The 69266-nt window shown below is 37.9% G+C and overlaps 2 protein-coding genes across 4 annotated transcripts; one reads left to right on the top strand and one right to left on the bottom strand.

Annotated features, from left to right (window-relative positions):
• Positions 1 to 29654: 29654 nt before the first annotated feature.
• LOC131153078 (protein NSP-INTERACTING KINASE 1) lies at positions 29655 to 34023 on the top strand. The gene is made up of 11 exons (XM_058105119.1): positions 29655 to 30725; positions 30830 to 30962; positions 31081 to 31152; positions 31237 to 31380; positions 31526 to 31597; positions 31694 to 31753; positions 31874 to 31971; positions 32199 to 32348; positions 32476 to 32817; positions 32930 to 33309; positions 33409 to 34023. Exons 1-11 carry the CDS (start codon positions 30617 to 30619, stop codon positions 33727 to 33729), a joined length of 1881 nt encoding a protein of 626 aa, XP_057961102.1. The 5' UTR covers positions 29655 to 30616; the 3' UTR covers positions 33730 to 34023.
• A 1354-nt stretch (positions 34024 to 35377) lies between these two features.
• Positions 35378 to 38104, bottom strand: LOC131153080 (F-box/FBD/LRR-repeat protein At1g13570). Of its 3 annotated transcripts, none has more exons than XM_058105121.1 (5): positions 37812 to 38104; positions 37283 to 37515; positions 36207 to 37089; positions 35921 to 36079; positions 35378 to 35792 (listed from the first exon to the last, which is right to left on the bottom strand). In XM_058105121.1, exons 3-5 carry the CDS (start codon positions 37017 to 37019, stop codon positions 35499 to 35501), a joined length of 1266 nt encoding a protein of 421 aa, XP_057961104.1. In that variant the 5' UTR covers positions 37020 to 37089; positions 37283 to 37515; positions 37812 to 38104; the 3' UTR covers positions 35378 to 35498. The 3 variants fall into 3 exon arrangements, with proteins under 3 accessions (XP_057961104.1, XP_057961103.1, XP_057961105.1); XM_058105120.1 differs by having other exon boundaries at positions 37271 to 37515; positions 37812 to 38005; XM_058105122.1 differs by lacking the exon at positions 37283 to 37515.
• Positions 38105 to 69266: the final 31162 nt, after the last annotated feature.

Here is a 69266-nt window from a genome sequence, read left to right on the forward strand (position 1 = left end):
GGTAGTGCACATGCGAGTGGTAATGAGGGTGCAGGGCCCTCGGATACAGGCGGTACTACTTCAGATGAATAATATATGCAGTGTAGCTCAACAAGTCATGACTAAGATCACACGGAGCTCCAGGGAGCAGGGAGGCCCGTCTGTAGGCCATGGGTGTAGGATAGAGAAATTCACCAAGATGAACCCTCTTGCATTTTCAGAAGGAGTTGATCCTACAGTCGTCGAAAACTGGATGCAGGAAATTGAGAAAGTTTTGGTCGTGTTGCAATGCACGAGGAGTAGAGGGTTTTATTTGCCACTTATAAATTGACACGAGAGGCTGAAAGGTGGTGGACTACGGTAAAACTATTGGAGGAACAAAGGTCGGTGCCTATAGCTATAACTTGGTGCCAATTTAGAGAATTGTTCTTTGACATATATTTTCTAGCCACTACTAGAGAAGCCAAAGTAGAGGAATTCTTGAATTTGAAGTAGGGACAACAAACAGCCTAGCAGTACGTGGCAAGGTTCATATATTTGTCTCGCTTCACCCTGTATATATCATTCTTGATGAAGCAAAGAAGGCGAGACAGTTTGAAAGAGGTTTGAGGCAAGAAATTTATAAGTAGGTAGCAGTGTTGAAAGTGCAGGACTTTGCTGAGTTAGTAGACGGAGCAGCTGTGGCTGAGGTCAGTGAGCGGATAGGTGCAGAGGAGCAGGGACAGAAGAAGAGGTCCACACCTTCAGGCTTTTAGCAGGGATCTAGTCGAGGCCAGTGGAGGAGAGGAAATTATGGTAGAGGACAGAGGTAGAAGATGGGGGGTCGTGAGGTTCAGGGAGTGCAAATCGACCCTATATGTCAGATATATGGGAAAAGACACTTGGGAGAGTGTCGAGTGGGGAGAGGCATTTGTTATCACTGCGATAGACCAGGACATTTGGTACGAGATTGCCTTACACCATCTTGTACCGCTCCTGCTCTTAGACCTTACTGAGGAGGTTATCAGGTGCCCTGTGGAAGTCAGTAGAGGAATGTAGCTCCGGCGAGGGTATATACTTTGACGCCGGGAGACGCTAAGATTGCAGGTGATGTCATGATAGGTACATTTGTTGCTTTATCATATCAAGCAATTGTTTTATTTGATTCGGGTGCCACCCACTCCTTTGTGTTTGCGAAATATGTTAAATCGTTTGGTGTTGAGACACAGTTATTAGATGTTGAATTGTCGGTAGCAACACCGACAGGGTCAGTGGTGCAGTGTCATAGGGTGCTTAGGGGTTATCTAATAGAAATTCAGGGAAGAATATTACCAGCTGACCTAATTGTGCTAGATATGCATGGATTCGATGTAATATTGGGCATGGACTGGTTGGCTATTAACCATGCTAGTATTGATTGTCATTTGAAAGAAGTGATATTCAGACCACTGGGAAAGCAAGAATTCAGATTTGTGGGGTCATAGGTGCATTCCCCGCCTCAGTTAGTATCAGCCATACAGGCGAGGAGATTACTCCTGAATGGATGTCAAGGGTTTATAGCCTATGTAAAGGAGGCAACATAAAATGAATTAAAACTTGTCAGTACACCAATGGTAAAGAAGTTTCCAGATATTTTTCCAGAGGAACTACCTGGGTTGCCTCCCGACCGCGAGGTAGATTTTTCTATCGACTTACTTCTAAGGATGGCGCCAATTTTCAAAGCTCTTTACCGATGGCTCTAGCAAAATTGGGAGAATTAAAGGATTAGTTGCAGGATTTATTGAATAAAGGGTTTATTAGACCTAGTGTATTGCCCTGGGGATCTCTAGTTTTATTTGTGAAAAAGAAGGACAGGTCTATAAGGATGTACATAGATTATAGGGAAATAAATAAAGTAACAATTAAGAACATGTACCCTCTACCCCGTATAGATGATTTATTTTATCAGCTCCAGGGGACCCAGGTCTATTCCAAGATCGACCTCAAGTCAGGCTATCATCAAGTGAGAGTTGAAACTAAAGACATCTCAAAGACAGCTTTCAGGACCAGGTATGAGCATTATGAATTTCTAGTTATGCCATTTGGTCTGACGAATGCTCATACTGTATTTATGGATTTGATGAATAGAATCTTTCACCAGTATTTAGACCAATTTGTTGTGGTTTTTATTGATGATATATTGCTCTACTCAAGGAGTTTTGAGGAGCATGAGATACACCTAAGGTTGGTACTTCATATGCTCGGGGAAAAGAAATTGTATGCCAAGTTTAGTAAATGTGAATTATGGTTAGAGAAAGTTGCGTTTCTGGGGCATGTTATATCAAGGGATGGAATTTCAGTAGATCCCAGTAAGATAGAGGCAGTGGTGAATTGGGTTAAGCCGAGGAACGTTCAGAAAATCAGGAGTTTCTTGGGATTGGTGAGATATTACCGTCAGTTTGTAGAAAGATTCTCAGCATTATCAAGGCCTCTGACACGACTAACCAGAAAGAATGTCAGGTTTGAATGAGACCACAATTGTAAGCAGAGCTTCCAGGAATTGAAGCAGAGGCTCGTTACTACACTTGTATTGACCATTCCATCAAGAGATGATGGTTATGTGATCTACAGTGACTCGTCTTTCAAAAGACTTGGATGTGTGTTGATGTAGCAGGGTAGAGTTGTAGCATATGCTTCTAGACAATTGAAAGAATATGAAAAGAATTATCCCACCCATGATCTAGAATTGCTGTAGTGGTTCATGCACTAAAAATTTGGAGGCATTATCTGTACGGAGAGAGATGTGAAATATTTTCAGACCATAAAAGTTTAAAGTACTTCTTTATATAGAAGGAGTTGAATATGCGACAAAGAAGATGGTTAGAGCTCATCAAGGATTATGATTGTATTATCAACTACCATCCAGGTAAAGCAAATGTAGTGGCTGATGCGCTGAGTCGGAAGTCCATGACAGCAGCACTGTCAGCAGCAGAAATTCAGCGTCTGATCCAGATGTACTTGGAGAGGCTTGGCATTGAGTTAGTAGAGAGTGATCATCGGGCATATACTACCAACCTGGTGGTGCAGCCTACCCTACAGGAAAGGATTAAAGCTACTCAAAGAGATGACGTAGAATTAGTAGAGCTGATAACTAAAGTGCAGAACGGATAGGGAAATGAGTTTAGTATTTCTGATGACGGAACTTTGAGGTTCCGTACCAGGCTGTGTGTGCCTGTAGATGTGGATATTAGAAGGACGATCCTAGAGGAGGCTCATAGGTCCCTATATACGGTTCATCCGGGAAGCACTAAAATGTATAGGGATCTGTGAGAGTATTTTTGGTGGAGCGGCATGAAGAGGGAGATTACCGATTTTGTGCAGCAGTGTTTAACGTGCCAACAGGTTAAATCTGAGCACTAGAGGCCAGAGGGCCAGTTACATCCACTTTACATCCTGAAGTGAAAATGGGATCACATTTTTATGGACTTTGTAATAGGTTTACTGCCGGTGCGGCAGGGGTAGAATGCTATTTGAGTGGTCGTAGATCGACTAACAAATACTGCTCACTTTATCCCTATCAAAGTCAACTACTTCATGGATAGACTGGAAGAAATATATATTCATGAGATAGTACGATCACATGGTGTGCCAATGTCTATAGTATCATACCGAGACCCACATTTTATGTCATGATTTTGGAGGAGCTTGTTGGAGGCTCTGGGGTCTCAATTATAATTCAGAACGAAATTTCATCCTCAGATAGACGGGCAGTTAAAGAGGACGATTCAGATATTAGAGGATATGCTACGGTCATGTGTGTTGGATTTTGAGGGTAGTTGGACCTGGTATATACCACTGGTAGAGTTTGCATATAGTAACATCTATTAAGCCTGCATCGGCATGATACCTTTCGAGGTGTTATATGGTAGGAGATGTCATTCCACTATACTGGGATGAAATGGGTGAGAGGTAAGTTTTGGGACCAGAATTAGTACAACAAGCGTACGATAAAGTCCAACTTATTAAAGAAAGAATCAGTGCAGTTTAGAGTCGATAGAAAAGATACACAGATACTCGCTGCCGGAAGTTGGAATTTGAAGTGGGAGACCATATATTTCTAAAAATAGCGCCACTAAAAGGAACGATGAGGCTTGGAAGTAAGGGAAAGTTGAGCCCTAGGTTTATTGGCCCTTTCGAGATACTGAAGAGGGTGGGGTCAGTTGCCTACCGGCTAGCATTACCACCTATTTTATCCAAGATACATAACATATTTCATGTTTCCATACTGAGAAAATACGTCCTAGATCCCTCCCACGTGGTTAGTTATGTAGAGATAGAACTCAGAGATTCACTGGTTTATGAGGAGATACCAGTGCAGATCTTAAACAGAAAGGAACAAAAATTGCGTAGTAAGAAAATTTCATTAGTAAAAGTCCTATGGAGGAATCACGCAGTGGAAAAAGCTTCTTGGGAGCTTAAAGAAGATATATGACAGAAATACCCGCACCTATTTAGTAGGGACCAGTAGTAATCAAGAAAAGATGCAGGTAAGTATGTTAAGTTTCTTTTGTGCAAGTTAGTTAGTACATGTAATAATTTTCTGATAGTAGGCAGTATTTTGGTTCGGGAGAATTTTATTCTATATGTTTATGTAATCTCCCAAAACCCTGAATATAACCACGATATTCCTCTGCCACAAGTGAGGGTAGCTAATAGAATAAGTAAATTATTTTCCTAAAAGGATGGTGTTCAATACAGATAGTAAATTTTGAGGAGGAAATTTTATAGGAAGGGGAGAATGTACAGACCCGAAGAATTATAGTAATTAAATAATAAAAGGAAAGAAATGGGAATTTTAAAGAGGACTACGTTCATTGATGAATAGGCTTCTTAGGATCATCGACGTGGACATATGTCTCGTCGACGAGAACTTACCGAGAGAGCTGTTTTCAGAGCCTGAAATTCGTCGACAAGGGTGATGTGTTTGTCGACAAACCTCCTTCTTGGTCTCGTTGATGAGGTGACGTGGCTTGTCGACGCATCAACACTTTATAAATATGCTGAACTCGGGATTCAGTGAGAAATTTTGCATGGAAACTGTTAGACGTCCCAACCTGAGAGTATATAGTCCAGAGCGGGGGTGAATGGACTCTTTTGCGAAATTACAAACTTTCTCTACAAAATAAAAAACTTGGCAAGATGCAAGCAATTATATCACAATATATGAAATTTAAATCATACACAAGACAAATAATAAAGAGTATAGGGAGAGAAAATCAACACCTGTATTTTTACGTGGCTCGGCACCAAGCCCACATGCACGCCTTGGGACCAACTCAAGGATTCCACTATATGATCTCCTTCATCGGCGGAGAAGCCTTACAACTCGAGAACAAATCTTTACCCACTCACCAAGAGCCTTTTTGATTCACAAAGAACCTTCACCAAATGGTCCACAAAGAACCTTACAAGAAGATGATGAAAATATAATATGATACTCCTCAAATGAGCAAATATTTAATACAAAGCAAACCTCACACTATCTCTCAAGTAATGAATCCAACGCAATTAAAGAGTAAGAGAGAATGAGCACTTGTGAATGAAGAATAACAATGCATAGTGCTAGGTGCTTAGGTTTTGGTGTAAAAAGATATTTTTCACTAAAAATGATCAAAAGTCTTCAAAACCATGTTAATACAAGTCTAATACCTTGTATTTATAGCCTAAGAGCCAAAGGAGTCGTTAACTAGCCGTTGGGGGGAAGAAAAGATATTTTATTTGGTAAAATAGCCGTTTTTTGCCCGTTAGCGTCATTTTGCCCGTTGGACTCGTCGACTAGGCCCCTGCACTCATTGATTAATCATATACTACAACTTATTGACGAATCCCTTGTGTTCGTCGATGAGGTCCATGAATTAGAAAAAAGTCATCAACATGAAAGTTGTGACATTTTGTCTTAACTTTCTAGGGACACCAAGATTGTCCCATTTAGACTTTTCTAGAAAAAGTCATGCCCACAATATAGAAAGGTATTCAGGACTCAAGGCTGCACTACGGTAGTGACGATTACTTTGTTTTTCCTTATCAAAAAGCGTTTTAATTACTCTAAATATTCTTGGATAAAAGTATATGAAATATATTAAGTCTAATGAAGATTTAAACTTGTCCAAATGAGTTTCCTTTTGAATATAAGATATCTTAATTAATAAAACACGTTTGAAAATCCATTTTGATATCTTATATGCTTGGTATGTCCTTTTATAAATATACTTGACTTTCTTTGAACCTTTAGGACATAAAACTTGTTTTAACACAATCACGACGAGTTTTTTCCCATTTTATTATTAACGATAAATAAAATATTAAATAATACTCTGAATGGAAAAAAAATTCCCAAACTAATGCTTACGTAATCTCGCAGCTTAAAGCTGCGAGATTTAAATTGATGACCACTAAAAAGATGACACGTGGCAAGGAGAGAACCAAATCTCGCAGCTCCAAGCTGCGAGATTTAAAGAAAGTAGCCACTGGAAAGCTGACACGTGGCAAGTAGCAAATCTCGCAGCTCGGAGCTACGAGATTTAGGGTGACGCGTGGAAAAAATCTCACCCTCCGTCGTTGCATCCTCCGATGCCACCCTCGGCCGCCACCTCGTCGAAATCGGCGTCAACGACGTCTTCTCCGTCCCCGGCAACTTCAACCTCACCCTCTTCGACCACCTCATCACCGAGCTCGGCCTCAACCTCGTCGGCTGCTGCAATGAGAAGGTGACAGTAGCCGCCGCCGCCGCTGCCGCTCTCTGCTCCACTCGCCCAGCCTCCCTTCCGAATCGCACCAGAAAACCAACACAACCACCACGCATCACCACCTCGGGCAACCGCCCCATCCTTACCCTGCAACACCTCTTGAAGCAGAACTAGTCCTCGCCGCCACCGTCGCCAACACCCCTTGCCGCCGTCGTCGCTCACCATCCTTGCCGGCGCCGTTGCCCACGCTGCTCGTATCCTTTTCCGTCGCCGTCGCATTCCAGCCTTCTCCCACCTCCGGCAGCATCCAGTTAAGTTCCCTGCAACTCAATCAGCCGGAGGCTTCTCTGTTTAAATCTCGCAGCCCCAAGCTGCGAGATTTTCTCCCCTTATGCGCCACGTGTTAACTTCCTATTGGCTATTCTCTTTAAATCTTGCAGCTCCAAGTTGCGAGATTTGGTTCTCTTCTTGCCAGACGTCGTCTTTCCAGCGGCCCATCACTTTAAATCTCGCAGCATCAAGCTGCGAGATTACGTGAGCATTACTTTGGGAAATTTTTTCCCAATCAAAGTATTATTTAATATTTTATATATTTTTAATAATATAATGGGAAAAAACTCCAATCACGACTAAGTATAAAAATGTTCTTAAAACTAGATTGTTAAAAACTTGTCCCTTTGAAAACATATTTGAGTTTTAGGATTCATTTGACAAACTCTTGTTTTAACTTAGAAAATTATGAATTGTGAGTTTGTTACTTTTGTGCAAATCCTATATGCTCATGTGTCCTAGTATGCTTATGCAATGGCTCAACTCTTACTCAGAAATCATGCAAGACACACACCGCAAGAGTTACAATACGCACTCACTCACACAACCCTTATTACAATTAATTTATACACAATAAAAACTTTAGGATGTGCTTTGGTGCTTCCAAGTCAGCGTCCTTCCGATATTTCCTATTGGATATCTACTCAGTCCGATCTTTGCTTTTGATTTCGTACTTTCGTGTATCTAACACTTTGTACCTTTACTAGTTAAGATCTACAAGGATGAAAAATACTAGGAACAACAAATAGGTTAATATCATCAAAACATATAAACCAAGATAGTATAGCTATTAGGGCTAATAGAAACTCTCTCTCTCTCTCTCTAGAAATTCATCCCCTCTACCTTCTCTCTTCGATTTCGGCTTCGTTCTTTGCCTGTTTGATGATTGGAAGCCACCACGTTATACCTAAGAAGATTCTCTTTAAGTCTGTCAAAGTAGATTGTTGGTTAGGCCAACTTGGGAACCATCCCAAAATTTGGGTAAGTTGGTTATTTTAGGCTTTATAAGTTTTTTGGTATTTCTAGATTGAGAAAAATGTAGTTAATGGGATAATACTAATTTTTTGTTAGGAAAATGTGAATTTCAGGGTGTTGAGTTGGGAACACCACAAGTGCAGGTTTGCTTAAATTTGTGAGCTCTCAGCAAGTCAGGTAAGGGGATAAATTAAGTTAGCATTTTCATGAAATTATTTATTATTATACAACATTTATTTTCAGAAATTACGTATGATGTAATACGGTGTTTGGGAATACTGCTGTTGAATAGGGAAATTAATTTTATACTTTTTAGTAGAAAACATAATTTCAATTCAGATTTTATATTCAGAATAATATTCACATTTGTGTGGCATAAGTATGATTTTCCCATGTAAATTATGTTATACTAAAATATTATGATTTCCCAAGATAAGCATGCTATAATAGTTTTCAAAAAAACTATAAAAACAGTACATGAACTATGGTTTTTAAATAATATGTTAATAGTACAGAAAATATCAAGATTTAGTATGATATGTTTTATGCCGGTTTAGATGCCATGATTTTTACGATATGATATGCCGGCGCAAATGTCATGAATTACATGTTATGATATGTCGGCGCAGATGTCGTGATTTATGTTGGCATAAGTGTTGTAATCTTGTATGTTATGTCAGAATTCATGAAAAAATGATCATGCCAAATATTTCTATGAAATATGAAATAGTTATGTATCAGTATCATGAAATGTATTATATGTTATCAGAAACCGGATGGCTTAGTTTAGTTTCATGAAGTACTGTACCGTAGCTATATGTTCAAGATTATGATTATATTAATGCTGCCACACATCTCAGATAGAGTGTGGGAGATGGCAATTGATGTGACTTCATGGTAGTATAGGTGTCCCACTGGTAGTCCGGACCAAGTGGGGCAAGCCCATCATACTTACAGACTTATGTTTGACTTAGCATGGTCAGCTAGCCATTGCTAGGTCCCACCTTCGGGGCCACACAACCCTGTCATGTGGAGGGTAAGACATGACATCAGCTAGCTATCCATCCTGGGTATTATTTCAAGTATTGTATAATTATATAAGATGATTTACATGATTTAGAAATACAGTATGATATGTTATGTTACAAATAATTATGTTCATTCATAAATCATATAGACAGTTTTTACCAGATATGATTTATGTACTGTTTATATTTATCACGAGAATACTCATGTTACCACACACTGATATTAGTTTATCTCCCTTACTGAGAGGTGTCTCACCTCAACATTACAAACATTTAAGGAAGTATAGGTAGGAGGGCGGGTAAAGCCCCACAACAATAGAGGTTGATCGTGCTACCCTATCAGAAGGGTAAGTAGTTGAGTTAGGGTCACATTGGTTTTTGGATTATGATCCTAGAATACTTTTTAGGTCCTTTTACGGAGGTTTGTATACATATGACAAATTTAGTAGAACTCTGGTCTGGATTCTGGTGTTGTATAAGACATGTTTGTAATTTATGTTTTTCACTGCTTAGGTATCAGAGATGTATGATAGGTTTAACCTCGGCACCCATGGGTCTGAGTTGATCATGACTATTGCAGTTTAGCAGGATATCAGAATTATTATGTATGTTATTATGTGAAAAAAATGGTAAAATAGGCAGGTCGTTGCAAATATAATATAATATAATATTATAATATAATATACATACATATATATATATAAAATCCTAAAGGATTGAGAACCTTTAGGATTCAATTTGAAATTGAATCCAGAGAGACAACCCCTGTAGTCTTGCTCTCTCTCACTCTCACTTTCTCTCTTTAGATTTTCTCAATATTTTAACCAGAGTGGATTCGTCGGTTGGACATTGTAGGCACCACTCTAGGGTTAAGGTAAGACGAATAGATTATGTCAGGTATTTTAGAAAATTTACCCGATTAAATTGAAGCACGTGAATTTAATTAGATTTGAGTTATTTAAAATATGTCTGATTTAAATTGAATATGTGAAATTAATTATATCTATGTTCAGATTTTATTTTTAAAATATGTTTGAGTTAAATTAAATTGTAGGGATTTGATTATATCAGATTTTTAGGGAATATTTTGGAATTAAATGAAACTACAGGGATTTGATTTTATCCGATTATCATTAATAATATATATGTTTTTTTGAATATTTAGGCTTACGGAAATGGAAATTTTGAAATATTATTTTTAGTATGTTTTTGGGAAACCAGACATTTTAAGTTAAGTAAACCCTAGAAGATGATTTAATGTTAGTCCTCAACAAAATATATTTTTCCTAAACAGTTATTATATTATAGATTATCACTCAAATTGTGTGGCATGAGTATGAATGTTTTTAATGTATATATATAAGTATGTCAGATTATTTTATGATTATCCAAAGCAAGTATGATGTTTTAATGATTTCAGAAAATGTTACAAATATTATAGAATTATGATATGAAAGTTTAGTGGCTTAATGTCATGACAGTTCAGCCGACTTTATGTCGCGACAGTTTAGCCGGCTTAATGTCGTGACAGTTCAACCAACTTTATACCGTGATCAGTGATGAAATGACAATTTATATATAAATTATGATATGATAGATTTTATGCAGAAATATGAAAAATGAGATTATGTTATAGCTATATTATATGAATTGTATTATATGATATCAAACCCTGATGGATCAATTATGTTCAGAGCACGGTACCGTTGCTGTTATGATATAGTCAGTGTCACCACACTTCTTAGATAGAGTGTAGGTGATTGGATAGTCGATTAGGCCATTGAAGAGTAGGATACCCTCCTGGGTCCGGACAAGGGTAGGGGTGGCCAATCGTACTTATAAACGCGTTACGTTTGGCTTAGTGTGGTAGGTCAGTCATTACTAAGTCCTGCCTACGGACTACACAACCCGATCATGTGGGGTTATTACATGATATTATATGATTGTCCATCTAGGGGAAAAATTTACTTATGTATATATGTAACGACCTGAAATTTCACAACATTTTTTTTTCTTATATAGGCTATAAATTACCTTACTCTGATACCCCTGTAATGATTACTAGAAAATACCTATGCAACGAAAAACACAAAACTGTACAACCATATACACAATTCAGTATCTCCCCAAAATATACCTACATAATTACACATCATCCCAACATCTTCTACCCAAAAGCTCCTGAATGTTACTCAAAAAATACAACCCCCTGATAACATTTATCTTATAGACAGAGTAGTGTAAACGACCTCTTTACCTGCGAGCCTGATTTGCTTGTCTAATTGGATCACCTGAAAAAAAAAAAAATTTAAATCACTGGGATGAGACAACTCTCAATAAGAAGAAATATGTTATTACCAGTGTGTGACAATTGAGTTTACATAAATAATTTACTGATAAATAACTAAAAATTGAGATAGCCTGTAAAATTATACAAAGTATAACTCCCACTTATGTGGCTTAAAATATGTCTATAATATCTGAATTTTCATTTAATCATATTGCTAGTATTATAATATATCTGCGATAAGTCGATTGATATTCTATCAATCCTTAGTTCAACCTTACTGCAATCCCTCCAAAGGCTCGATACTAGCATCTCCCTCGTCAAACGGGCCACCTCTACCCAAAACACTAGGAAGCCTATAATCCTTCCAAGGCACAGTTAACGAAAATCCACACACTATCTGAGATATGTGGTTGCACTCTGATATGAAATAGTTAAGGTACCGTACTCTGCTGACTGAATCTGACGGAAATAATTCATCAGGGTTTGATACTATATAATAGTAATATATAATTATTTTATTGTTTCATCATGATTCCAAAATAACCATAACATTATAAAATTGATCTAAAATACTGTAATGTCTGACTGAAATAACTGTAAATATCTGATCTGTAATATCTGAGTGAATAAACTATAATATCTGAGTGTTATGGTTTTGAAATTCTGGAAATCATGGTATTCTATAAATACTGTAAAATATCTGTCTGTATAATATCTATCAGCAAAATATTTGTCTGAAAAATATCTATCTGTATAATATTTGTTTGTATATACACTATAATTTATAATTCTGTAAAGTCTAGTAAAACGTATTTCTGTGCAAAAATACTGTAAATCATGGTATTTTGAAAAATTGTATAAATTCTGAACCTTTATGATATTAACTCATGTCATACAACTAAATAAATAAAAACTCCAGTACTAAAATCTGTATTTTCTGATAATGAAGATAATTTATACTCTGTAAAATTTACCCTAAAACACATATATATTACTGATAAAATTTCTAAAATTCCTAACAAAACATGTTTCCCTTACTTGGCAAACTAAGCTCGTCTCCCAACTTGCTAGCCTACACTCATGGCGTTCATAATTCTATAATCCTGAAATTACACACACACACATATTTCCCTGTCAATCAACTGAATTTTCTAAAATAGTTTCATACTCACATTTTTTGAATCATAAACTACTTATCATCTACCTGGGTCCCTGAGGAAACACACCCACTGAAAACCTAGTCTGCCTACTGTGTACCATCAATAATTAAATAATCAACCCAAAACACTCAAATAACACTCTTCCCTTAGTTTTGGGATGGTACCCCAAAACCCCCAAATTGAATTCTACTCCACTTACGTTATAGAGAATTTTCTTAGGAACCCTGTGGTGGTTCTTGATCATCGAAATGAGGCTTATTGGAGCAGAAATTATAGAGATAAGGGAGGGGGGGTCGTGGGTTCTGAAGAGAGAGAGAGAGAGAGTTTGAATTGTTTTAAAAAATATATATGAAGCTCTCAATTCTTTATGAGTTTTAGCACTGGCCAAAAATCATCACCGATTTTCTGTGCTTCTCAGAAAATCGTTGCCGGTTTTCTATTAACCGGCTAAAAGATTTACCATTTTACCTTTACTCGGCCACGATAACTTCCCAAAATCGTCTCTGGTTTTCTAGCTCCTTTAGAAAACCGTCGCTGGTTTTCTCCTGCCTTAGCCAAAATCCATTTTTCCATTTTCTTTTATTATTATAATTTTCGGATCACTACAATATGTATATCAGATGATTTACGTATTCAGAAAAACTTATTATGATAAAATATGCTTATGTTGAAAAGTATGTATTTACCAGACTTACATATGTATGAGTACAGATTTACATGATTTAACAATTAAAGTTAATTATTTATAGGATATATTTATGATACACTATAACTCATGTTGCCACACACTGATGATAATTTATTCCTTCTTATTGAGAGGTGTCTCACCCCATCATTATCAAATATTTTTTAGATGTCATGAGGAACATATCAGTAATTAGAGTAGCGCAGTGAGCGTGGGTGGGATAGAAAGTTTTATTTAGAATAGATATTTAATTAAATCATGTTTTTGATGTATTCAGACTATTCTTCTAGGGATATGTAAACTATGATCTTGGGAATGATAATGTTGTTGTATTGGGATAGTTTAGTACTTTGGTAATTAGAATTTGACGATTTCCGCTATCTTTATTGATGATTACTATAATATGAAATATTTAGGTTATTACAAGTGGTATCAGAGAAATTTAAGCGAAATTTTTTGGGTCGCTATTGTCCCTCTCTTCAAAATGCTTAAGAAAGCCCTTAATAGGCATCTCTCAAAATTGTTACCTCCAAAGAATTAGTAACCTTCCACACCAAATTGTATGATGTAGTAATCCCAAAATTCTCATGTAGTCGTGCACACACACTACAGTCTCCCTCTTGAAAAAATTCCTACTCACACCTTCCATGCATGCTTTAATAAATATTCCTAAATTGCTCTTTAGATGTTAGCCCACGAAAGTTTGCTCTTTATTGTGTTTTAATCTATCATTTTTCTACACTCATAGAGAGAGAGAGAGAGAGAGAGAGAGAGTGTGTGTGTGTGTGTGTGTGTTAAATATGAAGTGAAGTACGAAGTGACAATTGGGTAATATAAGAATAGGAGGGAAAGTGTAATAGTGAAAAAAGCCTTAGCATTAGAAATTAGCCTAAACCCTTTTAAAAGGTATTAGAACCCTAGGTACGGCACTCAAGGTCACAAAACTAGTTTGAACAAAATTGAAAGCTTACGCATATTAATTAACTTAAGATGGAGAATTAATTGAAAGAGGATTGATATTGGCTAGGTGCCTGGAGCAAGATCACCAAGAAAGATCACAAAAGATTTAGAAATAGGGAGATAAAAAATGTTGTACCTAAGGTTTGTTTGAATAATGTAAATGAATGAAACTAATTGAATATGTATGAATATTTGTGATAAACTTTTTCGAACTCACATAATTGTCTCAACTAGATGCTGGCGCTCCCTAAAGCAATGTAATCAGTTAGATTCCATCAAGTGACATGACACCTTCAAAAAAATCATTTGAGCCAAGTTAAAATCAAGTTAAACCATATGTAAGATCGAAAATAACAAACTGACAAGTGGTTAGTAAAGTTTAGCAAATGCATTAGTCAAATTAAGACAAGAACAATGAGGCTTATTGGAGAATTCCAGCTTGAATATGCATAACTAATAACATATAAATGTTATAAACAACCACATTCATGTGGGAAAACAAGAAACTCAAGTACCAAACATGTTTCATGATCAACGTCTGCTTTTAAAATAAATTCACTCTTTCGTTAACATAAATTCAAAAAGAAGTAGACAAATATTCTTTTACATCTGTTATTTACTAGTTTTAAAAAAATTGTGGCTAAAATTTTCTTCTTTTCACCAATATATTTTACAAGTTACTAATTCAAAATTTACATCACACTTCCAATTAAATTCTTCTAGCTTTGGGGCTAGAAATCTATGGCATCATGTTTATTCAAAAAAGAAAGGTTCCCAATGCCTCCCACAAAGGTAAAGGGAGTAGAGCCTAGGCTTTCCTCATAGCTTTGCGACCCAATGTAAGTTTTTTGCCACAGACCACGGCCCCGTGAGGGCCTAATTAAGCCTCTTTAAATTAAATGATTTAATGGCCTTATATTATATTAGGCATGTGGGGTCATGCAATCATAGCCGTCGGATCCCCACCGCTGGCCATCCATGATCATCACGATCGACCCAATTAAGGGAAAGAGAAGAATGATTGGTCCAAGGAAACGTTTGAACGTGAGGTCAACGGGGGAGGCAGCGTGGGGTCCTCATTACACGTGCATCTGTGGATGAAAAATCCTCCCTCATCTCTTCTATAACCAGGCTGTGATTACTTCACGGTCGTGTTGTGGGACCCTCTTGGCCTCCCGCTTCGGTGTAAATTCAGGCACGCTTGGGGTTGTGTCTTGCAGAAGACTTCCACCGTCTGATCTTCATCAGACAGCATTCAATGAAGGCAGGCTTCACCTAATAAATTAAACTATACCCCTCCTTCCAACTTTTAATTTGAATGTATACATTTATATAAATATAATTCAAAATGGTATTATACTTTATTAATGGTAAGTGAAAGCATGAGATTGAAAGGAAGTGTCTCTAAATTCAATTCTTCACAATAAAGTCCTTAAATTACTTAGCACTAGTTGTGTTGGGTGCGATCCATTCACCCCTATATTTAGTAGGGTATTCTCGTCAAGCCAAACATTGTTAGATTGTTCGGTGCTAGTTGTGATGACAAGGTTAGTTTACTACAAGTTTAGTAAGGAGATAATGTGGAGAGACTTAGTTTTCTAAACATTAGAAATGTATTTACTTCTTTCTAATAGTATTAAAATTTCACTTATGAGAGGATAGGTAGTGTAACGCCCCGAAAATTTTGTTATATTTTTTCCCACATAATAATAATAATAATAATAATAATAACTTTGATACCATTAAACATAAACTAAATCAACCCGGACCTCAAAGGAAAGCAGGGATATATCTATCAATACATACATGGCAACTATGCGGCAGAAACCATAATTTATTCAACCTTATATATAATACCAGAATTTTACAGTAACCAAAATATATATACATCCCAAAAAGGACTATAATATCCTCGGGTCATACCCCAAAAAAAATTCATCCTAACCACTACCCAACTACTTACCCTTAAGTCAGGGTAGCACTAACAGCCTCCTCTATCTCGGAGCTCACTTCGCTCGTCTATCTGGGTTTCCTGAAATGTTTGTATTCCTGGAGTGAGACACCTTTCAGTAAGGGAGATAGACAAATATCAGTATGTGACAACATAAGTATTATTGTGTTATAAATATATATTGTTCATGATAAACTGTATCTGATAAGTAAAGAAAATTTGTACATAGTTTAACTGCATTTAACAAGTCAGGTAAAACTGTTTTGTATAATTTTGAATAAATCGTAGATCAACATAACATACTGTATCATACTAAATTTCTGTATATATATATCATCTGCTATATCTATATATTACTGAAATTATATTTTAGATGGATAACTGTATATCATGAATTAATCCCGCATGATTGAGTTGTGCAGCTCGAGGGTTGGACTTAACTATGGCTGGCCTACCATGTTAAGTCAAATATGACATAACTACGCATGATTGCTCACCTAACTTGATCCGCCCATCCTGCTCTCCGCAACACTTCTCGGGTCTACACACAGTGGGTATCTTGCTCTCTACAACACTTTAGGGCTAATCGACCTCCGACCTAACACTTACTGAATAGTGTGGTTGCATTGTCGGTTAACACCAATCTAGCCTGCCCATCTTGCTCTCCACAACACTCTTCGGGTCAGCACACTAAGGTTACACTGTCTAATCTGGCTAGCTAGCTACGGTATTGTGCTCTGTAATCTGTTCTGGTCCACTAGGGATCTAATACTATATAATACTATGTCTGTATATTACTGTTTTTCCATGATTTTGTATATACTGAAATAACCATAATTCTGTATAAGCTGAAATATCACGATTCTATAATATCTGTAATAATATTGTTTTATAACTCCGCGTAAAATCTGTGATAATAATAATATATCTGAATATTTGTTATAAATATATCTGGTCACGACATCTACACTGGTTGAGAATCATGGCATTTGTGCCGACTAAATATCACGACATCTGCGCCGGACTAAATATTACGACACTTGCACAAACTAAAAATCATAATATACTGAAAATATAATTTTTGTACTGTTTATAGTTTTTCTAAAATTTGTCATCAAATCATGCTTATACTATGAACTCATAAAATATTCTGATGTACCATTATTTACAGTAAAATTTATACTCATGCCACACACAAGTGAGTACTATTCTGTAATAAATTATCTGGCATAGGAAAAATATATTTTGCTGACAAAATAATATTAAATCTGTTTTCAAAGTTTTCTCAGTTGAACATCAGCATTTCCAAAAACTATACTAATTCATTTATATATCTTTTTAAATCAAATACTATATATTCAATTATTAATTTTCTAAAAATAATTGACTTAATCTATCTCCTTACCTGTTTCTTGAGAAACCTGTTGAAAAACCCTAAATCACGCCCGCGGCGTTTAGAACTCCAAACCCTGAAATTGCATTATCCTCAATTCAATCAACTCAACCCCAATATATTTATCATATAACACATTTCCTTGGTCCTCATATTCCAAATAATCATTTAAACCCTAAAATAACTCACTTACCCTAATTTTGGAGTGGCACCCAAGAACTCCAAATCAACAATCCGCTCCGATCAACTTGTAAAGAATCACCCCTAGATCATTGTAGAGGTTCCTAATCGTTGAAACGGACTAAAATGGAGCCGAAAATGAAGAGAGAAGGAGGAAGGGCCAAACTTAGAGAGAGAAAGTGAGAGAGAGATGAAATCTTGCTAAAAAACTGATTTAAGCATATATATATATATATATAGACTGCTAGCCACATGTCCTCATCGACGAGACCCATGGACTCGTCGATGAGCCAAAGAAGAGCATTCGTCGACGAAGATAATAGGTTCGTCGATGAACCCTTAATGATTTGACTTTCTTTGTTCTTGGTATCTTCTCATCGATGAGACACGTGTACTCGTCGATGAGATCAAGAAGGACGTTCGTTGACGAAAACAATGTGTTTGTCGATGAGTCATTGCTGATGCCCCATTTAAAATTTCTTTTCCCTTTCTTTTTCTTTCTCTTTCCTTTCCTTTATGATTTTCATAAATTAAATTTTCTGGATCTCTACATCCTTCCCTCCTCATAAAAATTTCGTCCTCGAAATTTTCTATTTATCCCTTACACCCATCTTTGAGGAAAAATGCTGAAATTTTATTAATTACCTCACATATGGCAGAGCAATACCGTGGTTACATTTACGGTCTTGGGAGATTACAATAACTAAAAAAACTCTCCCAAAACCATCAAAACAGAAAATTATTACATACAACTTATTAACCTACACAAAAATCTACTTATTTACATGATTTCTTGCTTGAACCCTTACTTTTATCTGGCTAATGCTGGATCTCACTAAAACAGATGTGGGTACTTCTGGCGCATCTCCTCATTTAACTCCCATGAGACTTCCTCCACTGCATGGTTCCTCCAAAGTTCTTTCACCAGTGGAATTTTTTTTGGTACGTAATTCTTGTTCTTTATAATCTAAGACCTGAACTGGTATTTCTTCATAAGATAAGGTCTCACCAATCTCCAATGTTTCATAACTTATTATGTGAGATGGATTTAGAATGTATTTCTTCAACATGGACACGTGAAATACATCATGGATTCTGGATAGCCTTGGGGGCAACGCTAACTTGTAGGCAACTGGGTCAACTCTTTTCAATATCTCAAACAGCCCAATAAACTTAGGGCTTAGCTTATACTTCTTCCTGAATTTCATTACTCCTTTCATTAGCGCAATTTTTAAAAACACATTATCACCCACATCAAATTCCAACGCTCGTTGACGGGTATCTACATAGCTTTTCTGTCGGCTCTGAGGATGAAAGGTTGTGCTAAAAGCCAATTGGGATCCCAAAACTTTTTGTAAGATTTTCCAGAAATGAGACATGAAATGTGGATCCCGATCAAAAACAATGGATACAAGCACACCATGCAGTCTAACTATTTCCTGTACATATAGCTCTGCCAATGTACCTATGAAGTAGTTAACTCTGATGGGAAGGAAATAGGCGGTCTTTTTCAGTCTATCAATGACCACCCAAATGGCGTCCTGTCCATGCTATGTCAATGGTAACCTCGATACGAAATCCATAGAAATATGCTCCCACTTCCATTCAGGAATGTGAAGTGGTTGCAATGGCCTCGCTGGTCTCTGATGCTCAGCTTTCACCTATTGGCATGTCAAACACTGCTTTACATATTCCACAATTTCTCTCTTCATATTACTCCACTAGAAGGATAATCTCAAATCCCTATACATTTTCGTACTCCCTAGATGTACTATATACAGGGAACGGTGCACCACTTCCAGAATGGTTCTTTTAATCTCAACATCTATAAGCACACAGAATCTGGTACGGAACCTCAAAGTTCCATCATATGAAATACTGAAGTCTGCTCCCTGTCCACTCTGCACCTTATCCATAATCTTTATCAATTCCATATCTTTCACTTGAGCAGCTTTAATTCTTTCCTCTAATATGGGCTGCACATTACCCTCTATAAGCTCCACCCCGAGTCTTTCCAAATCCATTCTGATATGATGTGCAGTTACTATTGCTGATACAGATGCACTCCCTGATTTACGACTCAACGCATCAACTACCACATTTTTTTTTCTCGGTTGGTAACTGATAGTGCAATTATAATCTTTAATTAACTCCGACCATCTCTTCTACCTTATATTCAACTCTTTTTGTGTGATCCTCTGCCTTAACCTTCATTTGATGGTACCCAGACCGTAGATCAATTTTTGAATAAATCTGTGTACCCTGGAGCTGATCGAACAAGTCATCTATATGAGGAAGAGGATACTTATTCTTAACTGTTACTTTATTTACTTCTCTGTAGTATATACACATCCTCATTGTCCCGTCTTTATTTTTTTTACGAATAGAACTGGCGCTCCCCAAAGTGATACACTGGGTCTAATAAAACCTTTATCTAACAAGTCTTGCAACTGATCTTTTAACGCTCTCAACTCTACTGGAGCCATCCTATAGGGAGCTTTAGAAATTGGTGTTGTCCTTAGAGTAAATCAATGAAAAAATCAATTTCACGGTCGGGAGGCAATCCAGGTAGCTCTTCTGAAAAAACATCTGAAAATTCCTTCACTGCTGGAATATTAATAAGTTTCAATTCTTTCTCTGTCACTTCCTTTACACAAGCTATATACCCCTGACATCCATCCAGGAGTAGCCTCCTCACTTGAATGGTTGACACCAGTGGTGGTGAGGAACACACGCGTGACCCCACAAATTTGAACTCTTGTAACGACCTGCTTAGATATTCATATAATAAAAGCAGAATAAATAAAATAGTCATCCTTAACCCGTGGGTAGCGGGGACACCTGTCATACACAGCGGAACCTAGGCAGCAATAAATGTAAATTACATTCATCAACCAATAACTACATAATTCCAGAGTCTACTACATCGCCAAAATACTATGTTTATTTATACAATCCCCAAAAAGATCAAGATAAACCTAGGATCTTATAAAAAAAATATCCTGACCCTAGATCAGAACTTACCCTTATAGCAGGAAGCTCAACTCACTCAGCGACGGCCCTGACCCGCCGATCTCTTCTGGTTTCCTGAAATAATTTAAACTTGGGGTGAGACACCTCTCAGTAAGGGTAGATAAATTAAAATCAGTTGTGTGGTAACATGAATATTTAATGTTGTAATACATATGCCATACATTTCACATACCATAAGACATAAATCATAATATGATTAGATAAACATACAATTTCATACTTCCAAGTAATCATACAAATCATGTATTATCTGATATAATCTATAATACTGAAAACTACCTAAGATGTATAGCTAGCTGATGTCATGTATTACCCCCCATGACGGTTTGTATAGCCCGAAGGCGGGACCCGACAATGGCTGGAGGACCACCGTCGAGTCAAAAATGTCTGTAAGTATGATGGGCCCGCCACACCCTGGTCCGGACTTCCAGGTGGACGTCTACACTCTATACTAAAAGCCACATCGACTATCCATCTCCCACCCCCTTGTGGGGTGGTTAGCACCAATCTGATTATAGATATTTGATCTATAAGCTATGGTACCGTGCTCCTGAAACTGAATTAAACTAACACCCGGGTTCTGATAACATATAGTACGTAAATATATACTGTTTATCGTAAATCAAATAATAACATGTTATGAATCTTATATTAACATAATAATTACGGCCTTGTGCCAAAAAACATGAATAAATGAGGTCTTGCACCGAATAAGATGAATAATTACGGCCTTGCGCCGAACATATCATATATTCTGAAATCATAATTTACTGCATTTATCATGTTATTCCTGAAAGGATTTGTAAACATGCTTTATTTTGCAAATCTAACTTAACATGGTATAATATATATTTATAAAATAATATTCACGCCACACGGATTGAATGAAACCATATATTCCGTTCTGAAATCACATTTCCTATACGTTTGCAGTATTTTCCCAAACTTACATTTTCTTAATTATACTCATATATAATCACATGCTTTCTAAAAATTATTCTACTATTAAATAATAGTAATTTTAATGAATAATAACTGTTTTAATTTATCCTCTTACTTGGTGACTAAAAAGCCCCTCTATAATACTAATCTTACACCCGTAGGAAACCCTAAGCAGTACCTTGAAAATGATAATTCCCAGAACTAAACTTCAGTATTTATTCGAGTACATCAATTCCTTCAACTATGGAAAGACCAAATTTCAAATAAAAAGTCTTACCTCAATTCAGGGATAAATTTCAACTAGCTTCCACCAACGATCCACTCCGGTAGATTTGGACAGAACTTCCCTAGGAGCATCGTGGTGGCCTCAGATCGTCGATCTAGCGACTAACAGGGCCAAAATTGAAGAGAGAGGAGGGGAAGACCGAAGGGAGGAGAGAGAGAGAGTTATGCGCCGAAAATTATGCTTAAAACAATAGTTTTAATTGAAAGCATAATAAATGTACCTGTCACCGCATCGCCAGCTGCCTCAGTATCTCCTAGTGTTAGTGTGTAGACCTGCACTTGCGTGGTATTCCCCTGCTGACCGCCTCGGGGTGCCTAGATATTTCCTCGGAATGGTCTGGGAGTGGGAGTATTACTCCGTTGTGCACGACAGTCTCATGCCAAGTGACTTGGTCTACTACACCAGTAGCAGACATTTCTCCCTACTCGGCACTCTCCCATGTGTCTCTTACTGCAACTATGACAAACAGGATGAGTCTGCTCGCCTTGCATCTCATGGCTCCCCTTCATCTGCCTCTATCCCCCACGATATTCACCTCTCCTATGTGGGCCTCGGCTAGAATCCACCTAAGATTCAAGAGGTGTGAGTCTCTTCCTCTGGCCCTACACCTCAACACCCCTCTGCCTACTCGCTTCCACCATAGCGGCCCTATCTACCAGCTCCACAAAATCTTGTACTTTCAACACTACCACTTATTCATAAATTTCATGCCTCAAGCCTCTCTCAAATTTTCTTGCCTTCTTTGCCTCATCAGGAGCGATGTACGGGATAAAGCGGGATAGTTCAATAAATTTCACTGCATACTGCTGGCCTATAAGATGCCCCTGAGTGAAGTTCAAGAATTCCTCCACTTTTTCTTCTCTAATGATGGCAATAAAATATCAATCAAAGAATATCTCTTTAAACTAGCTCTAGGTTAGAGCTATAGATACCAGTCTCTGCTCCTCCTGAAGTCTCATAGCATACCACCAATGCTCAGCCTCCCTTGCCAGTCTATAGGTGGCATATAATACTCTTTGCTCATCTGTGCAGCATAGTACATTCTATATCTTTTCCATTTCCTACACCCAGTTCTCTGCCACAATCAAGTTTGTACTCCCTGAAAAGCTAGAGGCTTCATTTTGGTGAACTACTATATAGTGCAACCCTGGTCAGCTGATGGGCCTCCCTGCTCCTTAGAGCTTCGTGTAATCTCAGCCATAACCTGTTGAGCTACACTGCACAGAACTACGTCTGAGTCACCACCGCCCATACTAGAGGGCTTAGCACCATCATCACCACTAGTGTGAGAACTGCTACCCCTAGGGTCTATCTTGAAAAGAAAATAAAATAGTCTAAGGACCCTATCTTCATAACATAACTAACATATTTATCTAATTGAAATCTCATATCATCAATTAACCTAACGTCCTTATTCTCAATTTAAGATTCAATCCTACAATTTAGAAACACAACCCGACAATAATTTACTATGGCTTTTTTGAAATCTTCATCCAAGGAAAGACACAAAAACCACTACGAAAATCCTACTTCCAGACTGCAGAATAAAACCCTAAATTCTCATCTTAACTTCCCAACATTGACTCACTAAAATCTCGATTCAACACATTTACAATCCTCTCCAAGATCAATTCTTATACTCTGGTATTCTTTTCATTATGCGGTAAAGTCTATAGATTTTGGAAAACTTGGCTCTGATACCACATTTGTAACACCCCGAAAATTTTGTTATATATTTTCCCCACATAATAACTCTAATACCATTGAACATAAACTAAATCAACCCAGACCCCAAAGGAAATCGGGGATATATTTGTCCATATATACATGACAACTATGCAATGGAAAATGTTGGCCTAACAAGGCTTTCACATTTTGTTTTGATAGTAACAAAATAAAGGATGGTTTAACTAATTCAAGTTCCAGTGATGAAATTTCAGGAACTCTAAAATGACAAGTTCAAAAGGATCAAGAAAGAATGACCAAAGATCACCAAGTGCTTAAAGTCATACTACATTTACAAAGTGATTCAGTGGAAGCTCAAGGAGAATCAATATAATTAAAGCAAATGAAGCTCAAAGAATGATCAAGCTCAAGGAAAAAGAAAGGATATTCATGAAGACTTCAAAGAACAAAACAGTTTTTAAGTTTTAGGAAGCTTCATATAAGTACTTCAACTCTAAATTTTATTTTGGAAGAGATAAAGCTCATTAGGGGATAAAATGGACTTAGAAACCTTATTTTAAAAATCTTAAAAAATATATTTTAAATGTAAGAAAGCAAGAAAGCCAAGAGTTTTGAAAACAAAGAAAAAACAATATTTGTTTAAGTAACTAAGGAATAAATCTCAGGTGACTGAAGATTTTCTTGAAAGAATTATGAAGAGGCAGTGTAGCCTCAGGCGACTGAAGTTGGACCTCAGGTGCCTAACCCTTTTTTTTCAACAGAAAAATAAAAAAGTGCATGGAAGGCTCAAGCGACTGAACTTATAGTTTAGATGATTGAATCTCGACAACGACTATATTTTTAAAATTTTTTAATTTTAAATTTAAATTTATTGCACCCCAAATTTTCTAGAAACTTGGGGGACACTCCAAGTAATCTTAGGCAGCACGAATAAGACTCTTTCTAAGCCTATAAATACATGGTCTATGAAATCAAATTATACCAAAAATTGAAAATCATCTCTCAAAGCTCTCTTGCTCTCAAAGCTTTCTTGCCTACTGAATTGCTACTAATCAACTAAGATTATTCTAAGTTTCTGATTTCTTCTCTGAGCAAAAATTCTGAGTTCTTGAATTTTATCAAGAGAAGAATACCGGTGAAATAATTCTTGAGTTTTATACTTCATTCTTTTTGATATTTTGATTGAAGTATATTAGTGATTTCAAATTGTACTAACAAAGTCTATCTGAGAGCATTCTTTGTACACACATATTTGATATTCTTCTTGTAGTTTTTGACGGTTCAAGGTTGTTTGGATCGTTGGACCAAGTGCGGGGTATCACTTGGAGAGGGGGCTCTACCTTTAAGGAAGTTTGTAATGGTTTGTTCCACTTAGAAAGGAACGGAATAGTGGAAACCTTAGATGGTATTGGCCTAAGGCAAGGACGTAGGCTAGGGATAAGTTGAACCTCGTAAAAAATCTCGGTCTCACTCTTAACCTTTCTCTTTATTTTATGTATATATAAATTGTGTGGTGTGTATTCAAAGTGCAGGAAGTCAAAATCGAAATTGAGAAGACTTTTGACTTAAGAAAGTACATTAATCTTTTGCGAAAACCTTAAAGGGAGTATGTTCATCGTTTGTAGAAATCTTAGTTGAAAGAAAGCAAACAAATTTCATTCTTAATAGGGCTTGAATCAAATATCCACAAGGCTATAACCAAACTCTACTTTGAGTGTTTAGAATCAACAAAATGCTGCAATTTGTTTATTATGTTAATTGGATTATTTGGTTGTTGTTTGCTTGTGTTGATATTGAGTGTGGTTTGCGGATTGGTTAAATATCTAAGTATTATTGTGTGATTGCTAAAAAGGTTGTGAATTCATAAAAAGTTTATAAAGAAAATTTTAATAACCCATTTCACCCCCCTCTTGGGACTACACCTCAACTTTCAGAAACCATAATTTATTCAACCTTATATATAATACCAGAGTTTTATTGTAACTAAAATACATATACATCCCAAAAAAGAACATAATATCCTAGGATCACACCCCAATAAAATTCATCCTGACCACAACCTAACTACTTACCCCTTAACCAGGGTAGCACTAACTACCTCCTTTATTTCGGAGCTCGCTCCGCTTGTCTATCTGGGTTTCTGTTTCTTGCAATGTTTGTATTGCTAGAGTGAGAAGCCTCTTAGTAAAAGAGATAGACTAATATCAGTGTGCGGCAACATGAGTATTATTGTATTATAAACATATATTGTTCATGATAAACTATATCAGATAAGTAAGGAAAATCTGTACATAGTTTAACTACATTTAACTAGTCAGGTAAAACTGTTCTACATAATTTTGAATAAATCGTAAATCAATATAATATACTGTATCATGCTAAATTTTTGTATATATATATATATAAATCATCTGCTATATCTATATATTACTAAAATTATACCCTGTATGGATAACTATATATCATGAATTAACCCTGCATGAACGGGTTGTGCGGCCTGAGGGCTGGACTTAACCATGGATGGCCTACGAGATTAAGCCAAACAAGATATAACTACGCATGATTGCCCACTCAACCTGGTCTACCCATCCTGCTCTTCGCAACACTTCTCGGGTTGGCACATAGTGGGTATCTTGCTCTTCGCAACACTTCATGGCTAATCGGTCTCCGACTCAACACTTACTGAATAGTATGGTTGCACTGTCGACTAACACCAACTTGGTCAGCCCATCCTGCTCTCCGCAACACTTCTCGAGTCACACATAGGGGTTACACTGTCTGATTTGAATAGCTAGATATGGTACCATGCTTTGTAATCTCTTCTAGTCCATCAAGGATCTGATACTATACAATACAATGTCTATATATTACTGTTTTTCTATGATTCTGTATAGATTGAAATAACCATGATTTTATAATATATGTAATAATACTGTTTCATAACTCTGTGTAAAATTTGTCATAATAATAATATCTCTGAATATCTGTTATAAATATATCTGGTCACAGCATCTGCGCCGGCTGAGAATCACCACATCTGCGCCGACTGAGAATCATGGCATTTGTACTGACTGAATGTCACGGCATCTGCGTCGGACTAAATATCATGACATCTGCGTCGGCTGAATATCATAATATACTGAAAATATAATTTCTCTACTGTTTATAGTTTTTTCTAAAAACTGTCGTCAAATCATGCTTATACTGTGAACTTATAAAATATTCTGATATACCATTATTTACAGTAAAATTTATACTCATGTCACTCACAAATGAGTACTATTCTGTAATAAATTATCTGACCTGAGAAAAACATATTTTGTTGACAAAATAATATTAAATCTATTTTCAAAGTTTCCTCAATTGAACATCAGTATTCCCAAAAACTATACTAATTCATATATATATACATTTTTGAATCAAATACTATATATTCAATGATTAATTTTCTGAAAATACTCAACTTAATCAATCCCCTTACCTGTTTCCTGAGAAGCCTGTTGAAAAACCCTAAATCACGCCCATGGCATTCAAAACTCCAAACCCTGAAATCACATTATCCCCAGTTCAATCAACTCAACCCCAGTATATTTATCATCTAACACATTTCCTGAGTCCTCATACTCCAAATAATCATTTAAACCCTAAAATAACTCACTTATCCTAATTTTGGAGTGGTGCCCAAGAACTCCAAATCAATAATCCACTTCGATCAACTTGCAGAGAATTACCTCTAGATCATCGTGGCGGCTCTTAATCATTGAAACAGGCTAAAACGGAGCTGGAAATGAAGAGAGAAAGAGGAAGGGCCGAACTTAGAGTGAGAAAGTGAGAGAGAGAAATGAAATCTCGCTAAAAAACTGATTTAAGCATATATATATATATATATATATATATATATATATAGACTACTGGCCACGTGTCCTCATCGACGAGACACATAGACTTGTCGACGAGCCAAAGAAGAGCATTCGTCGACGAAGATAATGGGTTTGTCGACGAACCCTTAATGACTTGAAATTCTCTACTCTCGGTATCTCCTCGTTAACGAGACACATGTACTCATCGATAGGACCAAGAAGGATGTTCGTCGATGAAGACAATGTGCTCGTCGACGAGTCCTTGCTGATGCCCCTTTTAAAATTTATTTTCCCTTTTTTTTCTTTCTCTTTCCTTTCCTTTATTATTTTCATAAATTAAATTTTCTGGTCACTACAGGTAGCTTATATAAATGAATAGGTCTGCACCTAGTAACTTAAACTTGAAGTTCTAGTTGATAATCATCCATGTATATCAAGTTCACATGAAGATTTTCTCGATTCTAACAAGTGATATTAGAGTTGATCGTTTGTAAGTCTAGGTAAGAAAAGAAAAATCATAAATAGTAAATCAATGCGCAAGGGTACAATTTTTCTAACGAACTAATAGATAGAGGATCGAGTGTGCGATTGAGGCCCACTAAAATTATTATGACTAAGTGGATGCATGGGATTCAAATAGGGTCAAAATATGAGAGGTAATTTTGGTTTGGAATACAATTCGAGGCACGTAAGAAGTAGTGATAAGACCCACTTGAGCAACTTGGAAAATTGAATTGGACTTCGAAGGGAGATAGTCTCCATTCAAGGAAGAGTTATAGAGACTCATAAGTGAGAGAATGTATGTTAGAAATTCACTTATGAGAGTTGTTCCACATAAGAAAATTAAGTGGAGGATACGTGACTTATATATTCAGATGGGTCTAAGACTTGAAGTTTAAATTTTTGGGTTAAGTTGATGATTGCTCAATATATCAAGACCACGTGAAAACTTTTCAATTCTAATAAATCAAAATAAATTTATACTTATGTTTGAAAATCTCTACTCCCAAATGCAAGATCACTATATTTTTTAAGTGTATTTTTATTTAATTAGCAAGACTAGGCTAAATTGGGCTACTCACTCTCACCCTATATTTTCATGTAATATAAGTGCAGGATAGGATTGATCAAAAGGGAAGGCGACTTTAACCTCTTTGCATGGTACAAAAATGCCTGGTCTCCCTTTGTCAACTTGGCTATAAAAAGCACTAAAATGCCCTTTATTTATTTATTTTTTTTTTTTTTTCTGTTATAAATTACAATCTTCTTTTTATTATTATTATTATTATTATTATTATTATTATTATTATTTGGACCATTAACCTAGTATAGATGATAGTAATCCAAATACTAGACAAGATAACAATCATACTCAATCGAATTCACTCTCATAGGTCTTTAATTATCAAAATAAATGCACCCTAAGAACACGTAAATTTTGGTGGCTGAGTTAAGATAGATTATGTTAAGCAACTTGGATGATAATTTATGCTTGATACCACACATAATATGAGTAATTAGTTGAGATAAGGGACCTTACCTCATTTGCTTATATTGTTTTAACTATGGTCAGACCCATAACCAACCAATAGTAGTTAAGCAATCTCGGTAAAAATAAATAAAATAAAATAAATGTCATTTTTTTATCCTATCCTTTACTCTTGTATTTGTGAGAGGCTTTTAATTAAAATTTATATAGATTTAAACAAAATATAATATAAAATTTTATATGTTTTTATGTAAATCGACATATATATATATATATATATATATATATACAAATTTACGATTTAAAATCTGTACTCCTAGACACAATATAAGAGTATTTCAGTCTTGAGTTAGTTCAAGCTCCGACCCAAATAGAGCATAGACAGGTAAAATCTTATGTGAATTTGTAAGAACTATCTTACAAAGTTAAATACTCTTAGGGAAGGAATAATAAGGATGAAAAGAACCCTTGAAGATCAGAATGAAAAAAATAAAATAAAAAATATTAGCATGTTCTTTACAGATAAAAATAAATAAAAGAACTAATTTCAGTGGTGCATAATGGCAACTTAAGCAAGTTTGTTATTAGATATTTTTTTATTGGACCCACAATTTACAGGAGAGAGAGAGAGAGAGAGAGAGAGAGAGAGAGAGAGAGAGAGGGTTTTGCTTTTTGAAGAGGTGGAGGGGTGAGTTCTGCTTTTAATTAGAGTGCTGGCTCCTGGCTGGGCTGTCTGTTGACTGTTCAGAGAGGGAGTGGGGACTTTTAGAGTTTTAGAATCAATAAAGTAAAACACCTCCCAGCTAATATAAATTAATCACAAAAAAAAAAAAAACAGAATGTGATGAATTATTACCCAACAAAGATCTCACGAGCAGGAGCCAACCCCTATCTATCATAACATCACCAATCACGATCCCCCTTTTTCTCGAGATTCTTACCCTTCCCACTTCAGAAAAAAAAAAAAAAAAAAATCAGATCATTAAATGGCTAAACCCAGAGAATGTTGGATTCCCAGAGGACACTGTTAATTAGAGAAACCCAAAGCAATTCCAACGTTCATTCTCTCTCTCTCTCTCTAGATAACTGACTGCAAAATTGTCTGACCCACAAGCACTCTTTCACTAGAATCTCTTAATCTCGAATGTTAATAGTGCCAAACAGTAAAGATATCACTCTGCTTGTTTTTTCCTCTGTTTATAAGAATCATGGGAACCAAAGCTGAAAATTCTAATCCCCCACCCCCTCCCCCTTTCACAATAGCATGATTGGAGGAATTTCTCTTTTTTTTCCCCCATCTTTTGAATTTATCAAGATTTGGTTAACGTGGGTTTTCTTTTATATATTCTCTTCTTTACTTTGCTGAAGCAGTGGCAGGCAGGCATGTTAGTCTCCTCAGCAGTCCTCAGTACCAGATCCCACTGTCTTTGCCTCTTGGTTCTGACACAAGGTGTGAGCGAGTGAGTGAGTGAATTTGTCAAGAGTCTATTTCCAGTATGAGAAGCAGGACCAGCTCTCTCCGTGCTCACCTTCTGATGTCAAGCTTCCTATTTTGATCACAAACCCACTTGCAGATTAGTTGTGCATGTTGAATCCTTCAACCCTTTTTCACCATCTCCTCCAATCCTATCTCCTTTATAGTTGAAAGCTTGTTTGGCATCTGGGAAAGTGGTTTTAGGCCTCACATGCTAATGGCAATGGGAAGAGAGCAAGTTGTTCTCTGTTTTTTGGCGTTGTTCTGCTCGTGGACTCCAACCAGTGGCTTGCTTTCTCCCAAAGGAGTGAACTTTGAAGGTAATTATATATATATGGGTATGTTTTAGTTCAGAAAAGCAGAACATATATGGAGTTTAATGTGGATTAATCTGTTTTGCTTCTTCCAAATTGTGTATATGCAGTGCAAGCTTTGATTAGCATTAAAGAGTCACTGGTGGATCCTCATGGGGTTCTTGGGAACTGGGATGGCAGTGCTGTTGATCCATGTAGCTGGACCATGGTCACTTGTTCACCTGATAGTCTAGTAATTGGCTTGTAAGTTCTACAGTTACCAAAAAACACATCCCTCTTTGTGATGTAATAAGGAATTTGACATGTTAAGGATATAGAAAAATTACTGAAAGAATGAAGAGTTTCTTTCTCATTCCTGCAGAGGCACTCCAAGCCAGAATTTGTCTGGCACACTTTCACCAAGTATTGGGAACTTGACAAATCTCCAGATTGTGTAAGCACCCACCCTTAATTGAAAAAAGTGTGTAATGAAGTTTCTTCATCCTCTGTTATTAATAGCAGATACTTTAATTTGCAGTCTCCTACAGAATAACAACATTTCTGGACCAATTCCCTCAGAGCTGGGGAAGCTCTCAAGGCTTCATACACTTGATCTTTCCACCAACTTCTTCACTGGTGAAATTCCCACTTCTCTGGCTGAGCTGAAAAGCCTTCAGTACCTGTAAGTAGTCCCCAAAAAAATGGAAATTATATGGATAAACTTGAACTTCCAGAAACATGGGATTTGTCCGTTACGAATCAGAATTTTTTAAATGTTATTTCTTTCATAATTTCATTCTGATAATATTTTTTTGGATTTGGAAAAGGAGGTTAAACAACAACAGTCTTTCTGGGGAAATTCCATCATCCTTGGCTAACATGACCCAGCTTGAATTTCTGTGAGTTTATTTCAACCATTTTCTTCTGTGATAAAAATATCAACGATCAAATGTATCTGAAAGGAGCGTGCTTTTCTGTTTTGTTTCTTGTTCCAGAGACATATCTTATAATAATTTGAGCCATCCCGTGCCACAGATTCTCGCTAAAACTTTCAAGTAGGTCACTCTTGACAATTTATTTTTCTCTTCTCGGCTCCTGTCATTTTGAAAATGACAAGATGTAACGCTTAACCTGTTGTTCATCTTTTTTCCCCTTTCCTTTTTCTATTCACACAGCATTGAAGGAAACCCTTCGATATGTGCAACTGGGGCTGCGGAGAACTGCTCTGAGATGACGCCAATGCCTCTTTCCTTCAACTTGAACAATACACAAAGTAACTACAGAATCCCACCTCTGTTCATGAAGCTGTGTTGTTTCTATTTCTAATTTTATCAGTCTCATCTCGTCTCCTAAGTTTTCATATTAACTTCAAGTTTGAGCTACTCTCTTTCATTACAGTTTAGTGCACATGATCCCAGGCTCCCAGCTATCCAACCATCCAACTCCCTTAATATTGCTTTCTGATTAAGCCTAACATGCAATTTTCTATGCTTTTCTAAGATCCTCTGCCCTCTGGGAGACCTAAAAGCCACAAAGTTGCATTAGCCTTCGGCTCAAGTCTCGGGTGCATCTGCCTGCTGACTCTTGGATTTGGGTTCCTTCTCTGGTGGAGGCAAAGGCACAACCAGCAGATATTCTTCGACGTTGGAGGTGAGTAAATTCATTAAGTTTAACTCAGACAAATAAAGCATCAACATTATGAAGTAGTTGACAATATGGAGACATCTAGTTAGTTTATCCTTAGTTTTATTAACACATTGTTGCTTCACAATTTCAGAACAAAGCCATGAAGAAGTTTGCCTGGGAAACCTGAAGAGGTTTCAATTCAGAGAACTTCAGATAGCAACGAACAACTTCTGCAGCAAGAACATACTTGGAAAGGGTGGTTTTGGGAATGTGTACAAGGGGCATCTCCAGGATGGGACTGTTGTAGCTGTAAAAAGGCTCAAAGATGGGAATGCCATCAGTGGGGAGATCCAATTTCAGACCGAAGTTGAGATGATCAGTCTAGCAGTTCATCGAAACCTTCTCCACCTCTATGGCTTCTGTATGACAACAACAGAGAGGCTTTTGGTTTATCCATACATGTCCAATGGCAGTGTAGCCTCCCGTCTCAAAGGTAAAAATGACATCAAAGATTGCTCTTCCATTTTCAGTGCACATGAAACAGAAAAATGCATTCTCATCCCTGACATTGTAGTCCTCACAATAGTACTTCTCCTTCCTTCCAGCCAAACCGGCACTGGATTGGGGTACGAGGAAAAGAATTGCCCTGGGAGCAGCAAGGGGCTTATTATACCTGCATGAGCAGTGTGATCCCAAGATAATTCACAGGGATGTGAAGGCAGCAAATATACTTCTTGATGACTACTGTGAGGCAGTAGTAGGAGATTTTGGACTGGCAAAGCTTTTGGACCACCAGGATTCACATGTCACAACAGCTGTTAGGGGCACCGTAGGGCATATAGCTCCTGAGTACTTATCAACCGGTCAATCCTCTGAGAAAACAGATGTTTTTGGGTTTGGAATCCTTCTTCTTGAACTAATAACTGGTCAGAGAGCTCTAGAGTTTGGGAAATCAGCAAACCAGAAAGGAGCTATGTTGGACTGGGTAAAGCAAAAGCCAGAAATGGATATTTTACTTGAATTTGTTTGGTAGAAATTAGGCTAAACATGTGCTCAATACTGACGGGTATGACTATTGTTGCAGGTGAAGAAAATTAATCAGGAAAAGAAGCTTGAGATGCTTGTGGACAAGGACCTGAAAAGCAACTATGACAGAATAGAGCTTGAGGAAATGGTTCAAGTGGCACTCTTATGTACCCAATACCTTCCAAGTCACAGACCGAAGATGTCTGAAGTTGTTCGAATGCTTGAAGGAGATGGCCTTGCAGAGAAATGGGAAGCTTCTCAGAGAGCTGAAGCAACAAGGTGCAAAGCCAGTGAATTCTCCTCTTCAGAGAGATACTCTGATCTTACTGACGACTCATCGTTGCTTGTCCAAGCCATGGAGCTCTCTGGACCCAGGTGATATCATTGTTCTACAATGCAAGTACAAAGAGAAGGAAGCTATGGATGGAATCTGAAAGCCAAAAAACAGTGCTGAGACGAGCTTGTTTTATAGCATAGTAGAGCACCATATTGGAGCTCTAAAGGAGTGTTAATTTCTTGACTGTACAGAAGCTGATTTGAGGAACTGACAGATTAGGTTGAGTGCTGCTGGCTGCATGTATGTCTTTTTGTTACATGCTTTTGAGGAGGTCTCCATCTGCGATCTCTAGCTTGTAACAGTAATAATGTTCCAAGGAATGAGTTTTTCTGGTCATTTCAAACTCCCAAGTCATAGAGAACAACTTCAGAGAAATTTACCAATAAGCATAACTTTGCTGTGTTCATTCTTTGAACTTCTGTAACTTCAATATACCATTCAAGGTTTGACATTGGCATTGTAGAACAAGCACCAAAGCTATATATAGAAAGATATAATAGCAAGAAATTCCCTTTACTAGAGCTTTCATAGGCATCCATCAATGTAGTATAAATGCTTCTGGTCCTGCACTGCAATCCTTACTGGACTTTACACTTAACAGCAATCCATCCAAAGAATATTTGGCCCATAGGGAACATATAACTTATCCCTCAATTTAAGAATAAGAAAATAAGGCAATCACTTCTTCCTTGATCATTTTTTAAGCATAAATGCCTTTCAAATTCTATACTGTAACAATGCTTTCATTGCCCAATATTTTTTTGCAATTGAAAAAATTGGTTGCCCACTTGCTCTTGGCCACATACCCTGCTAGTAAAAGGTTTACTACAATTACTTACCCTGTTATTGTGTTTCCAAATTGCAGTACAGACTCTGCAATGCGTTCACCAAGTAGCAGAAAAACATGCAAGGTTTGGTATATAAGAAAAGAATGAAATAAAATGATATTTCACTTTTATTTCTGCATGTTCGTCATTTATTTACTTTTATTCTATTCCACTTAATAAAGAGCATTTAAACTCAGCACAGGAATCTTGCCTGCAGAACAAAAAAAGACAGTAATTCAAGATAACATAGGCTAAGAGCCAAGATGCTTCAAGATGTGAACTAATATTGTTCCTTCCCCCAGGGCACATCTTCAGATTTAATCCTAGTATTACTACTAACTCAATAGGCAACTAAAATTTCAAGACAGCCTGCTTGAGATTTCATTGAGCTAGAACAGAAAAAAGTACTTCATACCCCACCATATCTGAAAAACACAAATGAATAATGGGTGCACCTCGCTTGAACAAAATGGATGAAATAACATCAAGTGGCCTTGTTAGATATTATGGATTCTTAATCATCATTCTTGATTTTGCAGTCAAAACTTACTATCACAATAATCGCACGTGGAAGCTAAAATTAACATCATGAAGGAATGAATATAATAATAAAAATAAACAAAAAAGTAAAAGTACACATTTATTTTAAAATTGAAGGGTGAAATCCTAGATTAGCTCCTATCGAGTGAAAAAAAATTTAGTCCCTATTCTAAGTGCCTAATCAACATAAATAATTCAAAAATAATATATAATTTTTATGTAACCAAAAATATCCGAGCCAAAATTGATTAATTGACTAGTCGAAGGGAGGAAGGACGTTTCTTTAATTTCTACCTCCAATTCATATGAACACCATTAAATTCTTTTAGATAACAAGGTTAATTAATAAAATTAATAAGTACAAGTTCTTAATTGTACAAACTAATATATAGGGACTAAAATAAATTTCAGTTATGAGTACAATGACAAACTTATTATTTCACTTCAATCTTGAATGAATAAAATTTCAGCTTGTGCTGAAGCCCGTCGGAATCTTAACAACTCTATTAACATATTCAATCTTCCATCCATAACATATACACAAGGTGTGATGCTCATTATTTCAAGCACTGGAGAATTTTCAAGCAAAAATTTGATGAATTCCATCTCATGAGGCACGCCAGACATATCTGTCATCTTGATAATTCGAAGATCTTTGAATGTGCAACCTGAAGACCATTCTTCCTCCCAGAAATACAAATCAGGGGCTTCTTTTGCAGCTAATGTGTTTGAGGAACCCTATTTACAACCAAATATTAACTTCAGGTTTGGCCATTCAGACAGGTTGTACCATAAGGTATACCAATAAACAATTAAATCCAAAAATTATTCGGAAAACAAATCTCCTTATGTTCATCATTACTCACCGAGATATGAAGTTCTCGTAAGCTAGGCGAGTTCATAATCAAGCGTAAAACCACCATGATCTCCTTCATATCTTCAAAACTCACTTGATATAATTCAACATTCTTTAGATTACTATATGTAATTGGAAGTCTTCCCTGATCATTACCTATACTCAAAAACTTGCAACAGAAAGAAACATAAGAATATGGTTAGGCCGTACAGAGCCAGAATTTCCCCTAGCTCATAACATGCATACATCAAAACGTAAAACTCAGTAAAGTTAAAATAAGCACAACGCAATTTTACCTTTGTGAAGTAGACATGCCCAATGAGCCTCTCAAGACAAGGTACACCACCAAGCAACTTGACAAAATTGCAGCTTGTCATTTGCTCAATGTGATCAAAATTGTCATCAGTCATATACATTACAACTGACAAAGTAACTAAGAGAGGTGTGTTTTCAAGACAGACATCTTTAAATTCACCTTCTAGACACAAGTATTTGAGATTTGGAGCGCGTATATTGAGGGCTAAGCTATCAAAGTACGACAAAGATAGACTCTCAAGGAGAGGGGAACCAGAAATAAGCGTTTCAATTCCATCAGGGCCAATCGAGACTTGATGAAGGTAGAGGCTCTTCAAGCACAAAAATCCTTTAAAAGTAGGAGGTGGATCCAATTCGCACCGAAACAACTCCAACCTAATCAATTTTCGACAAGAAAAAAGACAGGATGGTACCCTAAACCACTCACCTTCTCCCAGTTCAAGGATCAATTCTTCAAGACCGTTCCTTGAAAGGTAAAGAACCCATTGATCAATATCTGGACAACTTTGCAAGTGAGATGTTGTAAGTTGGAACTTGTGAATCGGTCCTTGATGAAGTAAGAGCGCCCGCGTGACGAAATGGATAAGGCTATTCTCAACATGTTCTCGGTTATTAGAAAGAGGCACGCATTGCTCATCAAACACAAGTTGTGTGAAAGTAGTCCATTTGTACCTCCATTCACTTGATAGGATGCTTGTCCTTACAGCATCCCTTATTGGCAGCCGCGAAAATATGTTCTCAATAATGCTTACAGGCAAATCACTCTTCGAGTCTGATTCCAGATCATAATCCATCTGTATATAGCAGCTACAATTGGTGTGATGTCTAGTGTCTTCTTTCAGCAAAGCAATGAAAACTCAAAACCTACCACCAATTTCCAGAAACAAGAAAAAACAAATCATATTTATTTGTTTGCTGTACTTCAAAGTATCAAACCACACAATCAACAGTAAATCTTAAGTAAATCCATGAAATTTCTCAAAGCGGTAGATATGGTTGCAAGAAAAATGTAGAAGTTGAAAGAACATGAAATTACAACTCTTACATTTTTAATTACCTCAAGCTCGTAAATTATAATTTAAAAAAAAAAAAAAAAAACTTGAGAACCCCAATTGTCAGCAGAGCCTGCAACCACTGCCTGACTTAGCAGCGATTAGCTTTTCCTTTCTCAACAACCAACACAAATTTTCTTCTGTTTTCTCGAAAACCAAGCAGGGTCGCTGAAAGTTTCTTACTCCCATCATGGAAGACCCAATCAACAGATGAGGGGCGCTTTTCCCTTCTCCAAAACTGAACCAACAACAAACATTTTCAGTTTTTCCCAAATCTTACTAGGTTTAGTAAAAATTTTAGTATTCCCATCCAGTAAAGGCAACCAACATCATCGCCGAGAAAATCCCATGCGACCCAAGAAGTGTTCGAGAAGGAGAAATCGAACCCTTCAACGCAAAATCAGATCTTGGAATAATCAAATAAAAAGACAGTTTTCAAGAAAAATAAATAAAAATTCGCAACAGATTTTTTTTTTTTTTTAAAAAAAAAAACCAAAACAGAAAACACATTAGATCGCAGAGGTAGAGAGTTACCAGAAAAGAGGATGTGAAGGGGTTCTGTATTGATCTTCTATTGTCGATCATCTGCTCTTGGGCTGCGAGCAGCGGACGGTGGACTGAGGAAGAAAGGTATTTTATTTTTATTTTATTTTTTGATTTTTAAGATTTTGGCGACCGTAAGAAAGGAAGGCAAGAAAAATGGGGAAATTAAGTACACAATAAAAGAGTCGGTTGGAGGGTCACCCATTGGTTGGAGTGCCCCTGCAAATTTTCCTCTTCATTGCCCAATGAGAAAATATGGTACGATAATTTAGAGTGAATTAGGTGGATTATTCCATGAATAAAGGGTGATTTATATCCTGCTTAATTTAGGTTAGAATGTTTTCAAAAATAAATATTTATTATAAAAAGTAATAAATTAAGTACTAGACCTAGCAAAGAGGATTGAGTCGAATTGTCTGTGGCGGATTATCGGGGTGAGAATATTACAATCTATATCTAATTCATTTAAGTTGCAGATTTATGATATTTCAGAACGGATAATTCATGACGGATGAGAGATAATCTGTCATTCTTATTTATAATATAAATTTTTTTACCATCCAATGAAAAATCTATTTTATAATATAATAAATAAAGTTATTTTTAAAATTATAATTTGGTAATATATTAAAATTTAATAACTAATTTCAAAAATTTTTTTTTTTTAATTTTTCAGAGCATGAATTTAGAGACTTATATTTTGATCACAAAAAGACTGAATATTTGAGCTTAAATTTGAATGTGGGCATATGAGGTAGACCTAGAGATGCATAAAGTAGTGCAAGAGTTGAGAGTGTGAGACTAGACCTTGGTCAATGGAGCTTATGCTAATTGATTTGATGTCTAATAAGCATGAGCATATCATATTATCAATAAATTTAAACATTAGTTGTCTATTGGTGGATATCCATCGGATAAAATTCTAACTCCACTAACCGACTCATTTAGAGGCGGATAAAAAAAGTTCAAACTGTATTCAACTCATTTAATGTGTGGATCGGTTATGAATCAATTTAAGCGGGACGAATCTGATTCAAATTAACAAATTTTTATCCATTTTACTAGGTCTAACTTGTATCATTAAATTGTGTTTAGTTTATATTTAATTAGATATTTATTTTTAAAAGTAAATTTTTGTTGATATCCAATTTTGATTACTTGTTTTGGTTGTCAATGTTCGGTGGCTTAAGAGAAAAATAAAGGAAAACAAACTGAACTATTACTTCCTTTACTTATCCTTTTTTTTTTTTTTTTATCAACTGGGTAAATATATTGATCGACTGAGAATATATACAACTACACTGGGCATTCCCAGGTCACCTTGTTACCACAATGACAATACAAGTCAAAAGTCCCGAAATACATCAAACCTAAGCATACCCAGGGGCCAAAGAACTGGCCAATCAATATAGCAATACTCAAAGATATCACAAGAACATCAATACATGCAATACAATATCAAGCTGAGAACATATCAAATTTATCAAAAATCGCCCTATAGATATGTCTTTGTATGACACTAATTAAATCTATAGGAGGTATTACATGATTATCAAATCTTTTCCTATTCTTAGAGTGCCAAATAAAATAAACAGTAGTAATCAAGCCAATTTTCTTCCCAATTGAGTGAACTTCATTGCCTTTTGCTTCTTTATGTAACCATTTCACTGTTGCCTTGATTGAAGTCATAGCCCTTTTAATTCCAATCCACTTTCTTATGCTACCCCACACTTCAGTCGAGTATTTACAGCCGAAGAAAAGGTGTTCAAGTGTCTCCATATCCCTTTTACAGAAGGTACATCTTAAGTCAATCTCTACTCCTTGTATCTTGTCACAAGTTGGGAGCTTTCCCTTCCACCCTAGCCATAAGCAAAAAGCATACTTCGAGGAAATTCCATTATACCAGATAGTTTTTATCCATGACATTTTTTGACTCTTCTCCCTATAGAAATCATAGAGTGTTTGCGAACCACTTCCCATTCTTTCCATATTTTCTATGGCTGCAGCCGCACTCCCAGAATTCAACACCAGCTGATCTTTGATTTCAACCAAACTTTTGAATAGGGGGGAGTCATCTTTTTTAGATACAGCATACCAGATTTCAACCTCCTTCAAGTAAAACTGATGGATCCATTTCATCCATAAACTATCCTTTTTAGCTTGAACATTCCACAACGCTTTAGTCAATAGTGCTTTGTTCCATGTCTTGAGGTAAACCACTCCCAAGCCACCTTCTTGTTTTGGCTTACAGATTTCCCTCCAAACAACCAAGGGCTTCCTCCTACCACCCCACAAGAATACTCGGCACAGCTTGATTACTTGGTTTAGAACATTCCCTGGAATTGGAAAAATGGCAAGCCAAAAACATTCTATCCCTTGGACAATTGAATTAATTATTTCTAATCTGCCAGCATAAGTCAAAGTGTGCCCAGGCCACCCTTTAAACAACCCAGCAATTCGATCAATCAAAGGCTTGTAATGGGCAGCATTCAGTTTAGATGACAGCAGTGGAACTCCTAGGTATCTGAAAGGAAATTCACCCTCTTTGAATCTTGTTTGATTTAAAATAATCTCCAAGTCTCGTGGCTTCATACCAACATGATAAAGGTTTGATTTCAAACAATTTTCTGAAAGACCAGAGCACTGAGAAAACTCCTTCAAGCAATCCATTAGATAATTTACTGAAACAGTATCTCCCTTAGAGAACAACATGAGATCATCGGCAAAGGCCAATTGTGTAATCTTTAGTTCATCACATTTGGGATGGAATTTAAATCTAAATTTACCCTCCAAGGATTTGAGTAGCCTTGATAGGTACTCCACACAAATAACAAAAAGTAGGGGTGATAAAGGATCACCCTGCTTAAGACCCTTCCTCCCCTTGAAAAATCCATTTAACCTCCCATTCAGTGATACAGAGAAGGAAGCAATCGAGACACACTCCATGATCCAAGTGATCATTTGAGCAGGAAAATTTAAATTCACCAACATATCCTTCGGGAAAGCCCACGAAACAGAGTCATAAGCCTTTTTCAGATCAATTTTCAGTAGGCATTGAGGGGATATTCTTTTCCTTTTGTATCCTTTTATCAGTTCCTGCACCAGATATATATTTTCCACCATATTTCTCCCTTTGACAAATGCTACTTGGGCTGGGTTTATCAGGTCTTCCAGGCATGGTTTAATTATACCAGATATCAATTTAGTAATAACTTTATACAGAACATTGCAGCAGGATATTGGTCGATAATCACTCACTGTACAAGCATGACTAGTCTTAGGGATTAAAACAATAGAAGTATGATTCATCTGTTTTAACAATTTGCCACTCTAGAAGAACTCCTTTACTACTAAACAGAATTCATGACCAATGGTATTCCAAGCCTTCTTATAGAAACTTGCAGAGTAACCATCATGACCTGGAGCTTTATCATTCCCAATACTGAACAAAGCCTCTTTTATCTCCTCCTTTGATATAGGTCTTAATATGTCATTCCTTCTTGTTTCATTCAACACAGCTCCCCTTTTTATCACCTGGGTATTTAAATTTGAACAACTCTCTTCAATACCCAGAAGTTGAGAGTAGAAAGTCACAAACTCAAATGGCACCTAATCATATGACTTTGTAAGCTCACCATTCTGTTTCATAACAGCATATATATGATTCCTGCATTTGTTCCTTCGCAACAGAGCATGGAACAAAGAAGAGTTCACATCACTATACCTCAAGAACTTACACTTAGCCACTTGGGATAAGAACATCCTGTTAGCATTCTCCAACCTTACTGCTACAACTTTCTTATTATACAATTCCTTTTGCAATTGGAGGCAAGTAGGATCATCATGTAACTTACTCTGAATTTCCAAGAGTTCATCACTTGCCTTCTTAGCTCAAACTGAGATATGGGAGAAGTGGCAAGCATTCAGGGATCTTAATGGCCTCTTCAAAGCTTGTAGTTTCCTAACAAAACAGAACTGTTTGCACCCATCATAGCTTCCCTGCCAAACTTCTTTAACTCTCTCCTGGAATTTGGGGTGGATTGTCCATATATTAAAGAACTTGAAAGGAAGTCTTCCCAACTCCAGTTCAGTAAACAAGGACACTAGAGAAACTAAGTGATCAGACAGACTACCAGGAAATTGGTAGTGGACCTGAGTATTCCAGTCATTCAAATACCAAGCCTGATTTACTCTGTCAAGTTTACACCACACTCTCCCATTAGACCAGGTAAGAAAACAACCTGAGGATTTCAAGTCAGTCAAGCCCACAACATTGAAACATTCACTAATGTCTTTCATATCGTACACTGACACAGGTACCCCATTTATTTTCTCCTCATTATTCAAAACACAGTTAAAATCTCCTAACAACATCCAAGGTCCAGTAAAGCTAAAACCAGTTTGGGTAATGTCCATCTATAATGGTCTTCTAGCAACTATTGTATTAAATCCATAGATGAAACTCATAAGGCATTCATTCGATGTTACCTGGCATTTAACCAAGCAGTGTATGGCTTGCTCACTTTTATGGCATACTTGCATCTTCACCTTTTGAGGATTCCAAAGAATTAGGATTCTTTCAGCCCCATGTAACTCAAAATTGTTGACTTGTTCCCACAAACTAAATTTCCTACTCATCATTTTTTCCAATCTTTCCATAGATAGTTTTGTTTCCAAAATCCCCATAATATCCAATTTATTTTTCCTAATGAGATCCTCGATCCCTTTTTGTTTAGGGGCATATTAAGGCCCCTTATATTACATACAGCCGTCTTCATTATGCATGATGGGGGCCAGGCCCCCTTTTTTTAGTTTGTTGAGTTGGACCACCTCCTTTTTTCCCATTTTTTCTGTGCTTAACAGCAATACTTCCTTCATTTTTGGCTCTATTAGTTTGACTTGGACAACCAGCTTTGGTACCACTACTAGCCTTTAAAGCACACACCACTTGCTGGTACTCAATCCGACATGGATCAGGATGGTATTCCACTTCTATATCATTGCCTCTAGTCCCAAGCTTAGAATCCCTTTGAAAATCTACAGGAGTACCAACAGATCCACCTCCCTACAGCCTAGCATTTCCCAAATCATCAGGAACCAAAGCATCAAAGCCAGTGTTCAGGACCCCCCCCCCCCCAGAGTAGCATTACAAGCCTCCCCAATCCTCTCCTTTATCAGAGAAGACTGAATGCTCACACAATCAACTTTAGGGAATAAATCACATACCCGATTCATTTTTCTATAACCCAACTGGACTGGCAAAGCCCTACAAATGGGATCAGATAAATACCCATCAAATGTGCCAGCCAAACATTCAGAAGTCCCTACCTTCTCTTTTCCTTTATCTCCCTTTACCTGTTTATTATTCAGATTATTAACATTCACGCATCCTGACCCTAGCATGTTGCTCTCCACTTCCTTTGGCTTTGCTGTTTCTACATTCCTTTTCTTAATTCCACAAAAATTAACTATGTGCCCAACATACTTACAGTGAGTATAAAACCTAGGCAGGTTCTCATATACAACCTTTTGCACCATTTCCTCATCATCAGGGAGGAATACCTTAACTGAATATATAATCTCCTTTGCAACATCCATCTCCTCAAGCACTCTGGCATAAAGATTCTGGCTTGCATCATAGTTAACTTATCAGCACATATCGGCTTACCTAGCTCAGAACATATCCTACCCAAGGCCATCGGATTCCACATCTCTATTGGTAGGTTCCTTAACTGAACCCAAACAGGTAAAGTGGACCTGTGCTCAGATCCAAATTGGAACATCTTAGGCATCTTTTTCATAAATAAAGTATTACCCTGTTAGCTTTACTGTGATCCCAAGAGGGGGGATGAATTGGTATTTTAAAATTTATCTCCTAGGTATTCCTCCTAATAGCAGTATGTTCACAACCCTATGGTCAATCTAGTGCAAGTAATAATACAAATATATCAGAATTGAAGTAAATCAGTTTAATTACTCACACACACACTAGAAAGCAATAAAGATAGTGTGACACGCAGATATGTTATCGAGGTTCGGCCAACTGCCTACGTCCCCGCCTTAGCTAACCAGCACAAGGATTATCACAATAACTTGCTCACTTAAACGGGTGGAGCGGCACCTATACAAACCAGGTCAAATTAACACAGGTCTGACCTCAACCTTAACCAGGTCAATTAGCACAGGGCTGACCTCAACCTTTACACCAATCCTTACCGGGCTGGATTATCACCCCCTCAGGCCACACCTGGAATCTCTCAGATATACAAACAAAAGGTACAATATAAGGGTGCTTTCACGTAAAGCAAATTTGTACCACAAATGCGCACAATCACAAACACCACAGATGATTTAATAATGTAAGCTCAGTGTGGTCTAGATAGTTCAAAGCTCAAATATATTTTCTATCAGTGTAGTACACACGTGAGAGTGTCAATAATAATTTGTGTATTTCAAAATATTCAATCAAACGTGTTTACACAAAATATCAAACAAGCCTAAAAAATGTCAATCAGTAGAATATCTCAATCCCATAAATATGTATACGCTTAGACTTGCAAAATATATATGATCTTTGTTTTTAGAAAAAATATATGAGTGAATAAATATTGCAACAAATATGTTTCACCTCAAAAACAAATATCTTCTCAAATGGTTTTCAAAATAAAGAGCAATAGATATTTGTAAATGATTTTGAAAATATTTCGCAACCAAAAACAAATGTGCGCTTCTCAAGATGTTGCAACGAATATGCAATCTTATAAGATCTAGTAAAGTCTTCTTAGAATGAACTTATCAACAAAGTCCCCTAAGAATCCTTTTAGGTTTGGCTCTTAACAAAATGAAACAATCTCAAGGCAAAGAAAGAGCAAACCTTTCAATCTAAACACTAAAAAACACTTACAGATGATTTAACAACTTTTGAAGGTAAGCTAGAGTGTATGTAGGGAAAGTATGAGCAATAGGAATCAAAAGAGAGTATTTTTGCTTGAGAGAGAAATTTTTAATCATTTTGCTAAATGATGCTTAATTCTCCCAAATGAAGAGTATATATAGACATACCAAAATATTTGACCGTTGGGGACCTATTAGGGATTGTTGAAAAAGTTTAATGACATTTTAACCAATTTAACCTTGTTTAAAAAATATTAACTGTGGTAAAAAATCAGGGCAACCCGAGAGGTCCGGTCAACTAAAAATGTTTTGGTCGACCAAGTCTCATATGGTTCGATCGACCAGGGGACTTTTGAACTGAGGGCTCGGTCGACCGGGAGAGGGCGATTTCTCGATTTTCTGAGGTTCGGTCGACTAGGCCATTTTGAACTGGCTGGTTCGGTCGACTAGACCGCTGGAAATTTTCTTGAGGACCCTCTGGTCGACCAGGTAGTTGGAGAACAAAAGTGCTCGGTCGACCATATGGTCAAAATGTTGACTAGGGAGGGTTTCGGTCAATCAAGTCTTTTTGAACTACCTGGTTCGGTTGACCAGGTGGTCAAACTTTTGACCTAGGGAGGTTTCAGTCGACCAGGTCAAAATGAACTGACTGTGCTGGTCGACCGAAAGTGCACCATGTGTGCATTTCGGTCCAATCTTGAAGCATACAAACCCTAATGAAGTGCCTAACAAATATATGTGTAAATGTTTGTGTCCTAAGGTCACTTGAGGTCCACTTTGAAGACACTGAAAAAGTCCGATGTCGGTCAACCGAAGGGAAAACCCTGAGGTCATTCTAAGGTCATTTTAAGTTCGCATTTGGTTTGAGCTTACAAAATAAACCATGCATGCGATGTGTGTGCTAATTACAAACCGAATACCCTAATTATTATTACAGACAAATTTCATTACAAAAATATTACAATCAAGAGTATGAATTTGTCTTCAAGCTTTGAGCTTTCACGTGCCATTTATGATCTGCTAATATGGACCTGCACATAAACTAGATATTCATTAAATACAGGAGTATTTGTCATTATCAAAACCGGGCGTGACCTATAAGGTCAACATACCCTGAATCACATAAGGTGCCTGCTGCAATATCTCTTCCAGATCTTCTTCCTTCTCAAACTTGAATACTATCCACCCATCTGCATGCTTAATATAGTTAACCTTGACTTTCCACGAATTAACCAAAGTACTCAAAGTATCCCTACCAGGGAATTTCCCAGCAAAGTGGCCCACAAGACACTTCTGGTATGAGTCTTCCAGTCGAGATAAATCAGTCATCTTCAGTTTAGCTCCACTACCATCTTTCTGGAACACAGGTATAGTAGTACAGCAACTAGGGTTCCTATTGTTCGCAAATAGCTTTGACTAGGGCACACTTTTGTTGTTCCTCTCACTATTGTTCTTTCTTCATTCACCTTCTTTCCATTATTTTTCTCCTTCAAACCTTCATCTTGGTCAGCTGGGGCTTTAGATTCCATACTAACAGAATCCTCCTCCATCCTATCTCCCCACGATTGCTTCTTACTATTTTCATTTTCTTTCATGCATCTCTCCGAGGACTCCTCACTTCCCACAAGTCCAAGTGATTCCATTATCCTTTCATTCAATACCATCGGGGTAGGTTGAATCTTTTCCTCGGTCATTTCAGACTTCCTTAAGTATTCTAATGGGCTTGCATGTTCATCTCACTTGTCCTGTAGGCTATCAAACAGTGTTGTGGAGGTCAAAGGCTTGCGCGACTCCAAAAATCTTTTCTCTGCTTCTTCATCGAGTCTTTCATACACTGCGATTATTTCAGAATCCTTTTTTGTGACCCACTGCCCCCTCCTGCCCCCTTTAGCAACAATAAATCTGAGAGCATTCTCAATCATTTCCTTCCTACCTTCTTTGCTTTCCATTGCAACCTTAACCCAACTCTTCAAACCACCAGCCATTGGCCAGGGGATGTTCAAATTCAAAACCACATCAGGAGGAAAACCTAAAAATTTGAACATCGCACTCCAATAATCTTCCACACGCTATTCGAAAGGAAGATCAAGCTTCCAGCAACCTTCGATTGGATTACACACAGCAATCCCTTCCAGATTCAAGAATCAAACACACGATCAAGCCCTAGCTTCCGCAGGAAAGCACCTTCCTAGAGAGAAGGGAGAGGTTCTCTCTCTTTTACTTATCCTGTTTTGTTTATAAATAGAGTTGACACTTTATTTTAATTTTTGAAAAGATATTGTAGACACCCTAATTTTTACCAGGTCTCTCTAATTATTAAAATACATAAGGTTAAATCACCCATTTTAAACAAGTGAGAGTCCTGAGTCAAATGAGTTCAATTCATGATCTAAGTGTGGGATTGTTCATTTACATTAAGTCCTTAATTCTTTACACCCCTTCTTGAGTTGCTATACATCTTGATGGGGCTACAGTTTATTTAATCATCTTGTTATTTTCCAGTCGAATCCATAGGACTTGTGCTACAATTGAGCACGAGTCAAATCATGTAAGAATGGTAGAGGCCGTGTTGTTAATTCCTTAACCAATTATTTCAAACCATGTCGTTGGAATTTAATTGGTGTTAAGGGGTTCTTGTAAAGTCCTTTTAATCAAATTTTGGTTAATTGAAAACTTTTTTTTTTATTAGGTGAACTTTAGGTTTTGAAAAATCGGTCCATTTATGCTTATTACCGTTTTTTTTTTTCTTTAAGTCCAATGTTTGAACCAAGTCTCATGCAAGTCAAAAGAACCTAAATATTTTAATAGGGGACATGTGCCCAATAGGATACAGTAGAGGGTCAAGAGAAATATAAGCGTACATTGTGAAATACATTGTAAAAAATACACAGCCAAATATAATGGAAATATAGGAAAATCTAAAAAAAAAAAAACAAACAAAAGGAAAATCTTTAATCCACACCCATGCATTGGGAATATTTCAAGGCATCTCCAAGATCCTTGTTCATCAATTGGGAAACAAATTTGAATGAGTCAAAGCAGTTAAATGAAAAAAAAAAAATTCAAAAATCCAAAGAAGCATGCGCATCATACCTTGATTCTAAACCAATCCGGAAACAATCCTTAAAATAATATGCACAAATCAATCATAGTTGGATTGTATCCCCCACAAAAGTCTCGGCTAGACTCTCAATTGAATGGAGAATCAGCAATATCGCAAGAAAAGGGGATTGCATTGTTGTAGGAAGGAAAGCCAACAATAGGATTGCTGCTTGGAAGGAAAGAAGGAAAAAAAGAAAAGAAAAGGAAAGTTTAGACATTGCCTATATTGACTTAAGACTGACCTTATAAATAAAGGAGTCTCGCATAGAGAAAGACACCAAGAAGAGAAGGAGGAGGACAGACACAGATAGAGAAAAGGGGTAGACTAATAGAAGAAGGAAGGCACATTCAGAGGATTCAGAAGCAGTAAGAGGAGGTTTTGAAGAAATCACAAAGTAGCAGCAACCCTAAAGACTCCCGAAGGTTGGATTCATATCCTTAGAAGGCACACCCATTGGTACCTAACTACCCACACTTGGAAGAATACACACGCTAGTGCATTCATACCATACATAGAAGAAGACCCCCTTAAGGTTGCTCTAGATTGACACCAAACAAACTCAAAAAGCAAGAAAAGAAGACTAGAGGACATAGAGACCGCAGGTAATATTGGCTTTTCCTTTCCTATTCTAAGTATGTAATATTGAACTATGAGTGTAATTGGGTTTATGTTAGCTTTGGTGCAATCCCAAGAAGGGGGTGAATTGGTATTTAAAATTTTTTATTCCCTAGGTCAATCAACTAACATCAGTATTACACAAGCCTAAGGTCAATCTAGTGCATATAAAATAAATCAATGTAAATATACAGCGAAATTTAAACTGCAATAGAAATTTAATCAAGTATGCACAATCAAGCAGTAAAGGAGACGACACCCAAAATGTTATCGAGGTTCGGCAAGCTGCCTACGTCCCAACCTTGGCTAACAAGCACATGGATTACCACTATAAGCTCACTTAACGGGTGGAGCGACACCTAAATAACCAGGTCAATTAGCACAGGGCTGACCTCAACCTTTACAATTAAGTCAAATTAACAGGGCTGACCTCAACCTACACAATCCTTCAAAGTTGGATTACCGCCCCCTCAGGCCACGCCTGGAATACAACAGATTTCTCACTAAAATTTGTGTACAACAAATATGCTTCTTAACTAAGCAGATTATGTACCAATGTAATCAATACACTACCGAATGATATGATAAGATAAGCTTAATGTGGTCTTAATGTCTACTCTCAAAATTAGTGTCAATAGTGCAATTAGTACATGAGAGTGTAAGTGATAGGATCTTTGTGTTAAAATAATATTCTCAATCACAAGACACTAGCAAAGATCACAAGTATACTTCATATATCTCAACAAAAGTTTTTATCAAAATAAACCACAAGAGATATTCAACAATGGTTTGTAAAATATTTATTTGATCTTTGTAATAAAATGATAATCTCAATCAAAAGGTATAGCAACAAAGATCTTTTAGCACTCAAGAAAATATCTCACAATATATATTACTCAAATATAAGCACAAGAGATATTTTGAAAATAATTTGTAAAATATTTTAGCAATCAAAATCTAATGTGAACTCCTTGAGTATTGCAATGACAATGCAAAACTCAAAGGTTCAATGAAGTATTCCTAAGAAAGACTTACTAACAAAGTCTCCTAAGGAAACTTAAAGCTTTGCTCTCTAATAAAATAACCTCAATCAATCAATAACGTGAGAGAGCTTATGCCTTTGAGATGAACACTCAAGCACACTTACAAAGAGAATTAAGCAATAAAATCGAGTAAAAATGAGTGTAGGAGGCTTAAAAATGGAAGTAAGATTTTTGAATTTCAGAGGATTTTTGCTAATTAAGATTGCTAATCCTTTACTATTTTTTTCAAATAAGGGGGTATATAGAGAAATCCCAAAAATTATAACCGTTTAGGACATATTAGTCATTTTAGGAAAATTTTAAGTGAGGTTAGTAAAAATAAAAACATTTTTAACCTCGGTAAAATTTGGCAACCTGAGTGCACCGGTCGACCGAACTTAAGGCTTGGTTGACCAAGTATCTGGGTTCGGTCGACTAGGTGAATTTTGAACTAAAAAGATGGTCGACCGTACTTAAGGTTTCAAAGGCAACTTTCCAAATTCGCGCGGTTCGGTCGACTAGATCAATTTGAACTAGGAGGTTTGGTCGACCAGGAGGTTGGGGCATCTCTTGAGGATGTTCAGTCGACCAAAGCGTTGGAGTTTATTTTCTGGTTGATTAACCGAAGAGTCAATTGTTGACATCAGGGAGGTTCGATCAACCAGGACGTTGGAGAACATTTCTGGTCGATCGACTAAAGGGTCAAAATGTTGACTTGGCGGAGGTTCGGTCGACCAAAGAATTCTATATGTAGAAGTTTGGTTGATCGAACATGTTCTTTTTGTGCATTTCAGTCTTTTTCTTCTTATAAAGTTACCCCTATTCATATGATAATCAATACTAAGATTATGGGGGCCATTTTCATGCAATTTTGAGGGTCCTATAGTCGATCTAAGGCCTTTGAGTATATACCCTAAAAATCTGGCGTCGGTTGACCGAAGGGTGATCCCTAAGGTCCATCTATGGTCTTGAGCTTATCTATCCTACCATGCATGTAATGCATTAGTTATTACATACCATTAAGCTTTAATTATTACAGTCCCGAATAACAACTTAATTAAGTTACAATGAATAAACATTCTGGGTCTTTGTCTTCTTTAAGCCCATATGCGTGCACCATATGATACTTCTGATTGGTCATGCACACAAATTCATCAACCATTAAATACCATAATATTTGTCATAATCAAAATGGAATATAACGTATAAGGTCAACAGTTTAGATTACTTCTTCTAAGAAAGTAGGAACCTAAACCTAAACTTGGGTTTAATGTAGAGACCCGGAAAATAAAATAATAAAATAAATTGGGAAAAAGGGATTTTTGGTTAAGCAAGGAGAAATTCGGCGACTATTTTATGAAGGAGGAAGAAAATCGGCGACGGTTTCGGGGTTTTACCGTGGGTCAGTAAAGGGTAAACGGTAATTTCTAGCTCGATTATGGGTTGAGAAATATATGAAAATAGCATATGTTATTTTACTTGAAATTTATTATGATATAAATATCAGATGAAATTTGTGTGACATATGATTTGATTTGGAATATATTTGAAATTTAGTTGAATGATTCACATTGAAAATATGAGATTATGAGATGTGAAATGATACATGGGATTTGAAATGTGGAAAAATGACGAAAGTGAAATATACTGGAAAGTGTATCTTCTGAGAAATGATGAAATGTGAAATATGGAAATGTGTATTGACAAACATTGAATTATGTGAAATGAAATATGTATATGTTATTTTGAGATGAAAGGAATTTTGGAATGATGAAATGAGTTGAGAATACTAGATAATGTGAATATTGCAATGGAAAATTCTGCAATACTGATATATGAATGTGATATGAGTATACTGAAAATGTGAACATTACGATGATAATATTGTAATGAGAATAATGATATGTGAGTATTGGTATGACAATATGGAATGTGAATATATGAAATGAAAATATTGCAATGTTAATTCTGCAATACAAAAATGAGAAATTTGAATATGTGAAATGCAAATATTGCACCGTTAATTCTGCAATATGAATATTAAATTGTGAGAAATGAAATGTGAAATTTCGAAAGGGGAATAGAGACATGTGATTGATGAAATGCCAAGACCACATAATGATTGCTAGTATATGGCAGTGATAACCCTGATGGATGGATATGGAAAACCTAATGATGGGTTGTGATATTGAGAGCATGGTATCGTTGCTAGTGGAGTTAGTTCAACCACATGGACTCGTGGAACGTGTGGCATGACAGTTGACTGAGTTGTATAGTAAAGTTGTTGTGCCCCTTGAGTCCGGATCAAGGCTAGTGGTCGGCTAGTCGTACTACAAATATGAAATATATGATGATATTTGACCTAAACGGGTCAGTCAACTGCGGTTAGGTCCAGCCTTCAGGTCACACAACCCTATTCATGGGGGGAACCATGACGTGGAGCGATATCCTCAGGGCAGCCATGAGTACAGACATAGATGTATCGGTTATGGTGACACTCATGAGCTTGATATGAAAATGGAAATTAAAAGGAAATGAAAATGGAAATGGAAATGAAATGAGAATGGAAACAAGAAAGAAAGTGAGAAATGAAATTGCGTGAGTTAATAAATAATTAAAGTGAGATAAAACACACCGCGTGAGGGCTTATTTAGTAAGGTGAGTGCTTTGATAAATATCAGTTGTAGCTGAACCCGAGTTAATCGGGTTAGGCTGCAAACGATATCAGAGCAGAGGTGAGCTGCTTATATGAGCGAGTAAGCTTCCCTATTCTCAAGAACTTCACCGGTAAACTTGGGTTACGAATGAATGATTTTTGAAATGGAAGTAAAATCTTATTAAAGTTTGTGTTGTATATTTATATGATTATAATTATGGAATTGGTATATTTTCTTAGAAGATATTATTACTAAATGAATATATGTTATGATATAATGAATCTCATACCGCCACACAATGTAGATAATTTATTCCGTCTTACTGAGACGTGTCTCACCCAATCATTTAAATATTTTAGGAAATTGAGCTAGACCTGGTCATAAAGCTCTGAGGTAAAGGGGAGCAGATACCCTGAGTAGTCAGGGTGAGTATTTTGTACTAGGGAGGTTTGATTCCCTTAGAGTTCTGTGGTTGACTTGTATGTGTGTATGGTAGTACTCTGGTATGTGTATTCATTGTGATATGTATGTATATATTTATGAAATGACTTCTGCTGTTAGGGTTGTGTATGAGTATGATTGTATACCCGGTACCTACTTTCGAGTCGGGTTATGTATTGTGGTATCAATGGTTGACGTGACCAATATGTGATGTATGTATTATTTATATATGGAAAAAAAATGGTATGAAAAATCAGGGCTTCATAATTTGGTATCAGAGCCTAGGTTTGCAAGGTTCTACAAACTTTAGTAAACAACAGAACACAATACCAGAGTATAGGAATGGATATTGATGAGATATGAGTCAATTGTTGTTAGAGGATGAGGGAATAATTTAGGGTTTTGTCTTGCGACCTGGAAGCAGGTGTTTCGTGGTTGTTTCTGTGCTTTTCCTAGGGTGGCGACTTCTATAAAACCATAGATACTATCATCGGATCGTGTTTCTGAGTGGTAGGATTGAATCTTAAATAGGGATTGAGAATGTTAATATAAATATTTATAGCTGAATATTGTGTTAGTTTGAGTATGTTGGGTATGTTGTGAGCTATGATAATAGAGTTCTAAAATGGTTTTATACCCTTTACAGGATGGATTCGGGGAGTAGTAGTGCACAAGCTAGAAGGGATGATGTAGGGCCTTCCAGTATGAGTGGAAGAGACCCTGATGTTGTATTATGTAGCGTCACCTAGCAGGTGATGGTCAGAGATGGCTAGGAGGACGGAGCTGTACAATTAAACAATTCACGAGAATGAAAACTCTGTCGTTTTCTGGTGGAGTTGACCCATTTGTGGCTGAGACCTGGGTCTAGGATATCTAGGACATGCTAGAAGTTCTTTCGTGTACAGATGAGCAAAAAGTTTTATTTGCAACATTCAAGTTAATAGGGGAGGTGAAGCGCTGGTGGAGATTAGCAAAATTGTTGGAGAAGCAGAGGCCGGACCCTGTAGCGGTGACATGGAGCCGCTTCAGAGAGATATTTTTTTGCTATTGTCAGGAGTGCGAAGGCGGCGGAGTTTCTGCATCTGACGCAGGGACCGTTGATAGTACAATAGTATACGACAAAATTTATTAAATTGTTTTGGTTTTCTCCGTATTTGGTACCTAACGAGGAGAGGAAATTTGAGGAGGGTCTGAGGCAAAGTCTATTTGAGCAGGTTATAGGTTTTCAAGATCAGACATTCATAGAGGTTATAGATAGATCTACAGTGATTGAGGATAGCCTTTAGAGAGGCACTGCAACACAGAGTTAGGGGAAAAGGCTCGCACCTTCAGATGTTTAGGCAGGGTCCAGTCGAGGGTCTTGGAAGAGGCAGGATAGTAGAGGTGAACAAAGATAGATAGTGAGAGATTGGGATGCACAGGGCGGTCAAATGCCTCGTCCTTGTCCTATATGCTATAGGAGACACCCGAGAGAATGCCCGGTTAGGGAGGTGATATGTAATTGGTGTTATCAACCCGAGCATATGGTAAGGGATTGTCATGCACCACTAGTTGCCATGCCTGTTCCTAGACCATATTGGGGAGGTCATCAGGCACCTCGAGGCGGACAGTAGAGAAATATTGCCAAAGCACTAGTCTAGGCGTTGACACCGGAGGATGCATAGGTAGTAGGAGATGTGGTGACATGTATAGTTTCAATTATGTCATTTACAGCTATTGCTTTATTTGATTCAGGGGTGATGCATTCTTTTATCACTTGAGATTTTGTTAAATTTTATGGGTTAGAAACACAACAACTGGGTGTCAATTTGTCACTGGCTACACCGACAGGGTCTGTGGGGATATGTGATAAAGTACTTAGTAACTGTCTGGTAGGCATTTAGGGGAGGATTTTATTAGCTGATCTGGTGGTTTTGATATGCATGGGTTTGAGTTGATACTGGGGATGGACTGGCTAGCTGCTCGCTATGCCAGTATAGATTGTCATCAGAGGGAGGTAGTGTTCAGACCTCCAGAGGAGCAAGAGTACAGGTTTGTGGGGTCTTGTGTGCGTACCCCACCACAGTTGTTATCCGCCTTTCAGGCGAGGCGATTTTTGTTCGAGGGTTGTCAGGGTTATGTGGCCTGTGTAAAGGTGGTATTAGAATGAGAGTTGAGATTAGAGGATATCCTAGTGGTGAGGGATTTTCTGATGTTTTTTTCGAGGATTTGCTGGGACTACCTCCTAATCGTGAGGTAGAGTTTTCTATTGATTTAGTACCGGGAACAATGCCAATTTTGAAAGCGTCATACAGAATGGCAACTGCAAAATTAAAAGAATTGAAGGACCAATTGCAAGAGTTGTTAGACAGGGAATTTATTCCGCCCAGTGTGTCGCCCTGGGGAGCACCAGTATTATTTGTGAAAAAGAAAAATGGGTTGATGAGAATGTGCATTGACTACCAAGAAATTAACAAAGTGACTATCAAGAATAAATACTCGCTTCCCCATTTCGATGATTTTTTTTATCAACTACAGGGGATACAGGTTTTCTCGAAAATAGATTTACGGTCTGGGTATCATCAAGTAAAGGTCAGAGCAGAGGATGTTTCAAAGACGGCATTCAGGACTCGGTATGGCCATTACAAATTCTTGGTTATGCCGTTTGGATTGACAAATGCTCCTGTAGTATTTATGGATTTGATGAATCGGGTATTTCACCAATATTTAGATCAGTTTGTGGTGATATTAATTGAAGATATACTGGTGCATTCAAAGAGCCTAGAGGAGCATGAGGAATATCTGAGGATAGTACTTTACGTATTGAGGGATAGGAAACTGTTTTCAAAATTCAAGAAATGCGAGTTATGGTTAGAGCAGGTTACCTTCCTTGGATATGTGATCTCTGGAGGTGGTATCTCAGTAGACCTGAGTAAGATTGAGGTGGTAGTAGATTGGGTGCAACCAAAGAATGTGTAGGAAATCATAAGTTTCCTAGGATTGGCTAGATACTACCGCAGGTTTGTTGATGGTTTTTCCAAATTGTCAGGTTCTTTAACGAGATTGATAAGGAAAAGGGTGAAATTTGAGTGGTTTGATGAATGTGAGTGGAGCTTCCAGGAGTTGAAGCAGTGGCTCATCACTGCACTGATATTGACGATTCCTTTAGGTGAAGAGGGTTTCGTGATTTACAGTGATGCATCGCATAAAGGGTTCGGCTATGTTCTGATGCAGTAGGGGAGAGTTATAGCATATGCCTTACGACAGTTGAAAGAATATGAGAAGAATTACCCTACATGATCTGGAGTTAGTAGCAGTGGTATACGCACTAAAGATTTGGAGACATTATCTTTATGGAGTTAGGTGTGAGATTTTTACTGATCACAAAATCCTGAAATACTTTTTGACGTAGAAAGAATTGAACATGAGGCAAAGGAGGTGGTTGGAGTTAATAAAAGATTACGATTGCACCATCAGTTACCACCTGGGAAAGGCTAATATGTTGGCTGATGCTTTGAGCCAGAAGTCAGTGGGTGCATCAGTATCGGCAGTGGCGATTTAGCATTCGGTTCAGATGGATCTGGAGAGACTGAGGATAGAACTCATAGAGGGTGATCATCAGACATTTATTGCCAATCTGGTGTTGCAACTAAATCTACAGGAAAGAATTAAAATAGCGTAGAGGAGTGATGCAGAGCTGGTAGAGCTTATAGAGAAAGTACAAAATGGTCTGGAGGAGGATTTCAGTATCTCAAATGATGGAGCCTTGAGGTTCCGTACCAAGTTATGTGTAACTTCCGATCCTAAGATTAGGAAAGTGATTCTAGAAGAAGCTCACCGATCCTTGTATACGATACATCCTGGTAGCACTAAAATGTACAGGGATCTTTGGAAGTCTTTTTGGTGGAGCAGAATGAAAAAAGAGATTGCTGAATTTGTAGCACAGTGTTCGACATGCCAGTAGGTAAAAGATGAGCATCAGAGATCGGCGGGGTCATTGCAACCGTTATACATTCCTAAGTGGAAGTAGGAGCATATAGCGATGAATTTTGTCACTGGGTTACCGCTGACACTACATATACAAGATGCCATCAGGGTAGTTGTGGATCGACTTACGAAGTGTAAGAACCCAAACCGTGATAGGTGAGTTTAATTAATTAAGAGAGGGACAAAATGGTAATTAAGCAAGCTTCATCGACGAAGCCAGAGTTCGTCGACGAGAACTACTGAGTCAAGGGTACTATAAGTAGATATTTTCATTACTTCTTAGCTAAGAAATCTCATTTTCCCTCTCTATCTCTCTAGAAACTCTTCCTACTCTCCATCTCTCTAGATTTCTTCATCGGTCGTCGTAAGAATCGTTAATCCGAGGTTACCATGAGGATCGTGGAAGGATTCTATACAAGTTCTACGGATCAGATTTTCGGTTCGGCTGTTTTTGGGTTTTAGCCCAAAATTGAGGTAAAGCTCGGTTTTCGGTTCTGACTCAATAGTTGTGTGGAGAATAGGGTTGTGAGCATATTTTGCATTGTGGTATGTAGGTTTTTGAACTCGGTTCGCTGTTTAGGGGCCTTGGAGTTCGGGATTTGTTCTTTGGGGGAAAGGTAAGGGGATTCAGTTTATGTCGGTTATTTTCGAAATCGGACTTGGTGGAAATATGGTCCATAGTCCTATGTGCATTTTGGCTACTTATTTGGGGGGATCTAACAGTAAAATTATGGGTTTTTCATGATTACAGTTTTGGGAAAAGGGGGCGACGGGCTGCATCCCTGGTTTTGTTGGAAAACCGTGTGTATATGGTGATTTATACTGTGTAATAGGGATAACCGTGCCTTGACTTGTTTAAACTGTATATAGTTGAAAAATCATGATTTTAGATTACCAAATGAGTGTGATTTTGTTTAGTTATATAAGCATGCACGTGTTGTATTTTGGTGAGATAGGAACGGGGTTCCGAATTATTCTAGGTTTGAAAATCCGGCTTTTGCCGAAGAGTACGCAATACCACTAGATCGGCCGGCTTTCGAGCCAAAGGGTGTGCGAACACCAGATCGACACCGATTTGACGCTGATGCTATGCCAGGTTACCGGGGGCACCGGTGTTTGTCGAAGGGTGTGAAATATTACCATATTGCCAGTGTTTGCCGAAAGGTGTGAAATATCACTAGATTTTTGGTTTTTACTGAAGGGTGTGAAATACCACCAGACAGTTCGGCTTCGAGCCAAAGGATGTGATGACACCAGATTGTATTGCTTGTTTTGTGAAAATACTAGAATTGGTTTTGATTGTTTTGACTATTGAACTATGCATGTTAGTATGTCATGATAACACTCATATGCCACACACCGATATAACGTGTATTCTTCCTTATTGAGAGGTGTCTCACCCCTACTGTACGTACATATTTTTCGGGTCCTTCGAGTAACCAGAACTAGCGTTCTTGTGTAGGAGCGTAGTGGTTGGTGTACTACGGACGGTACTTGCATAAATACTAGGACTATGTCAGGTTGTCTTTTAAGGTTTCAAGTTGACACCCGGGTTGTGTTTTATCCTATGGACCTGGATTTCCTTTTTGTATAGACTCTGGTATGGTACCATGTATGTATAGAATTACCTTTTTTCGCTGCATATATTTTTTTGTGTATAGCCAGACCCTCATTCATTGTACGCTATCTTTGGATGATTTGTTTGATATAGGGATAGGTTAGATTACATTTTCACCCTTGGGTCCTATTTTTGGGTTCGAGACGTGACAACTTGGTATCAGAGCTAAATGGGTTGTTAGGTCTAGTAGACTTGGTTAGGCTTAGCTGTGAGTACATACCAGAGTATAGGATGTTGGATGTGGGTAGAGTTGGTTGAGGTTTATTTCGTTGCTAGACCGGGACTTGTCGGCGGTATTCTGTGTTTTTCCTGGAATGACGATTCTAGTAAAAGGAGGGTAGACCATTGATGACTTTCATGTCGGTGTGATAGGATAGACCTGGACCTGACATGGAGTAGTTAACATGGTTAGTTGTAGATATTTGTGTTAATTGTACGTGTTGTAGGAGTATTAATAAATTCCTATCATGTTTTCAGAATGGAGCCCAAGGATAACGACCTAGGAAGTGGCTCCGAGGAGACTGCGAGTGACAAGTTTCCTACTGTGCCTCGAGGACTGATGAGGCAGGTTTTGTGGGAGATTGAGCGGAATGTCAGGGGATGCGAACGCTCTCCTACTGCTGTGGGGTGCACCATTGAGAGGTTCACACGCATGCACCCTCTGACATTCTCTAGGGGACATGACCCAACGATAGAAAAGGACTAGGTGGAGAAGACTAAGAGGATTCTAGAAGTTTTACACTGCACGGATAGGCAGCGAGTCCTCTATGCTACCTTTCAGCTATCGAGGGAGGCAGGTCGATGGTGGACTGTGGTGAGTCTACTAGAGAAGTAGAGAGTCGGTCCAGCGGAGATGATGTGGAGCCATTTCAAGGAGATATTCTTCAACAAATACTTCCCGGCCTCTATACGTGATGCTAAAGCGGATGAGTTTTCTACTTTGACTTAGTGGAGTTTAACAAAACAGGGGTACGTAGCTCAGTATATAGAGTTGTCCCGGTTTGTGCCGTGTTTAATCTCGAGGGAGTATGAGAAGACTCGAAGATTTCAGAAGGGCCTGTGGAAGGACATTTGCAGATTTGTGGGTATGCTTCATATCCGCGAGTTCTCGATTTTGGTGGATAAGGCCACTATGATTAAGATTGGTATTCGAGAGGATGAGGTGGATTAGGAGCTGAAGAAGAGGCTGGTACCTTCTGGTTCTCAGTCTGAATCTCGTCAGGGATCATGGAGGAAGAGGAACAGGGGCTGGGTTACCGTCAGAATACCGAGCACCAGGGTTCTTAGGTGGATTAGTCTCTTGATCACTGTATTAGATGCCACAAGTGGCATGACAGTACATGCCAGCCATTTGGGGGCAACTGTTACAACTGTGGCCAGTCAGGTCACATGGTTCGCGATTGTCACATGCCAAAGAGGGGTACGCCTTCTTCGAGTCAGAATTGGGGAAGTAGTCAAGTATCCTAGAGGACTTACCAGGCGAACATAGCTCCGGAACGAGTGTATTTGCTTACTCCAGCGAATGCCGAGCATGTAGGGAATGTGGTGACAGGTACTTTGATGTTGCTTTTAAATAGAGTTGTAGTTTTATTTGATTTGGGTGCGACCCACTCCTTTATTTCTATTCATTTTGTAAAACTGTATGGGGTGGAAACCCAAGTCATGGAAAAGGAATTGTCTTTAGCCACACCATCTGGGAGTATATCATTCTGTGGGAGGATGTTGGAAGAATGCCCAGTGGTAATCCAGGAGAAGTTGCTGCCAGCAAACCTTGTAGAGTACGACATGTCGGGGTTTGATGTTATTCTAGGGATGGTTTGGTTATTCTCCAGTTATGCTGTGATTAACTATCGTAGGAAGGTGGTAGTGTTCAGACCTCTTGGGTAGTCAGCGAGTTCCCGAATGTGTTTCTAGATGATTTATGCGGTTTACCTCTGGATCGTGAGGTGGAGTTCGTGATAGAGTTGCTGCCTGGTAAGGCACCGATCTCTAAAGCTCTATACTAGATGACTCCAGTAGAACTTCGGGAGTTGAAGGAGCAGTTGCAGGAATTACTAGACAGGCATTTCATTCGACCTAGTGCTTCGCCCTGGGGAGCTCCAGTATTGTTTGTGAAGAAGAAGGACTGGTCGATGCGCATGTGCATTGATTACCATGAGATTAACAAGGTAACGGTGAAGAATCGTTGTCCTTTACCTCGTATAGATGATCTTTTTGACCAGTTACCGGGGACACGGGTCTTTTTGAAGATCGACTTGAGGTCAGGGTATCATCAGGTGAGGGTCAGATCTGAGGATGTAGCGAAGATTGCTTTACAAACCAGGTACAACGACTACGAGTTCTTGGTTATGCCTTTTGGGTTAACGAATGCTTTGGCAGTATTTATGGATCTTATGAACAGGGTTTTCCATGAGTACCTGGACCGGTTTGTAGTGGTGTTCATTGATGATATTCTAGTATACTTGAGGAGTTCGGAAGAGCACATGAACCATCTGAGGTTAGTATTACAGGTTCTGCGGAAGAAGAAGTTGTATGATAAACTAAAGAAGTGTGTATTCTGGTTGGATCAAATGGCATTCTTAAGCCATGTGGTGGCTAGTGACGGTATATCAGTTGATCCTAGCAAGATTGAAGCGGTGGTTGACTAGGTAAGGCCGAAGAATATGCAGGAGGTTCGGAGTTTTTTTGGGATTGGCAGGTTGTTATTGTCGGTTCGTGGAAGGTTTCTCCAAAATTCTTGGGCCTCTAACTCGATTGACTAGGAAGGGAGTGAAATTTGAGTGGACCAGTGATTGCAATCTGTGTTTTCAGGAGTTGAAGCACCGACTGGTCATTGCTCCAGTTTTGACCATTCCTTCGGAGGATGGTGGTTTTGTGATCTATAGCGACACGTCTCTGAAGGGTCTAGGATGTGTGCTTATGCAGTAGGGAAAAGTAGTAGCATATGCTTCTCGGCAACTGAAAGAATACGAGAGGAATTAATCCTATGCATGATTTAGAATTAGCTGTTATGGTATATGCATTGAAGATCTGGAAACACTATTTATATGGTGTGTAATGCGAGATCTTTACTGATCACAAAAGCCTCAGGTATTTCTTTACGCAAAAGGAGTTAAATATGAAGCAGAGATGGTGGCTTGAGTTGATTAAGGACTACGATTGCACCATCAGTTATCACCCGGGAAAAGCTAATATGGTGGCTGATGCGTTGAGTTGAAAGTCGGATCATGTGGCAATATCTGCAGTTGTAGCTCAGCATCACATCAGACAGGATCTGGAGAGCTCAGGCATAGAGTTTGTGTGTGGGAATCATCAGGCTTTCATTGCTAGCTTGGTAATCTAGCAACTTTGTTTGAGCGTATTAAAGTCGCGCAGGCTAGTGATGCCGAGTTAGCTGAGATTGTAAAGAAAGTGCAGCAGGGGTTGGCTACGGATTTTAACATCTCTGAGGGAGGTGTGTTGAGGTTTGAGACTAGGATATATGTTCAGAATGATGATGAGATCAGAAGGACAATTCTAGAGGAAGCGCATCGTTCGTTGTATACGGTACATCCTGGTAGTACAAAGATGCATTGGGACCTGCGCGAGACCTTCTGGTGGAGTGGAAAGAAGAGGTAGATTGCTCAGTCGTGGAGTAGTATCTGACGTGTCAGCAAGTGAAAGTTGAACATCAGAGGTCGGCAGGGCTGTTACAGCCTTTGCCTATTCCCATGTGGAAATGAGAGCATATTTCCATGGACTTTGTGATCGGATTGCCACCAGCACTTCACGAGCAGAGTGCTATCTGGGTGATCGTGGACAAATTGATGAAATCTGCTCATTTCATACCAATGAAGGTTAGCTACCCTTTGAGTAGGTTAGCAGACCTATACGTGCATGAAATAGTTAGGATGCACAGGTTACCGGTGTCCATTGTATCAGATCGAGACCCAAGGTTTACTTCTCGATTCTGGACGAGTTTGCAGGAAGCGTTGGGGATGAAGCTTACTTTTAGTACAGCGTTCCACCCCCAGACTGATGGACAATCGGAGAGGATGATACAGATCTTGGAAGATATGTTACAAGCTTGTGTGTTGGATTTTGGTGGTAGCTGGTTACAGTTTATGCCACTAGTAGAGTTCGCTTATAATAACAGCTTCCAGGCTAGTGTCAGGATGGCACCGTTCGAGGCTTTGTATGGTTGGAGGTGTTGATCTCCTCTATATTGGATTGAGGTTGGCGAATGTTAGGTGTTAGGACCCGAACTTGTGCAGTAGGCATCTGAGAAGGTGGGTTTGATCCGGGAAAGGATTAAATCAGCTCAAAGTCGGAAGAAGAGTTATGCAGATGTTCGCCGCCGTAAGTTAGAGTTTGAGGTGGGGGGTAAGGTATTTTTTAGGATCGCTCCGATGAAAGGGGTGATGAGATTTGGAAAGAAGGGCAAGCTAAGCCCGAAGTATATCAGACCCTTCGATGTTCTTGAGCGAGTGGGTCCAGTGGCCTACAAGATTGCACTACCCCCAGCACTCTCAAGGGTCCATGATGTGTTTCACGTATCCATGTTAAGAAGGTACGTGTTGGATCCTTCACATGTTATTAGTTATGAAGACTCGGAGATTGGGTATACTTTAGAGTATGAGGAAATACCTATTCAGAGTTTGGACCGTAAAGTTCAAAAGCTTCATACCAAGGATATACCGTTAGTAAATGTATTGTGGTGGAATCACGAGGTTGAGGAAACTTCTTGGGAATTGGAAACGAAAATACGCTGGAAGTATCCACAATTGCTCTGAGTATCTGTACATTGCCTTACTTTGGGATTGGGATAGGTGGTCAGTTGTTAGGAGTGTGTGTATTGTGAACTCCTGAGATGGTTGTATACATAACCACGATATTCCTCCGCCATAAGTGAGGGTATGTATCTATTGTGATGGGGCTGCGTTGTAGTAGTCGCTAGTTTCTTTCTAGAATTGCATATATGTATTTGCTTGTATGTTTGAGTTGTGAATAAGAAATGGAAAATTTCGAGGATGAAATTTTTGTAAGGAGGGGAGGTTGTAAGAACCCGAACCGTGATAGCTGGGTTTAATTAATTAAGAGAGGGGGAAAATGGTAATTAAGCAGGTTTTGTCGACGAAGCCAGACTTCATCGATGAAGACCATACATTTTTTGTCGATGAGGTGCAGGGGTTCGTCGACGAGGAGAAGCCGAGAGGTTTTTTGGGAGTGCGACGAAATTTAGGGCTCATCAACAAGGAGAAGCTGAGGGGTTTCGAAAATCCAGAAATCCCAGGCTCGTCAACAAGGTCATGGTCTCGTTAACGAGAAGACTATAAGGCCTCATCAACTAGGACGCAATTCGTCGACAAGAACTTCTGATTCAAGGGAACTATAAATAGATATTTTCATTACTTCTCAACTAAGAAATCTCATTTTTACTCTCTATCTCTCTAAAAAACTCTTCCTACTCTCCATCTCTCTAGATTTCTTAACCGTTCGTCGCGAGAATCGTTAATTCGAGGTTGCCACGAGGATTGTGGAAGGATTCTCTACAAGTTCTACGGATCAGATTTTCGGTTCATCCGTTTTCAAGTTTTAGCCCAAAATCGAGGTAAAGCTCGGTTTTCAGTTCTGACTCAGTAGTTGTGTGGAGCATAGGGCTATGAACATATTCTGTATTGTCGTATGTAGGTTTTGGAATTCGGTTATCTGTTTAGGGGCATTGGAGTTCGAGATTTGTTCTTTGGGGGAAAGGTAAGGGGATTCAGTTTATGTCGGTTATTTTCAAAATCGGATTCGGTGGAACTGTGGTCCACGGTCCTGTGTGTATTTTGGTTACTCATTTGGGGGGATATAACAATAAAATTATGAGTTTTTCATGATTACATTTTTGGGAAAAGAGGGCGACAGGCTGCATCCCTGGTTTTGTTGGAAAACCGTGTGTATGTGGTGATTTATACTGTCTAATAGGGATAACCATGCCTTGACTTGTTTAAACTATATATAGTTGAAAAATCATGATTTTAGATTACCAAATGAGTGTGGTTTTGTTTGGTTATATGAGCATGCACGTGTTGTATTTTGGTGAGATAGGAACGGGGTTCTGAATTATTCCAGGTTTGAAAATCCGGATTTTGCCAAAGAGTACGCAATACCACTAGATCGGCCGGCTTTCGAGCCAAATGGTGTGCGAACACCAGATCTGCACCGGTTTAACACTGATGCTATGCCAGGTTACCTGGGCACCGACGTTTTTTGAAGGGTGTGAAATATCACCAGACTGCCGGCGTTTGCCGAAGGGTGTAAAATATCACTAAACTGCCGGTGTTTGCTGAAGGGTGTGAAATATCATCAGATTACTGGTTTTTACCGAAGGGTGTGAAATACCACCAGACATTCCAGCTTCGAGCTGAAGGGTGTGACGACACTAGATTGTATTGCTTGTTTTGTGAAAATACTGGAACTAGTTTTGATTGTTTTGACTATTGAACTATGCATGTTAGTATGTCATGATAACACTCATATACCACACACCGATATAACCTATATTTTTTCTTATTGAGAAGTGTCTCACCCCTATTGTACGTACATATTTTTTAGGTCCTTCGAGTAACCAGAACTAGCATTCTTGTGTAGGAGCGTAGTGGTTGGTGTACTGCGAACGGTACTTGGGTAAGTACTAGGACTATGCCAGATTGTCTTTTGAGGTTTCAGGTTGACACCCTGGTTGTGCTTTGTCCTATGGACCTAGATTTCCTTTTTGTATAAACTCTGGTATGGTACCATGTATGTATAAAATGACCTTTTTCGATTGCGTATATTCTGTTGTGTATGGATGTGTATAGGGTGCCTAGGAACCCCACGGGGTCGGACACTCATTCATTGTACTGTATCTTTGGATGATTTGTTGGATATAGGGACAGGTTAGATCACATTTTCACCCTGGGTCCCATTTTCAGGTTTGGGGCGTGAGACAACGACTGCCCATTTTCTGCCCATCAGAGTGAACTACTCCTTAAATAGATTGGCAGCGTTATACATTTTAGAGATAGTGAGAATGCATTGCATTCCAGTGTCCATAGTTTCATATCGAGACCCACGGTTTACATCCCATTTCTGAAGGGGTTTGCAGGAGGCCATGGGTTCTCAGTTGTCATTCAACACAGCATTTCATCCTTAGACAGAAAAACAAATGGAGAGAAAAATATAGATATTAGAGAATATGCTACGTGCATGTGTACTGGACTTTGGAGGCAGTTGGTTATGGTTTATACCACTAGTCGAGTTTGCGTATAATAACAGCTATCAGGCCAGCATTGGGATGACATCATTTGAGGCATTGTATGGTAGAAAATGGCGATTCGCATTTTACTGGGATGAGGTTGGGGAGAGACAGATATTGAGGCCAAAGCTGATACAGCAGACTCCTAATAAAGTCAGACTCATCAGGGACAGGATTAGAATAGCACAGAATCGGCAGAAGAGTTATACAAATACTCCCCAACGAGATTTAGAGTTTACATTGGAGATCATGTATTTTTTAGTGTGACACCGTTTAAATAAGTTAGGAGATTTGGGAGGAAGGGCAAACTGAGCCTTAGGTATATTGGACCATTCTAGATTCTTGAAAAAGTGGGTCCAGTTGCCTACAGGCTGGCGTTACCATCGACTTTATTGAGAATTTACGATGTATTTCATATTTCCATGTTGAGAATATACGTCATAGATCCCTCCCATATGATCAGATACGAGGCACTGGAGCTCAGTGATGCTTTGTTTTATGAAGAAGCACCAGTGCAGATTTTGGATTGGAAAGAGCAAGAACTTCGTACAAAAAGCATACCGCTGGTAAAGTTTTGTGGCGCAACCATGTAGTAGAGGAAGCTTCTTGGGAGTTAGAGGAGCAAATGCGCCAGAGATACCCACAGTTGTTTAGTGGGAACCAGGATTAAGTTATGTAATTGAATTTGTATGGTATAGGTAGTATTTTGGTTTTAATGGTTTTGGGGAGAATTTTCTTTCAATGGTTGTAATCTCCTAGAACCCCTATGTGACCACAGTATTCCTCCGCCATAAGTGAGGATAATAAATAAAATGATGTTGTTCTTTAAGAATGAAAATGGGGTGAATGACAAATTTCACGGCTGAAATTTTATAAAGAGGGGAGAATGTAGAGACCCGAAAAATAAAATAATAAAAGAATATGGGAGAAAAAGGATTTTTGGCTAAGGAAGGAGAAAACCACCGAAGGAGGAAGAAAATTGGCAATGGTTTCAGGGTTTCACCGCTGGTCAATAAAGGGTAAACGATAATTTCTAGCCCGGTTAAATAGAAAACAAGCGACGGTTTTCTAAGAGCTGGAGAAAATCGGCGACGATTTTTCTGTAGTGAGACCTATAAGGAGATCCCGCGAGAGATAATTCTTAAAAAAAAAATTTCTTCTTCTTCTCACTTCTAAACCCTACGAAACCCCTTCCATTCTTCCTTGGATTCTGGCTTCATTTTAACCCAGATTGACGATCAGGAACCACCACGAGGTTCCTAGGAAGATTCTCTGCAATGTACACGGAGTAGATTTTCAAGTTGGGGTTCCGGGGCAGCATCCCAAAACCAAGGTAAGTGGTGTATTTTAAGGTTTTTAAGTCAATTTGGAGTGTACGAAATGTAGGAGCTGTTAAATGGATGTTATTCTGGGAGTTGTGTTGAATAATTTGACAAAATGTGTATTGCAGGTTTTTGGGCTATGAACGCCGAAGGGCGTAGAAAATTGGGTTTTTAGTGGAATCTCAGTAAGCTAGGTAATAAGAATAAATTATAGCAGTCTTTTTATGAAAATTATGGGTTGAGAAATATGTGAAAATGACATATGTTATTTTACCTTAAATTTATTATAATATAAATATCAAATGAAATTTGTGTGCCATATGATTTGGTTTGGAATATATTTGAAATTTAGTTGAATGATTCACATTGAAAATATGAGATTATGAGATGTAAAATGATATATGGGATTTGAAATGTGGAAAAATGATGAAAGTGAAATACACTAGAAAATGTATCTTCTAAGAAATGATGAAATATGAAATATGGAAATGTGTATTGAGAAACATTGAATTACGTGAAATGAAATATGTATATATTATTATGAGATGAAAATAATTTTGGAATGATGAAATGAGTTGAGAATACTAGATAATGTGAATATTGCAATGTAAAATTCTGCAATACTAGTATATGAATGTGATATGAGTATACTGAAAATGTGAACATTGCGATGATAATATTGCAATGAGAATAATGATATGTGAATATTGGTATGACAATATGGAATGTGAATATGTGAAATGAAAATATTACAATGTTAATTCTGCAATACAAAAATGAGAAACGTGAATATGAGAAATATGATTATGGGAAATGTGAATATGTGAAATGTGAATATTGCACCGTTAATTTTGCAATATGAATATTAAATTGTGAGAAATGAAATGTGTAATTCCAAAAGGGGAATAAAGACATGTGATTGATGAAATGCCAATACCACATAGTGATTGCTGGTATGTGGTAGTGATAACCCTGATTGATGGATATGGAAATCCTGATGATGGGTTGTGATATTGAGAGCACGGAACCATTGCTAGTGGAGTTAGTGCAACCACACGGACTCGTGGAGCGTGTGGTATAATAGTCGACTAATTCTGATGATGGGTTGTGATATTGAGAGCACGGAACCATTGCTAGTGGAGTTAGTGCAACCACACGGACTCGTGGAGCGTGTGGTATAATAGTCGACTAAGCTGTATAGTAGAGTTGTTGTGCCCCCTGAATTCGGATCAGGGCTATTGGCTGGCCAATCGTACTACAGATATGAGATATATGATGATATTTGACCTAACTGGGTCACCCAACCGTGGTTAGGTCTAGCCTTTGGGCCGCACAGCCCTATTCATAGGGGGAAGCATGACGTGGAGGAATATCCTCAGGGCATCCATGAGTACTGATACGGATGTATCGGTTATGGTGACACTCATGAGCTTGATATGGAAATGGAAATGAAAAGGAAATGAAAATGGAAATGAAATGAGAATGGAAATAAGAAAGAAAGTGAGAAATGAAATTGCACTAGTTAATAAATAATTAAAGCGAGATAAAACACACCGCCTAAGGGCTTACTGAGTAAGGTGAGTGCTCTGATAAATATCAGTTGTAGCTAAACCCGAGTTAATCGGGCTAGGCTGCAAACGATATCATAGCAAAGGGAAGCTGCTTGTATGGGCGGGTAAGCTTCCCTATTCTTAGGAATTTCGCCGATAAACTTGGGTTACAAATGAATGATTTTGGAAATGGAAGTAAAAGCTTATTAAAGTTTGTGTTGTATATCTATATGATTATGATTATGTAATTGATATATTTTCTTAGAAGATATTATTATTGAATGAATATATGTTATGATATAATGAATCTCATACTGCCACACACTGTAGATAATTTATTCCGTCTTACTGAGATGTGTCTCACCCAATCATTTAAATATTTTAGGAAACCAAGCTAGACCCGATTATAGAGCTCCTAGGTAGAGAGGAGCAGATACCCTGAGTGGTTAGGGTGAGTATTTTTTACTAGGGAGGTTTGATTCCCCTAGAGTTCTGTGGTTGACTTGTATGTGTGTATGGTAGTGCTCTGGTATGTGTATTCGCTGTGGTATGTATGTATATATATTTATGAAATGACTTCCACTTTTAGGGTTGTGTATGATTATGATTGTATACCTGGTACCCACTTTCGGGTCAGGTTATGTATTGTGATATCATTGGTTGACGTGGCCGATATGTGATGCATGCTATATATGGAAACAAAATGGATGAAAAATCAAGGCGCCACATTTGAACCTAAACTCGAACCAGAAACCTGAACCTAGAACCTTAACCCGAACCTGAACCTGAACCTAAACAAGAACCAGAAACCTGAACTTGAACTGAGAACCAGAAACCCAAACCATGAACCTATAACCCGAACCTTAAAAGAAGACAGACTGAATCTGTAACTTGAGCCTAAACTTGTAACCAAACCCCCTACTGAAGCCACACAAAACAAAACGGCACTCCACAGTACCAAACAACACCCCCCACAGAACCAAACATCTCTAAATAG

The sequence above is a fragment of the Malania oleifera genome, chromosome 4 (assembly GCF_029873635.1).
Source record: "Malania oleifera isolate guangnan ecotype guangnan chromosome 4, ASM2987363v1, whole genome shotgun sequence".
NCBI lineage: Eukaryota > Viridiplantae > Streptophyta > Magnoliopsida > Santalales > Ximeniaceae > Malania > Malania oleifera.

What these genes read in the sequence shown, in the direction of transcription:
- LOC131153078 (XM_058105119.1), top strand. Translation starts at nt 30,617, where the DNA reads ATGCTAATGGCAATGGGAAGAGAGCAAGTTGTTCTCTGTTTTTTGGCG. An exon ending in CAACTTGAACAATACACAAA is followed by an intron (nt 31,972 to 32,198) that starts GTAACTACAGAA and finishes TGCTTTTCTAAG; the next exon opens with ATCCTCTGCCCTCTGGGAGA. An exon ending in GATATTCTTCGACGTTGGAG is followed by an intron (nt 32,349 to 32,475) that starts GTGAGTAAATTC and finishes TCACAATTTCAG; the next exon opens with AACAAAGCCATGAAGAAGTT.
- LOC131153080 (XM_058105122.1), bottom strand. Translation starts at nt 37,019, where the DNA reads ATGGATTATGATCTGGAATCAGACTCGAAGAGTGATTTGCCTGTAAGC. An exon ending in GGCATGTCTACTTCACAAAG is followed by an intron (nt 36,080 to 36,206) that starts GTAAAATTGCGT and finishes TTCTGTTGCAAG; the next exon opens with TTTTTGAGTATAGGTAATGA. An exon ending in TACGAGAACTTCATATCTCG is followed by an intron (nt 35,793 to 35,920) that starts GTGAGTAATGAT and finishes GGTTGTAAATAG; the next exon opens with GGTTCCTCAAACACATTAGC.